Below are 72,089 nucleotides of genomic sequence, written 5' to 3'. Positions count from 1 at the left end.
ATCACTGAATACTTAATTTTCTAGTTTAATTTGTAAAATCCAGTTGTTCACCAACTCTGGAGCAGGTGGATGATGATGCCTAGAGAGGTGTTATACAAGTGACACACAAGAGTGAGTAGATGTGGGCTTTAACAGTTAAAATGGAAAGACCATCTGTAAAATATATTTTCTCCAGTTTTCCAAATGAAACTCAACCTCCTCTTAATGAAATGTATTGACCTCCAAATTTATGGAAGGACCTGGTAAAAGATGGGCCAGACCAGCATCAGTGGCCAAACACATGGGTTACCTAAACAGAAGGGGTAAGGCAGAGAAGCCCTCAGAAGCAGGGTCTATGGGGTATGTCTTCCGCAATACCAGGAAGAATCTTGCTTCCTCTGGGCCATCTCAAGCTGGTGCCTAGGCTTCCTTCCATGAATCTTTATCATTTTATTTAGATCTTTGTTAGGAAGGAGCTAGAGGGAAAAACTTCCAATTGATAAGGATACCCAAAGTGATTCAGTTCATTACTAGAACCCACTACTATATACTACAATTTATATTTAAAGTTTCTTTACCACTTGGCCTGGTGTGGTTTCTTATGTTTAAGAGGTTTCTGTCTTGTCTTTGAGACACTGTTTGAGAGAATAAAATGCTCAATCTCCATATTCTTTGTGCCTATGAAGATTTCCTTGGGGAGGCTCAGTTTGTATATTTCGGTGTAGCATTCCTAAAGTTGACCCATTACATAGATTTGTCGAATTTAGAAGGGACTTCTAATCAAAAAGCAGCAGCTCTGGGATTTATGATTACTAGCTTTACATGTCGCTCTTTTTTAATGTAACTTTTCTTTTAACTTTTAAGTTGAGGGGTAGAAGTGCAGGTTTGTTACATAGGTAAACTGTGTCATGAGGGTTTGTTGTACAGATCATTTCTTCACCCAGGTATTAAGCCTAGTACCCATTAGTTACTTTTCCTGATCCTCTTCCTCCTCCCATCCTCCACCTTCCAAGAGGCCCCAGTGTGTGTTGTTCACCTCTATGTGTCCATGTGTTCTCATCATTTTGCTCTCACTTACAAGTGAGAATGCAGTATTTAGTTTTCTGTTCCTGTGTTAGTTTGCCAAGGATAATGGCCTCCAGTGCCATCCATGATCCTGCAAAGGACGTGATCTCATTCTTTTTTATGGCTGCATAATATTCCATGTGGTGTGTATTTACCACATTTTCTTTATACATGTTGCTGTTGATATCATCAATATATCATTAATCAAATCTTCCCTTTGTAGATCCTTCCCACTCTGTATTCATTCATTCTTGCATTGCTATAAAGAAATACCTGAGACTGGGTAATTTATAAAGAAAAGAGGTTTAATTGGCTCACATTTCTACAGGCTGTAGAGGAATCATAGCGGCTTCTCCTTTTGGGGAGGCCTCAGGAAGCTTCCAATCATGGCAGAAGTCAAAGGGGAAGCAGGTGTCTTACGTGGCAGGAGCAGGAGCAACAAAAAGTAAAGGGGAAGGTACCACACACTTTTAAACGACCTAGTCTTGGAAGAACACACTCATTATAACAAGAACAGCACCAAGGGGATGGTGCTAAACCATTCATGAGAAATCCACCCCCATGATCCAACCACCTCCCACCAGCCTCCCCCAACCATCCAGCAACATTAGAGATTACAATTTGACATGAGATTTGGTCAGGGACACAGATCCAAGCCGTATCACACTCCTGCCTCCCTGTTGTTAAAAGTGTTGACAATATCAAGTTTATTAATATGATTTATATTTAAAGTTTCTTTACTACTTGGCCTGGTGTGGTTTCTTATGTTTAAGAGATTTCTGTCTTGTCTTTGAGACACTGTTTGAGAGAATAAAATGCTCAATCTCCATATTCTTTGTGCCTATCAAGATTTCCTTGGGGATGCTCAGCTTGTGTATTTCAGTGTAGCATTCCTAAAGGTTGACTCACAGGATAGGTCTCTCTTCTGCAAAACGTACCCCATTTTTCTTAATGGTAAGTTATGTCAATATTTTTAAATAAAGCCTGCATATAAATACTATTTAGAGCTTATAAAATTCTATTGGATGTTTTTGATACTTATTTAAATGCAAATATCATTCGGAGAGTTGTGGGTCTTATCATTGATACAGATTTTAGTGTAATATCTGAAATGGGGACTTGGTAGAAAACTTAGAAGAAAAGGAATGAGTATACTTGGCATATACAGAAAAGAGGCCAAATATTACGAAACAGGGGAGGAAAGTTTGGGAGGAGAGAAGGAGGACGTGACCAGTACCAATAACGAGACTGGCATAGCTGTGATAAAACTGAAGGCATGGTGGCACTCTGGTGCTCTGCTGGTTGAGTCATCTTGTTTACATTCACATGACATGCAGACTTACTTTGAATGATCCCTTAAGTTCATTTATTCTCCATTCTCTTTTCTACCCTATTAAATATGTAGAAAAAAAATATTTTGCTGAAAAAATTTGAGAGAATAACTTTTTTTAATACCAGATTTTTTGAGCCTGAAAGAAAGTAACAGGAATTATGTAAGCAAGTATGCTGTTATAAAATAAATTTAGATAAAAAGACTTCCTAGTAGCAAGCAGTTAGGGGGAAGAGGAAGGAAGAAAAGAATGAAGCCAGATAAATCTGTGTTTAATTGTTGAAGATTCAATACAAAAGTAAAGGGCAAAGAACAGCCAGGAGACTCCTGTGGGGACTTTTAGGGTGTGCAAATGTTGTTTATTTCTTGACATGAGCAGTAGTTACTCAGATGATCACCTTACACTAATTCAGTAAGCTGTATATTTTTGATCTTTTTTGTATATGTTAGTCATTTTCCAAATAAGAATCAAAAGAAAAAACAACTGAACCCTAAAAACAAAAGACAGAGACAGAGAGAGAGAGAGAGAGAGATCCAATTCAGGCAGACATATCTGAAGTAGGGGGAAAATCAGCAAATTGACCGCTTCATATTTCAAACAATATACTTGATACTTTTGGATATGTGTTCCCTGGTTTCGTGAAGAGGCTGAAAGAATTTCAGTCATGGGTCCCTTTTGGGTCATAAGGATTGGGTCAGTGGTTGTGCATGGAAAGGATACTTGATTTTTACAAAGGTTATATTTAATATAAAATATTCTACTTGCATCAGTTCTCTAATCTGCATGAGGAGATATGAATAAGAATGTTGGAGAAGCATTATTCAAAATAGCCAAAAGTGAAAAAGGTGTCCATCAAAGTAAAATTATAAATGTGCTATATTCTGGCTATATTCAGCCACATAATAAAAGCTATCCACAACAATCCAGATCGATCTTCTTTTTTCAAGTGTTGGGCAGAAGAGAACAGAAACAAAAGAACACGTTTTCTATGATTTTGTTTTTATAAACGCCAAATACATGCAAAGCATAAATGATAGTATTTAGGGGTACACACTTATGTGGTAAAAGTGTGAAGAGAAGCCAGACAGTGGTGAGCATAGAAGGAGTGAGCAAGGAAGGCAGGGCCTAACATGTGCCAGCCTCACTCCAGGCTGACTGGGAAGACAAATCAAATGGAAGAGACTCTCGCTCCTTAAGGATGCTGAGTAATTAGTGTCTAGAATCACAGCACCTCAGGACTGAAAGGAGCCTAAAGATCACTAAAATAAGTGACCTTTAAGTTTTTTACATTTCAATGTTTACTATTATATTTCAATAAAAATTAGGGAGTTCAATAGAGGATTTCCAAACTTTATTCCAACAGATAAGGTATATTTATAAACATACGACAATCTATCACTGACAATTGTTTCATACAAAGAAAAGCCTTGTCACCCTCGCAAAGTAAGAAGTAAATAATTTTAGAATAAATGATAGCCCTTTACATTGAATAAATTTAGATTTACGAACCATGCTGCCTATTTCTTCCCAGGGACTTAGTAAAAAAAACTTTGGTGGTTTTTTTTTTTTTTTTTTGAGATGGAGTTTTGCTGTTGTCACCCAGGCTGGAGTACAGTGGTGCAATCTTGGCTCACTGCAACCTCCACCTCCCGGGTTCAAGTGATTCTCCTGCCTCAGCCTCCGGAGTACCTGGGATTGCAAGCACCTGCCACCACGCCCAGCTAATATTTTGTATTTTTAGTAGAGACGGGGTTTCACCATGTTGGTCAGGCTGGTCTTGAACTACTGACCTCAGGTGATCCACCCACCTTGACCTCCCAAATTGCTGGGATTACAGGCGTGAGCCACCATGCCCAGCCAGTAAAAGTTTTTAAATAAACTACCATCAATCCCTAGACTAGTTGGTGTATGAGAAACTTTCACCTTACCTACCACTCATCCAATACTTGAATCTTCTTCCCCAAATCCATAAAATGTGTAAGTGGAGCTTGCCTATGCTTGCATACTTCTGGTGAATTAGAACTCACTACTAGAGATGCTGACATATTTTCCTCTTAGAACATTTGTGACTAAATGCTCTTCTGCTGTTGAACCTAATTATTTCCCCTTCATTTGTGGTTTTAGACTAGTGACTGCACTTACTGTCTAGACTGTACAGTCTTCTATGTGTCAGCCTCAACCTATGAGCAACACATTTTATCCCCCTCCCTGTCATGACCCCTGCTCCTTCTCATGTTGAAACATCTCAAATCCTCTGTACTATTTCCTATACATATCCCAAATCGTCAGCATCCTTACCTCTCTGCTTGAGGTGTTCCAATTTGTCTGTATCTAACTTTAAAATGTGATTTTCCAAACAGAGTACAACTTTCCAGGTTGGTTTGCCTCACCTAAACAAGAGTAAACGCATCATCTCTTTTATTCAAGACATTCAACTTCTTCCCTCAATGTAGCCTAAAATTTCCTAAATCAACTCTCCCATTCCTATTAACTCATTTGATGAAAACAAGTTCATATGCCAGTGTGAGTCTAGAGGACTGGTTTCCCACAGAAAAAAAGGAGAGGATGTCAGATCTTTCAAACTTGTTAGATACGAGAATGGCTGATTATTTATTTTTAAATGCTCTGAATTCACCTAATTTGTGCTTAGCATACATCTCTTCACTTGTGAGAAAGTTAGCAAGATCCTCAGACACCTTTCAGAGGACTCACACATCCTCTTAATACGACTCTCCAGTCTAGTAAGCTCCAGAAAAAAAAGAGTGGAGTGACTGTGCTGGGATTTGTCCTCGGTGACTGCTTGCTGGCGCCACCTACTGGGATCAGCGTCTCTTAACAGTTTCTCCAGGTTCGTACACTCGGGAACGAAGACTGAGTTCCCCAGCCTGCAGTTTGTAGAGTTTATTTTCTTCCCATCTTAGAAACTGTAAAGGATGTGAAGTTTTTGCTTGCAGTCTCTTGTTACCCATGAGGTTAAAAAAGTCCCACTAGCAGCAGTTCCATGATCTCATTTGCATATTATCTCAGTAAACTACAACTTTGATTTGCCTGGGCCGTGAGACACAAAGGTAAAATGATTAATATTCTTACCCGTGTTGTTCATGATAGGAAAGTAAGACAATTTACGAAGAAATTAATAACAAAATTACTTCCACTTGTACTATTGAAAGTTAGTTAACACGTATTCTTCTCTTCCTCATATACTTATATTCATAGTTTATCCCAGCCTCTAGAGCATTTAGCTATATATATACATATTTAGCTACATATATATATAAATATATGTATTCCATTTGATAGCAATAGAAATTTGCTCATGACCCACATCAAACATTTTGTGGCGAGACAGTATAAAATACAGATGGTTTTGGAGGGTGGAGGTTGTTTTTTATTTTGTTTTAGATACAGGGTTTCACTCTGTTGCCCAGGCTAGATGGAGTGCAGTGGTGTGATCATGGCTTACTGTAACCTCAATCTCCTGGACTTAAGCATCCCTTGTGCCTCAGCCCCTCAAGTAGCTGGAACTACAGGCATGAGCCACCACACCAGGCTAATTTTTTAATATTTTGTAGAAACAGGGTCTCCCTATATTGCCCAGGCTGCTCTCAAGCTCCTGGCCTCAAGTGATCCTCCCACCTTAGCCTCCCAAAGTACTGGAATTACAGGTGTGGGCCACTGCACCTGACATTTTTTATTTAAAAAAAAAGTAACTTAAAAAAAAAAAGATCTCTTTAATTAACTCATTGCTTCTTTGAGTGTGGCCAGCTTGAAGGAGACTTTACTTTCTTCAGTTGGCAAAAATGTGTGATATAGTCATTAAAAAGGCATTGAACCAAAGGTTATTAACATTGGGTCTTCCAATACTAAGGAGATTCATGGACAGAAATTAAGAGGTTCATGGACACAGTTTTTAAATATATATATAAATATATATTATTTTTTGTTTGGTTTTTGTTTTTTGGCAGGTTTTTTTTTGTTTTTTTGTTTTGTTTTGTTTTGTTTTTGAGATGGAGTCTCACTCTGTTGCCTAGGCTGGAGTGCAGTGGCACGATCTCGGCTCACTGCAAGCTCCGCCTCCCAGGTTCACACCATTCTCCTGCCTCAGCCTCCCAAGTAGCTGAGATTTCAGGCACCCACCACTGCACCTGGCTAATTTTTTGTATTTTTAGTAGAGACGGGGTTTCACCATGTTGGCCAGGCTGGTTTCAAACTCCTGACCTCAGGTGATCCGCCCACCTCGGCCTCCCAAAGTGCTGGGACTATAGGCGTGAGTCACTGTGCCTGGCCAGTAAAAATAATTTTTAAAGGAACAAAAGGGCCGGGCGCGGTGGCTCAAGCCTGTAATCCCAGCACTTTGGGAGGCCGAGATGGGCGGATCACGAGGTCAGGAGATCGAGACCATGCTGGCTAACACGGTGAAACCCCGTCTCTACTAAAAAATACAAAAAATTAGCCGGGCGAGTGGCGGGCGCCTGTGGTCCCAGCTACTCGGGAGGCTGAGGCGGGAGAATGGCGTGAACCCGGGAGGCGGAGCTTGCAGTGAGCTGAGATCCGGCCACTGTACTCCAGCCTGGGCGACAGAGCGAGACTCCGTCTCCAAAAAAAAAAAAAAAAAAAAAAAAAGGAACAAAAGAAGGGAGGAAGGGAAAAAGAGAGAGAGAGAAGGGAAAAGAAAATACACCTTTATTTTTTACTAACTTTTAAGTAAAATTATAGTTTATAAAATATGATTGTAAGCCACAACATGACATTATCGTTGTTGCAGATACTTTGAAATACTGTTTTTGCTTATTGTTATTTTAAAATTACAATGGATAGGAGGCCTGCCTCTGGCTTTTATTATTTACTGCATTAATAAAGAAGCACATATATTACTATGTCTTGCATTTGCTTAAATATTCCAGTAGCTGCATTTCAATATAACTGGCTTCCATTGCAATCCTATGCATCCCATTTTTGCATTTAAAATCACAATGCTGAGAAGGAGTTCAGAAGTCTCACCAGACTGCGGTAGGGATTAAGAGCTCCTGCATTAAACTCTTTCCAGAGCTTTGTTGGGAAAAACAGAATCCTTCAGGCCATCCCGTGCCAGGGGAACCGAATTGCCTCAGAACAGACAGAAGCTTTGCCTCTGTGGTTCTAGGGCCTGACTTTAGAAGAGATGTTAATAATAATGAAGACTCTCCTTTGTAGCCTGGAGAGTATTCCAGAATCCTGGAGAGCATGCCATCCTGGTGATTTTGGGTACCACTGGGTATTTCAGGGAAATAGTGCCATCTGGTGGCTGATGCTCCTCCTCCGGTGCACACTTCTGTTTGTCTTGCAATTGGAAACATTCATAGGGAAACACAGCGGCATTTAAAAGTATCATCCCATAGCTCTTCCCCATTTCCGTCCACTGCATGTGTTTAGTTTTGTCAATTCACAAATCTCACAGATTCAGTGAATGATGATGCGCAGTGTTCTGTGGTATCACATTTTTGTCTCCTTTTTAAAAATGTTTAGCAGGAGACAGTGATTGACAATATTTGAATTCCAGTTATCAAGCCTTCAATAATGGTAAAGGTCCCTCTTCCCTCAAAATAGCATTTTCATTTTTTTTTAATGCCTAGATCATTTCAAATACAAGGTGTACAAAGAGATATTAGGGCTGCAGGGTTGTGAGTGGGGTGTGCTATCTGCAGGCTTCAGGTGATGTTGATGTTAGTGGATACACAGGGTTTCTGACACACTGACCCTGGGTTTTCTTTCATATTTTGGTCACGTTGCCCTTGAATCAGCAGTTATGATTCTGATTCTGGCTCTGAATGCGGGCTATGCTACTTTTCCCTACCTTCTTTCCTGCTTTTTACAACTTCCACTGCCTCCTTCTTGGTCCAAGCTACCAGTCCCTTTTCTCAGATTATTGAAAGAGTCTCCTAACTGGTCTACCTTCTTCCACATTTTCCCCGCTACATTCATTCCACACATGGCAGCCAGAATGATCCTGTAAAACCACAAGTTAGATCATACCCACTCCTCTGCTCACAATCCCTTTCCTTCAGAGAAAAAAAATAGAAGTCTTCTCAATATCCAAAACACTGTAATCAGGCTCGCACATAACTCCCTAAACCCATCTCCTGCTCCTCTTACCCTCACCAACAATACTGACCTTCTTGCAGTTCTTCAAACGAAGCATGGCTCTGCCTCAGGACATCTGCACTTGCTGTTCCCTCTGCCTAAAACACTGTTCCTCCAGTTACTAACATGGTGCATTCTGCATTCTCTTCTTTCAAGGTCCCAGAGACTGTGTGGCCCTTCCTTTATTTTTCTCCATAGTCCTTATCACTATCTAAATTTTTTATGTGCTTTACTTATTAATTTCTGTTGTTTTCTTCCTCTTGTTAGAACATAATCTCCATAAGCATAGAGATTGTCATCTTTGCTTCTTATTATAGTATCCATAGTGTCTAAAAAAAATGCCAGTCATAGAGCAATCAAATGCTTGTTAAAAGACTCATATTTCCTGCCATGATGAGATCCCAATCTACCTGTTAGGTGGACTTTATTTTACTGTGCCTGCTGTGAGATCTGTCCCACCTGGACTCTCCTGGCCTGTGAGGGTCACTGGATGATTCTCAGGTATGTTCTGAGCTATGGCAGATTTCTCTGCTGCTTATAGCATTGAAGAATCATTGCTGAGTTATAAACCTTAATGTTGAACGTCCTTCCTGAAAATAGCATAGGATGAATCAAAAAGTGACTCTATTGAGAACAGGGATACTTGCTCTGTCACCCAGGCTGGAATGGAGTAGCACAATTATAGCTTAATGTAGCCTCAAACTGGGCTCAAGTGATCCTCCTGCCTCAGCCTCCCAAGTATCTGTGACTACTGGCATGCACCACCACACCTAGATAATTTTTTAAAAATTTTTGTAGAGATGGGTGGGGTCTCACTATGTTGCCCAGGCTGGTCTTGAACTCCTGGCCTCAGGTGATTCTCCAACCTCAGCTTCCTGAAGTGCTGGGATTACAGGCATGAGCCACAGCACCTGGCCTAGCCTCTCTTCCCTCTCTTCTTCCTCTGCCTTTTTACTCTTCACCTTTTTCTCCACTTCCCTATTCCACTCTTCTCATCCTCCTCTTCTGTTTTGTCTTCTTGACCTTTTTGTTTTGCTTTCTCTACATCCTTTCTCATTATTTTCAAATATGTACCTTTAAAAGATCTCCATTTTCCGTGGTCATATATACCCATTCTTGTTCACATGTCAATTTCCAGAGGATAGAAAATAATTCAGAAGAGTGGGGAAAATCAAATCTTCTTAGGTTGCTGAGAATGTCTAGGCACCTACACTGATGGACAAGGTCTGAGAATAGTCATGGAGAGGATGGTTCCAGCCACAAACCTGGCAAAATATCACTCATCACCCTCCCAGGTGTGGTGCTTCTCAGTACATAATTGCAAAAAAGTGGGGTTTTTTTTAAGTATAGGGTATGTCTTAGTTATTCCTTCTGTTGCAGGTATGAATTTGCTGCAAGAATTGACTTTTGTTTTTCTAAATTGAAAAGATTTGGCTAAGCTGTCACCCACTAGAGGTGGTGGAATATTTTCAGTGGTGTCTCTAGAAGTTTCTCCCTCTCTCGTGCGTCATGAAGAGTCCCACGGGACTTTAGCTGTCAGAAAAAAAATCAAGGAACAGAGTCTTTAATCTTTAGTTCATTGTGATTGTCAAAGAAATGCTCATTCCTCAAGCCCTTTGGACCCTCTGAGGCATTCCCTTCTGCTCCATCTTGTGTTCCCCTACATTATGGGAGTCCTGCCCCCGGCCCCCCGCTTCCACCTCCACTGCAGTCCCATCACCACCTGCACTGCTCCCTGACACCTGGAATGCTTTCCCTCTTGGACATCTCAGGTCCATTCTTCAAGGAGCCCAGCTTTCCTTTATCTTTCTTTTATATTCTTTTCTTTTAAATTCTGTTCTGTCTTGCTGAGGAGCCAAGGGGTGAGGAAAAGGGAAAACACCTCTCATTCTTTTTGTTACAGCTATGAGAATGAGACTGTATTAATGCCTCAGTATATTATTCACCCATGCTGCTATTTTTTCATTATCAGACTTGGGGGAGGTTTTCTCAAAAACTCCTGCTGGAAATATTTGAACAAACTGTTAGAATGTACTTAAAATTTTTTTTTCATTTATTCCTAGATAACGTTTCTTGATTTCCATTATTTCTTATTTTTTGTTTCATCTCTATGAAAAGGACAGAACGGCTAAAATGAGCAAGTCTGGAGTTTGAGGTACAGTTGTGTGTCACTTAAAGACAAGGCTACATTCTGAGAAATGTGTTGTTAGAAATGTGTTTCATCATTGTGTGGATATCACAGGGTGCAATTACATAAACCTACATGGCACAGCTACTATACACCTAAGCTATATGGTACGGCCTGTTGCTCCTGGGCTACACACCTGTACAGCATGTTACTGTACTACATAACTGTAGGCGATTGTATCACAATGGTCAGTGTATGTGTATTTAAACATATGTAAACAGAAAAGGTACAGTAAAACTATGATACAAAAGATAACAAATCGTACTCCTGCCTAGGGCACTTACCATGAATTGAGTGGAAGAATGGAAATTGCTGTGGGTGAGTCACTTTGTGAGTGATGAGTGAATGGAAAGGCCTAGGACACTACAGTATACTACTGTAGACTTTATAAACACTGTACACTTAGGCTACATTACTTTTTTAAGTAATTGTGCTATGACATTATGACTGCAATGACATCACTAGGTGATAGGAATTTTTAGCTCCAGTATAATCTTGTAGAACCACTGTTGTCTATGTGGATGGCTGTTGATTAAAACGGCATTATATGGCCCATGACTGTACGTTACACTACTATTCCATTAGTGTGTTTTTTCCACCTTTCCCCAGATCCTTTTTTAAAAAAGATTGATCTTATGAATACTTATTTTCCCTACTGTATTAAGAATAATGTATGTGGGACCAGGATCACATTTCTTTTTAGGCTAACTCCAAAGTCATTAAATGGCCAAAATCCCTGGTTGCCTTATAAGACAAGGATCTTTAAGACCAATCCCTGCAAATATTCCTTTATACAAGCTCATAAAATCTGTTCTATCTTTTCACTCCCTACTATCAGCACATTAGTCTGAGTCTAAGTGACTTTCTGCTGAGGAAACTGAAATAATCCACTGTTAATAATCCTGTAGTGGATCCTGCCAGTAGACTGTCCGAATCCCCACCCTTGCCTCTTCAGTGCACATTGTCCGACCTTCCATTGCCAGCAGATGGATCTTTTTATGAAAGTTTCTCTGATGCCACCAGATGCCACGTTGATGCTCATATAGCAGACCAGAAATATTAGGGAAATACTAGCCCCACAACCACCCTCAGAAGCAGTCGTCAACTAATGACTGATGGGAGTTCATGTATGAATGTCCCAGCTTCTGAACCCCTTGGGTGGGCTATCTCTGAGGTATATGTACTCCGTTGGCTCCCAAAGTGCCCCAACAAGATGGCTGTTCAGTTACCCACAATGGTAAATTGTTTGACAATGAACCTTGTTGGTTATCTTCTGTTCCTTGCCTCACTCCCCATTCCCATACAGACATTCCCAGACTAAGCCATTAGCACTTGAATCTTTGCTTTAGGGCCTTATTAAGAACTAACTTCCCTCCTGCAGAAAGACAACACAGAAGTCTCTTTCTGAAAAACAACATGTGCCCTCTTCCCGCACCCAGAGCTACCCCAGATGCCTCTCCCAACTGCCAGGCCAATAACTGAGGTCAAATCCCAGAGAAATACCGGGCCTGATGAGGATAAAGAGAGATTTTTCCTAAAGGACCTGCAACAACTACCTACAGCATTTACTTTCAAGAGCTGGTGAGTTCTCAGGGGCAGGACTATGAGAGTTCTTGACCAAAGGGCTAGAACACAAAAGTGAACAAGCAAGAGTGCATTTACTTGGAGTCACTTTCTCAGGACACGGTTTTTAGCACCCTGGTAAGGCCCTAAGGATGGGACAAACACACTGCTATGTGGCTTTCCAAAGCCTAGTAAAAGCAGTGCCCAGTTGCTGAGCAAAGGTGAAATGCCTGAGTTGCCACAGCAGATGGTAAAAAGGATGGAAAAAAATAGATGGAAAATAAGATCAGAAACAGTTCACATTCCTTGGAATGAACAACGATACTCATTTACAGTTTTGCACCAGGGCTATGTTAGCTCGCCCACCCTCTGTCTTAATATAGTCCAAAGAGATCTGGACCATCTGGACATCCTGTAGAATATCACATTTGATCCATTACATCAACAAAATGAAGACATGGCTGCTATGCTAGGAATCTGGGTAAGAAACATGTGTTCCAGAGGGCAGGAGAGAAATCTTACAAAGATTCAGGCACAGGCCACTTTGGTGAAGCTTCCAGGAAGTCAGATGAGAATGTACACAAAGTATAAACATTTTCACATGCTAATACCCATCAGAGAGCATCCACTAAAGGAGAAACATTGAACAATTAAGTAGACAAAATATTGCAGCCAGTTGACATTGGTCAGTCTTCAGCAATGGGCATGATGGACACATGAATGGAGTGAACACAATGGCAGAGGTGAGGGCTGCACATGTGCCCAACAGCATAAACTTATACTCACCAAGGCCAATCTAACTGCTGCTTCCTCTAAATGTAGAGTCTTCCAGCAACAGGAACAAATACAGCACTCCTGATATGGCCCTATTTCCCAAAGAGACCAACAAACCACTCAGTGGCAACTTGACAACATTTGGGCTCCTTTTATTCTGGAAGGGCCAACAGTTTCCCCTCAGTGGGATAGTCTTATTCCAAATATGAGTTTGCCTTTCCCATCCACAAAGCCTCAGCCAGCATCAATATCCAGATGTTTATGCAGTGCCTGATCCGTAAGCATGTAATCCTATGTAACATAGCATCTAAACAGGGGCACAAATCACAGCAAAGTGGGCGCGGGAGTGAGCCCATGGTCATGTGATTCCCAGATCACATCACAGATGCTCCATCAAGAGGCAACCAACCCACAATAGAGCACTGCAGTGACCTATCGAAGGCACAGCTGGAGCACCAATTTACAGGCAATAGTCTACAAAAAGGAGGTGCTATCCTCCAGAATGCAGAATAAATAAATCAGAGATCTCTATAGAGTGCTATGCTCCTAATAAGAATACATGGGTCGAGGAACCAAGGGAAAGGAGCAGGAATCATCATTCTTCCCATTATTCTCTATGGCCTTCTGGGGAAATGCATGTTTCCTGTCCCCCTAACTCTGGGCTCAGCAGGTTTGGAAGTCCTTGTCTTCAAAGGAGACACACTCTTGCCAGGGGACAGAGCAAGAGTTTCATTGAACTACAGATGTCTCCTGGACATTTCGAACTCCTTGTGTCCAAGATCAACAGGTAAGAAGGGGTGTCTCCATCTGGGCAATTGTGATTAACTCCAATAACTAAAGGAGATAGGACTGCTTTTGGTCAACTGAGACATGGAGGAATACATATAGAACCCAGGTGATCCAGGGGCGTCTCCATCTGGACAAGTGTGATTAACTCCAATAACTAGAGGAGATAGGACTGCTTTTGGTCAACTGAGACATGGAAGAATACATATAGAACCCAGGCAATCCACTTAGGTACCTCTCAGTTCTCCTTAGCCCCCACTGTAATGGTAAATGAACACAGGAAGCAACCCTTGGCTTAGAGGCTATGATCACTAGAGTCTCAGACCCTGTAAAACCAGTGGTTTGAGTCACATGACCAGGTTAGTCATCAAGACTTGCCAAGCTAATAGCCAAGGATGAGGTGAATATAGAATGGATAGTGCTGCAGTGAGATGATGAGTACTTGCTGCAGCCCCCAGGAGACCATACTTTGTCCCCCTGGTCTCCCTCTTCTAACTTTCCCCTCCTGAGCAGAGGGCCATAGGAACAATGGAGGCCATAAGAACAATTTAGGGTATTTCTCCATCCCTAAACATAGATGGAGAAATAGCCCTGTGCTGTGTGAGTGGTAGACCCTGGCAGCCATGGAGTGAACTGCTCCAATCTCCTTTCAAGAGAGAACCGGCTGCAAGAGGTGTAGTTAGCTGATGCCTCCAGCTGCCACAACTTTAGCATCCACTGTAGCATTCATGCTGAGGCCATGCGCTCCCTGGGTTGCTCCCAGCCAATGACTGAGCACAGCAGGGGTACCTGAACTGGGCCTTTCCTACTGAATTTAGGTTTCCTTTAAGGAGAAATATTTGCTCTGCAGTGCCATGTTGCCCTCACTGAGGCTTTCTCAGAGCTTTACTAGAGCCTGAAGACTTTCTACCACATCCTCCTTCCTTCTGCCTCTCTCTCGACACACGTCAGATCTGTATCATGGTATCAGGCGCTCCCTATTTACTGCTATTTCCTCTCGCCTCGTCTTATTGTGAAGTTTTTCTCACAACATGTTTCTCACAACATGTCTCACAACATGCCTCCTAATTCTATCTTGGCATCTGCTTCCTGGAGAATTTAAACTGACATAATAGGTTTGAGCGAGTGGGTTAATTTTTTTCTTCATCTTAGAAGGAAGAGGTAGGCTGGGCACAGGTGCTCATGCCCATTAATCCCAGCACTTTGGAAGACCGAGGTTGGAGGATCACTTGAGGTCAGGAGTTCAAGACCAGTCTGGGTAGCGAAGCAAAACCTATGTCTCTCCAAAAAAGAAAAAAAAAAAAAAGGAAGAGAGGCATATTGGGTAGGTAAGTAGAGCTATATCATTATTCTAAGTACCAACTTGAAATTTCTATACTTTTTAAAAGTGGGAGGAATAATTAAAAATTCTTTTTTCTATTTTTAACTTTTTTATTATACTTTAAGTTCTAGGGTACATGTGCATAACGTGCAGGTTTGTTACATATGGATACATATGCCATGTTGGTGTGCTGCACCCATTAACTCATCATTTACATTAGGTATATCTCCTAATGCTATCCCTCCCCCTCCCCCCACCCCACAACAGGCCCCGGTGTGTGATGTTCCCCATCCTGTGTCCAAGTGTTCTCATTGTTCAATTCCCACCTATGAATGAGAACATGTGGTGTTTGGTTTTCTGTCCTTGTGATAGTTTGCTCGGAATGATGGTTTCCAGCTTCATCCATGTCCCTACAAAGGACATGAACTCATCCTTTTTTATGGCTGCATAGTATTCCATGGTGTATAAGTGCCACATTTTCTTAATCCAGTCTATCATTGATGGGCATTTGGGTTGGTTCCAAGTCTTTGCTCTTGTGAATAGTGCTGCAATAAACATATGTGTGCACGTGTTTTATAGCAGCATGATTTATAATCCTTTGGGTATATCCCCAGTAATGGGATTGCTGGGTCAAATGGTATTTCTAGTTCTAGATCCTTGAGGAATCGCCACACTGTCTTCCACAATGGTTGAACTAGTTTACAATCCCACCAACAGTGTAAAAGTGTTCCTATTTCTCCACATCCTCTCCAGCACCTCCTGTTTCCTGACTTTTTAATGATCACCATTCTAACTGGTGTGAGATGGTATCTCATTGTGGTTTTGATTTGCAAGAAAATTATTCTTCATTCATATTTGAAACAAACAAGTTTCTTATTTGTTCACCTAATAAAATAGACGCTTGGTTATCAAGTCTTTATTGCTCACAAATTAGGGAAATCACAAGAAAAAACTAATTGATACTTTCCAAAGGAAATAACTTTTATGAAGCCTGAAAGCAGAATTTTAAAAATTAAAATGCCAGCATATTAATTGTTCTTATCCTAAGCAAAAAACTGAAGCTAGTATGTGTTGCTTGAGGAGTTTTGTTTAACAAAACCACAGTGCATTATAAATGCACTGTGTATAAGTGACAATTAAGTGATATTACCTACTTTTTATTTCATTTCTCCATCATGTTCTGACACAATCTTTTATTAAGGTGAGACTGCTATAATCAGATAAACTTACCTCTTGGCCATATAATTTTCTGCTGCTCCAAAGTATGTCATCAAAGAAAGCAAAATACGACAAGGTTAATAGTGTGTTTACTAGACAGCAACTACAGCATTATGAATGCTCAATTAATGTTTAGACTACATTAGTGCACTTCACAGGAAATGTATGATATTGGAAAACATAATGCACACTATTCAGAAGCAGTTCTTTTTCACTAAAGAAAAATGTTGGCAACTGCTCCGTTTCCATGGATTTATGATTCTAATAGGTCCTGAAAATATAGCCCAATCCTTGCCAAAATCTCACTTGTGCTTTATATCAGTAACATGCCCTCTATCCCTGCTTATGCATTTGAGAAACAGAAAAACAACACAATTCGTTAAAAATCCACTAATTGGAACTCCAGAGAACTGATTCTGGGGAGGGGAAGATGTACGGGAGCTGACACCTAACTTATTTTATTTTTATGGAAAAAAGAAAATTGCACAAAATTATGTGAAATTGAAAAAAGAAGCAAACATTTTCCAGAATATGTTTGAAAGTGTATAGTTCAAATTTAAACCGTTTTTTAACATTTAATGGTATTAATTCACTTCAGGAGAACTCAATCAGCAAGAAGGATACAATTCTCTCCAATGTTCTACTTACAGAGAGAAGCATATTGTACATTTAATTCTTAAATTCTGGTACCTGCAATGCAAAGAGGAACTGGGAGATTTAACCCCTAGTTAACTAACAAATCAAATCAACAGACCCGGGACAGTGGCTCACACCTGTAATCCCAGCACTTTGGGAGGCCAAGGCAGGTGGATTACCTGAGGTCAGGAGTCCGAGACCATCCTGACCAACATGGTGAAACCCTGTCTCTACTAAAAATATAAAAATTAACCGGGCCTGGTGATGCACGCCTGTAGTTCCAGCTACTTGGGAGGCTGAGGCAGGAGAATTGCCTGAACCCGGGAGGCAGAGGCTGCAGTGAGCTGAGATCGTACCACTGCACTGGGCAACAGAGCAAGATTCTGTCTCAAAAACAATCGTCAACTTGAACCCCATTCCTTAAATAACTGGGTCTTAACCTTAGCTGCATGTTAGCATGATCTAGGCACCAAATTCTCAATGCTCAGGTCCCACTCCAGACTAATTAAATCAGAATTACTGCTATTTAAAGAAAGAAAAACAAAAACTCCACAGGTGGTTCAATGTGCTGCCTAGATCGCTATCCACCACCTGGGATACTATAGTTATTTTAAGTTTTAAACCAGATTAGCTTAAGTCACAAATTAAATCTCTACTGCTAGATAAAAGCATATTTGCTAAGTGACCTTTAATTTTACCAGAGTAGTAGAAAAAGAATGAAATCCAAATGCCTGGTTAACATTATATCTGATGGTCTTTCAATTCTGGGGTGGCCGTGTAATCCAGTTCTTGGCACTGAAATAGAAGGGAGACTCCTGCTGGGTCTTTTCCTTCTGGGATAAAAGGACAGAGCCCCACTGGGAGGAAAAAGTGGATTTCATTTCTTTCTCCACTTTCACTAGCCCTGAACTCTCAGATAAATACTGAAACTAAGGAGTACATCTTGCAATCAAATAGCAGTGAGAGAATAAAAAGTCAACATGTCGAGGATGGTGGTAGAACAGAGACTGGAAGAGCTTGGGTCTTTGATGACATTGTTGTGTCATTGAACCACAACAACCAACTACCTTCCACATTTTTATGTTAAGAAAATGATTACTTAAGCCACCATTAGCTGAGCTTTCCGTTACATGAAGTCAAATGTATTTCTTTTCTTTTCTTTTTTTTTTTTTTTTTTTTTGAGACAGAGTCTCCCTCTGTCACCCAGGCTGGAGTATAGTGGCACAGTCTCTACTCACTGCATCTCCGCCTCTCCAGTTCAAGCGATTCTCCGTGCTTCAGCCTCCGGAGTAGCAGGGAGTACAGGCATGCACTACCACACCCGGCTAATTTTTGTATTTTTGTAGAGATGGGTTTTTGCCATGTTAGCCAGGCTGGCCTTGAATTCCTGGCCTCAGGTGATCCGCCTGCCTCGGCCTCCCAAAGTGCTGGGATTGCAGGTGTGAGCCACAGCGCCCGGCCCTAAAGTATTTCAAATGGGTACACCTTAGTTCTCTCTTAAGCTACGAATCACTCAACATTTACTATTGGCTAAGAACTTTAAGATATTATCACTTCTAAGCCTCACAGCAACTCCAGAAACAAGTGTTGTTATTCCCATTTTACATATGCAGAAACTGAGGCCCATACAAGTTAACTATCTTGTCCTTGCCATACAGAATTTAGACTTTAAGCCAGGTTCCTTTGACTCTAATCTCAGTGCTCTTCATTGCATTGCTATAGTACTGTTATTAACCTCTTGGATGTGTGCAAGTCTAGTTGCTCTGATTAAATTGTGTGTCATGCAAGATGAGGAAGTTAGGCTTGTAGGAGTACACCTAATGGTCTACATTTAGGTCAATAGATATTTGAAGAATTAATGGGTTTGCTTGGAAAAAAAAATTACAGGATAAACTTTTTTTGTGCTGTTCTGCAAAACCACATGATGCTTTAAATTCACTCCACCAAAAAAAAAAATTCAAAATCAATCCACTTTCACAGAAGACTTGATAAAAACGTTTTTAATAATAATCAAGGACTTTGGTATGTGATAACATTTTTTCTCCCTCCCTGGTGAAAAGGCAAATAAATAGTAGGGTTTTGGTGTAGATGCTTAAGGCAACTATATGGACCTATCTTCAAGGATATGGGGTGCTGCTATCTGTCGAGTAGAAAAGACAAACGTACCACTTCCCAGGGTTGTGTGCTAGGGTGTATTTTGCGATTTTTTTTTTTCTTTTTGGCCAGCATTTACTCTTCAGGTGTTTCAAGGTGTCTAATATCCCCACTACTATGCTATTTGCCCAAAAGGCACTGCTGATGGGCCTCCTGCAATTCCTGTTCCGTATTCTCTTAGCATTTACTGCATTATTGAAAGCAGTACAGAGGCAGCCACGTTGAGTTTAAGAGTCAGGCTCACTGGACCAAAGCTACTATGTTTTGCCTTTCTCTGTAAAATGAGAAAAGACCTATTTAAAACTGTTCTTATGAGACTTAAGTGAGCTGAAATGTAAACAAACTAGTAACAGTTAAGGCAGACAACAAGAAATTATGAAATATCTATGTGCTGAATAGTGAGATAAGTGCCTGGAAAGTAATGATGGCCCCTGTCATCAAGAAGCATACAGTCTACTAAATTGCCAGTTTCAACTCTGACTCCTTAGTGGCCAGAAAACGGAGTAAGTTGGAAGATAGTAAAATCTGAAGTCTGGCACCTGGGATCAAGTGCCAGTTCTCAACTTTCCCGATGTAGTGGGTTGAATAATCTCCAAAAGTATGTCTATGTCCTAACTCCCAGGACATGTGAAAGTGACCTTATTTGGGAAAAGGGCCTTTGCAGATGTGATTAAATTAAGGACCTCCAGATGAGATGATCTTGGATTATCCCCGTGGACTCTAAATTCAACGTTCAGTGTCCTAAAAACACAGAGAGGTGACACAGGCACAGGAGAAGGCCATTAGAAGACAGGCAGAGATTGGAGTCATGCAATAACAAGCCACGGACCGCCTGGAACCATCAGAAGCTGAAGAAGCAAAGGAATCTCCCCTAGAGCCTTGAAAAGGTGCAGGGCTCTGCCAACAGCTTGATTTTGGAATTCTTGCCTCTAGAACTGTTACAGAATAAAATCCTGTTGTTTGACACGACCAAGTGTGTGGTGTCAGTTTCTTCATCTGGAAAATGGGGCATATATCCTAACCACAATTTTATTTCCTCAAGTATAAAGTGCAATAACAGCACTTTCCAGGCACGAGCAGACATTAAAAATGGCAAACATTTATTGAGAGCGTCCCATGCTAAGCGCTTTGCACGTGTAACTTAATTATTTCTATTTTATTGATCAGGAAGCCAAGGCTCAGAAAATTTTGTAATTTTCCCAGAGCCACACAGCTAGCAAGTGAAAAAAACGGGATTACAATTCAAACCGATTCACGATACCCCTTTTATCCTCCACACTGGACTGCTCAGGAAGTATGCAAATTAACACACTTTAGAAACTTTAGCTACTTCAATATTTGTTCAGGCTACGGGATTCAGGCCTCTTATTAACCGCGCCGGCCAAGTCGCTCCTTCAGCAGCCTGTTCGACCTCGCAAGAGATCTCCCTTTCTTTCCAGCACGGAAGCGACAGGGTTAATGACGTCATTTTCCCGTGACCGTTGTCGCGTCCTCTGACCGACGGATCCTTTCAAGGGCCAAAATACTCGCTCCTCAAGAGGGGGCATAACAGCAGCGGACCAATAGAAACTCCGAATTTTTGTATTGCCTGGTAAGCTCCACCTCTTAGTCACTGATCCGCAGCGGAAGATGAAAAAAAGCGGTCCGGGGGCGGAGCAAGGCAAGGAAGCGGAAGCGGAGCCGCGGTCGGGATCCGCTGCGCAACTTGCTTCTGTCCCACGTGTGCGGTGAGTGTGGCTGGCTCAGCGGTCGCTCCTAGGAGGGGTTCGCGCTCTGCCGGGCGCTGGAAGTCGGAAAGGTCTCTTGGAGCTGTTGTCCACTGGGCAGTCTCCTGTGGCCTCTTTCTGGGCTAGGAGTTTGAGACTGATTGGAACCTGGCAAGGAGGGCGGAGCTCCGACCTCTCTCCCACCACGTTGCCTTGCGTGCTGGGTTAGATTGGACTAGCTTCACTCTAGAATCCCAGCCCGTGCTCGGCCTGATCAGCCTGTCTGTGCTGTTTCACAAACACCAACTCCAGTACTAGGTGGTGTACCTGAATGTACGCAGATTATAAGTGCTGGGAGGAAACGAACTGGAAGCTGAGTTGGGAGATAGTGGAGTCTGAAGAAGTGATCTTTAAGCGGAGATCTAAAGAGGCGAGAGGCCACCCGGAGATCTGGAAACTCGGGGAGTACTTCAAGCAGAGGCAATAATGGGCTAAGTCTCTGAGATGGGAGCTAGGAAGGAGTACAGTTGGAGTACAAGATAAAGTTATTGGGATAGAGTGGAACTAGGTTCTGTAGGGCCTTGAAGGACATGATGGGGATTTTTTTTTTCTATACAGTAGGAAAACATTTCCGTTGCTATTACCATGTGTAGAAAACATTGAAGGCTTATAAGCAAGTGAGAATAATGAATAGGCCCTGGTTCTCTTTAGAAGATGTATTTAATTTGGAAGTTCAAGAGATTGTATTGATAATAGTTTGCATTAGGGTGGTGACTTAAGGGGCATTTAAGAGAACTAACTTATGGTTCAGTGTGGCAGACAAGAGAGAGGAAAATGTCAAGGGTAACTCAGGTTTCTTACTTGAGCAGTAAAATAGATGATGTGCCATTGGTTGAGATAGGGGACAGTGGGGCAGGGAAAAATAGTATCTTGTTGTCTGTAGGACAAACAACAATAACATAGAGAACAACATAAGAGAAGTATGTTTTAGACATATTAAGGGTAAGGTGCCTGTTAGACACATAATTAGAGGTATCAGATAAGCAGTTATACACAAGTTTGGAGCCCAAGGAGAAGTTCATAATGGAGACATGATTTGGGAGCACTCAGCATAAAAAGCCAGGAGATTGGATAAGACCATCTAGGGAGAAGTGTGGAGAGAGAATGGACGTTCCCTGAGACAAAGATTTGAGGAATGCTGACATTTAGAGGTTGGTCTATAAGAAAATGTCATTTAAACTGAATTTGAAGGATGGGTAGGAATTGTGTTGGCAGAGAGAATGGCTTTAAACTTCACTATTCAGATAAAGAATAATGAGAAAGATTGACTCCCGTGTGGTGTTGATGAGTGGGGTGAATTAAGACCACATTTTGAATGGCTGTGAATGCCTGAGTTGGAACTTTTTCCTGAAGGCAGTGGGAAAGCTTTGAAGCTATTGGAGCATGGAAATGACATGAAATAGGTGTGCTAGTGGAAGATTAATCAGGCAGCAGAAAGTGGATCAAAGCAGATTGGATCTAAACAAAACTGAGCAAGAGCTAACAGGAGCCAGAATGGGGTAATAGAGGGAAAGGAAAAGGAGGGGCCAATTCTGAGAGACACTATGGAATGTGATGATTGATTATGAAGGTACAGGGTCCCTGAGCAAAGCAAATTGCATTTTGCCGAGTGCAAGAAGCAAAACCCAAAAAGTTACATATTGTATGATTCCATGTATATGAATGACATTCTGGAAAAGACAAAATAGGCATGAAAACCTAATCATTGGCAGTCAGGGAAGAGGGAAGGAGTTGATTACAAAGGAGGTGTACCAAGAGACTTTCTAGAGTGACAAGACTTTTCTGTGAGATACTGTGGTAGAGGATGCATGACTCTTAGCCATTTGTTGAAGCCCATAGAATTATACACCAGAAAGAGTAAACTTGACTATATGCACATTTAATAAATCTGCCAGCATTTCTGGGGATGGAATGCTGACTGTGACCAATTAAGCTATATTATAAACATATAACTTCACTAAAGAGAGTGAAGGGCTGATCTAAGTAGCTTTTTTTTTTTTTTTTTGCCTGCAGCAGTAATTGCTACAGGCAGAATCCACCGACTTGAGTGCTAAAGTTAACAGGTAAAACTTAAGAGGAGGTAGGATGTCTACATATTCTCCAAACATCTTGTCTAAAATGTTTATTAATTGCTATGGTAGCTTAACATTTGAAACAGAGTCTCACTCTGTTGCCCTGGCTGGAGTTTAGTGGCACAATCTCAGCTTGCTGCAGCCTCCACCTCCTGGGTTCAGGTGATTCTCCTGCCTCGGCCCCCTGAGTAGCTGGGATTACATGTGTGCACCACCACTGCGCCCAGCTAATTTTTTTTTATTTTTAGTAGAGACAGGGTTTGGTCTTGAACTCCTGACCTCACATAATCCACCTGCCTCAGTCTCCCAAAGTGCTGGGATTACAGGCGTGAGCCACCATGCAAGCCTCTAAGTAACTCTGGAAAAGTGTTTTGAATGGATACAAAAAAGAATTGTACTTCAACACTGTATCGTCATTGTAAATTTATTTCTCATGAGGTACAGGTTAGCAGTTCTGAAAGTATACATGTATAGTAGGGTTGAACATACGTATAAATAAATTGTAGATGGTGGGAAGCAGGTTGCTCACTGTCAGAGAAAGAACTTACAAATGAGCAAGAGGAGATGCCTAGAATAAAATCTGTGGTGCTTGATTAGATTTGGAAACATTAGTATGAACTTCATGTTATTTTAATAGATATAAAAATAAATATAGGTATGTGCATATGCATAGGTTAATGTACATATGTGTGTTTCCTGAATCTGTCTGCTGAAGGGACGTAGAAACAGGGACACCTCAGTGACAACAAGCACACCTAGCACTCAGATCATGGTTTTTAAATACCATTCTTAAAGAAAGGAACCAGGATTCCTTGGAGAAGTGGCTAATTTCAGGGCTAGTTTAAGGAAAATACAGAATGAACCTGGAGCTAGTGCCACAAAATAAGGGTGTGCTTTAAAAAACAAAACAGATGGGCCATGTCAAAAGGACACAGAAGCAACCTGAAAAACTTCCCACTGGCTGGAGCTAGAATTATTTGAGCAACAAAATAACAATGGTAGTGGATTATAACCAAGGAATGAAATAAATATCTGAGACTATATGATATAAGTAAATAGAAAAGATGGGACAAGTCTTCCCTACAGAAAAGTTCAGAATAACAAAGGTAAAAGTAATAAGAGAAATAGAAGATCACCATTTAAACGCAGTAATTGCTGCAGCCAAAATCCACCAACAAATGCTAAAGTTAGCAGGTAAAACTTAGGAGGACATAGGATGTCTACATATTCTCCAAACATCTTGTCTAAAATGTTTATTAATTGCTGCGGTAGTTTAGCATATGCCTGGATTCTTCAGACCCCTCCTTCTGGGAAGTGGAGCTTCATTTTCCTCTGAGTTTGGGCTGGACTTGGTGGCTTGGATCTAATAAAGATGGAAAGGTTAAAGTGGCAACTTTACAGTGGTGAAACCTGGAAAACACTGCTTTGACCAAGTGAACACGGTTAACATAAACAGTAATAAGTCATGTTAATGTCATGTACCTCCTGGTAGAGTACTACCAGAAGAAAGCTTGACCTCTGGTAGTCTTCCAAAAAATGTGTAGCCTTAGCCTAATCATGAGACAACATCAGGCAAACCCCAAATGAGGAATATTCTACAAAATACAAAGGAAACTTGATGGCCAGAATCAGTGTATCCTGGTACAGAAAGAGGATATTAGTGGAAAAACTGGTAAACTCCAACTCAACTCTGTAGCTTAGTTAATAGTATTGTATGTTAACATTAGGGGAAGCTGGGAAAAGGGTATATGTGAACTGTGTATCTTGTCAACTCTTTTGTAAAGCTAAAATTATTTCAATATAAAAATTAGAACAAAAATATAGAGAAAACATGTAAATGAATGGATTCTTATAAAACTACATGGCATAGAAGAGCTAAGAGATGCAGGTATGGTCATCGAGAGGTGATAATGTGCTAGAAGCCCTCACTCTCAGCGCCTCCTCGGCCTTGGCGTCCACTCTGGCGGTGCTTGAGGAGCCCTTCAGCCTGCCACGGCACCGTGGGAGCCCCCCTCTGGGCTGGCTGAGGCCAGAGCCACCTCCCTCTGCTTACTGGGAGTTATGGAGGGAGACGCGTGGGCGGGAACCGGGGCTGCGAACAGTGTGCTCAGGGGCCAGCGCGAGTATGCCAGCGCGAGTTCTGGCGGGCACTGTGCAGGCTCAGCGGCCAGCTCCACCGGCCCAAGGCAGTGAGGGGCTTAGCACCCGGGCCAGCAGCTGCGGAGGAGGTTGCGCCGGGTCCCCCAGCAGTGCGGCTGGTTGGCGCTGCACTCAAATTCTCCTCAAATTCTCGCAGGATTTATCTGCTTCCCCACGGGGCAGGGCTCAGGACCTGCAGCCCATTGTGTCTGAGCCCCCGCCCCCCGCCGCGGTGGACTCCCTTGCGGCCCGAGCCTCCCCGATGGGCGCCACCCCCTGCTTCCTAGCGCGGGGTCCCATAGACAGCCCAAGGGCTGAGGAGTGCAGGCGTGGCTAGGGACTGGTGGACAGCTCTGCCTGAAGCCCCCCGCCCCCCTCATGCAGGATCCACTGGGTGAAGCCAGCTGGGCTCCTGAACTGTATGGGAACTTGGAGAACTTTTATATCTAGCCGGAGGATCGATCATATGTGCACCAATCAGCACTCTGTGTCTAGCTCAGGGTTTGTGACTTCAACAGTTGGTACTCTGTATCTAGCTAACCTAGTGGAGACTTGGAGGACTAGCACTCTATGACTCTGTGTCTAGCTCAAGGATTGTAAATGCACCAATCAGCACTCTGAGTCTAGTGCAGGGTGTGTGAATACACCGATTGGTACTCTATGTAGCTAACCTAGTGGAGACTTGGAGAACTAGCAATCTGTGACTCTGTGTCTAGCTCAAGGATTGTAAATGCACCAATCAGCACTCTTTGTCTAGCTCAGGGTTTGTAAATACACCAGTGAGCACTCTGTCTAGCTCAAGGTTTGTAAATACACCAATTGGTACTCTGTATCTAGCCAACTAGCACTCTGTGACTCTGTGTCTAGCTCAAGGATTGTAAACACTCCAATCAGCACGCTGTCAAAATGGACCAATCAACTCCCTGTAAAATAGACCAATCAGCTGTCTGTAAAATGTACTGTTCAGCAGAATGTGGGTGGGGCCAGATAAGGGAATAAAAGCAGGCTACCCCAGCCCCGGCAACCCGCTCGGGTCTTTTTCCACATTGTGGAAACTTTGTTCTTTCGCTCTTTGCAATAAGTCTTGCTGCTGCTTACTCTTTGGGTCCACGCTGCCTTTTTGAGCTGTAACACTGACTGCAAAGGTCTGCAGCGTCACTCCTAAAGCCAGCGAGACCACTGGGAAGAATGAACAACTCCAGACGCGCTGCCTTTGCTGCCTTTAAGAGCTGTAACACTCACTACGAAGGTCTGCAGCTTCACTCCTGACCGCGAGACCACCCACCGGAAGGAAGACGCTCCAGACACATCTGAACGTCTGAAGGAACAAACTCAGGACACACCATCTTTAAGAACTGTAACACCACGAGGGTCTGCAGCTTCATTCTTGAAGTCAGTGAAGCCAAGCAACCCACCAATTCCGGACACGTTATGATGGACATAGCTAAGTAATAATGTGACCCTTCAGTTCTAAATACCCCAAGGAAGCCGAGTAATTCGGGGGCTGTCCATTTTTCAAAATCATTAGAAAAGTCTAGATTGGAACAGCGCTTTTCAGAGTGCTCCTTGGAACTCTGTTGTTCCCTTGTGATGTTCCAGGAAAAAGTGGTTCAACTGGAGTTGGAAAATCCTGCATCCTTTTAGCCTTTGCTTGACAATTGATCGTTTATATTAGCAAATTAAAGAATCTGAAAAGCCTTTTCTTACAGACTGATTGTTGTCATGTAACTTACTGTTTCCCAAATATATTTTATCCCTGAACCCTTGTTTTCTCTTATGCTAATATCCTGAGAATTAGTTACTGAATGGGCAATTCTAATCTAGATATATCTATTGTTGTCTGGGGATCACTAACATCTGCTGTTTAGAGTCAGCTTTCAAATGAGTTGATCGTCCAACTTTGGAAAGTGGAGAAATGAACCAAATGGCTTTTGCTCTTGATCTGTTCCGTTGCTTTCAGGGCACCTTGGGTAGTTGAGGGATTATAACTTGTTTATCCTGTGCACCATGGTGTCTCAGTAGCCTATAAAGCTCCTACTAGACAGATTCCTTTCAATGAAATATTAACTATTTCAACGTGATCTTATTTTGGAGTTCACTGCCAATTACTTGGCTGCCTCTAAAACAATCACAAATTAAACACTGGATGCTAATCTTTGTTTTAGCTATGTTGGATCACATAGGAATCTTTCAGATAATCCTTTATTTTCTTATATTAAATGCATGTAGTGGTATGTGCAGCCTATTGTTTGTTCCTGGCTTTTTAGGCTCCAAGAAATCAAGAGATAATTTTGTCAGTTACTCATCCTCTAGTCTTCCCAGATTACAAAATGCAAACTCTGATGCGTATTATACTTAGTGTCAATCGTGGTCTATTTTTAGCCAGTACTATTGTGGAAGTGAAGTGTTGCCTCCAGATACATCAAACACTGGCCAGGGTGTGTGTTGTTCCTAGTTTTTCTATTGATACCTTGTTCATTTTCAGTTTTAAAATCTGAGGCAGTGATTGCATAATTGCTGGATTTAATTAGTTGCCCATTCTATATCTGGGTGATTTGTATTGTATTTGTAGACTGAAGGACTAAATGCGGCAATGACTATGTAACAGCTCTTATTTGATGAAGAGAACTGCAGTGATTGTTTTGGTTTTGATTTTCCAGAGTTGCTACAATGGAAGTCAAAGGGAAAAAGCAATTCACAGGAAAGAGTACAAAGACATCACAAGAAAAAAACAGATTTCATAAAAATAGTGGTAAGATATGCTTCCCTTGTGGGTGTTTGGCTGTTATAGTTGGGGGATGGGAAGGCAGGTAGTAAATTTCAATCTGTATTCATTGGCTAGGATTAGGATTAAAATAGTAGGAAGAAGTATGTGTTATTGTGTATGAGTTAACATGTTGCTCATAACATTTAGACACTTAAGAAATTGCCAGAATAATTGAGGAATGCCTTACTCATGAAAGACTCCTTATCTCAGTTGTTACTGCTGTTGCATCATTTTATTCACACTAGTTCACCATACGTTTTATTTTAACATTTGATAAATTAGGACTGTTTAATACATACTGCTCGTAAGCCAAATACTTTTAGGTTCAGAATTTATAATGGTGATGTCTTTATTATTCCATCAGGTGTCAGTATTGTAAAATAGACAAGTCAGGGAACTGTACAAATGACTGTTTCCTTAAAATAAAGCCATTGCTGTTTGTATCTCATTTGTAAATCTTCTTGACTAAAAGTTTTTATTAAATAATTTTATTGTAGACTTTAAAATTTTATTTTCTTAAAACTAGAAAATTTTCAAATTAACATTTTAGATGTCCTTATGTTATACTTTCCAAGTTTCAAGAATGTTCATTTTATTCTTAGACTTCTTTTATGTTATTGAACTCTTGAAAATTCTGTGTAGACCATCATTAAAGCAGAATACAAAGGTATATAAATAATAGCTTTGCTATATGCTTAAAGCTAGAGAAACATACCGAACTGACACCAGTGTTTAGTGGTAGAATCATGGGTAGCTTTTATTTTACATTTCTCTACTCTTGGGTTTTTGTTTTGTTTTGCTTTGTTTTGTCATGAACCTGTATTAGTTTTATAATCAAGGAAATAATTTTTTAATTTTGTTTTGATTGTTTAAATCCAGTTCTACTCAAAAGGCTGTATGTTGCGTATCTGAGAGTAAGACAAGGTATTAGGATTAAAGAACGTAATTTTCTGTAATGAATATAATCCCATGGATACAAGAGATTTGGGCCCAGAATCATTGAACTTGTAATTATTATTGTCACTAGATTCTGGTTCTTCAAAGACATTTCCAAGAAAAGTTACTAAAGAAGGTGGACCTAAAATTACATCTAGGAACTTTGAGAAAAGTATCACAAAACCTGGGAAAAAGGGTGTGAAGCAGTTCAAGAATAAGCAGCAAGGGGACAAATCACCAAAGAACAAATTCCAGCAGGCAAATAAATTCAACAAGAAGAGAAAATTCCAGCCAGATGGTAAAAGCGATGGTAAGTACTGATTTGTTCAGCATGGTCTTTGCAGATCCTTGCCCTGCCTGACCTAGTGCCTGAACCATTCATTGTGCACAGGGACTCTGGAGGTGCATTAGAGACCTCACATTCTTATTCCTTGGCAGGTAACATTTTGGGACAGGTAGATGGCTTAAACAAACAACAGAGCATCTTTCATGCTCAGAATTTCCCTCTGGTGCTTGGAGTTTTTTATTTCTTAGCCCTTTTCTGAATTACCTTAGCCATGAAGTTAAGCTAAATTATAATGGCTTTGTACAGTGGAACCTCAATAAAATGTTTCTTTCTATAAGCTAAAATTGATTCATTCATTCAGCGAGTATTTGAGTTTTCTATGCATTGCACCAGAAGATAGGGCAAAACACATACACACACGCACGCACACAAAAACAATCAGTAAGGATACAGGCCCCAACTAACCATGATAGAATCTGGCTTTAAAGAATCAGTCTGTCCCCAGCTAAGTGTCATCCTTGGTTAAGGATGCTTTGGTGAGCAAGAAACATACAGACCCTGCCTTCACAGAGCTTAGGCCAGACTAATACAATAACCCATCAGATCGCACAGATCCATGGTAGTTCCAGAGAAGGTGTCGTGCACACATGACAGATTTGATTTTAATTGGTTCAGGACAAGTTGCTCACTGATTGAAGGTATTGGCAGGTCTCCTGCTTGTCTGTTGAAACAAACTGCCCGTCTCTGTGACGATGTTCAGTGGGTCATTTCTAACCCAGAGCTTTGCTCTCTGTTGTATAACATTCCTCTGTTGTGCATTGTCCTGCATTGATCTCAAACAAGCGGTTTCCAGGTTATGTGGATTGTCGTATCATTACTTCCTTTGCAACATCCTGAGAATTTTTCTGGTGCCTTTTATTCTCTTTTTCTCCAGCACAGCATGTCTTAACACTGCTCCTTTGTTGCCAGCTGAGACCACTGGGGATGATTTTCTCAGTGCCATCCCCTAGTCCTGGTGCTTGCTTTTTACCCTGCCTAAGGGCTGCTTACCGGAGGGACAGCAGCCTTAAGACGGAGGTGGGGAGAGAGGAAGGAGGGGAAGTGCCATTGTTTGCCATTAGGGCTGTAGGATCTTTTCATGCTCCAGTCTCACTCTTTTCATTTTTTCTTTCTCCCTCTTCTTCCTCCTCCCCCATTGCCAGTAGTTTCTCTTCTAGCTCTCTTATACTTTCTCTTACCTAGCCTCTCTAATAGATCCCAAATCTTACTTTCTCTACTGGAGTTTTTGATGCCTGCATTTTAAACACATATGCACTAATTTCTCACATTGATGTGAGAAAAGCCATGATTTCTTTTGCTATGGGAGATATGTTCCTGATATCTCAAAATGGAACTCTTGATAATCATTTTCTCATATTTTTGTATCAGTAACTAGACTGATAGAATAAGATGAGAGATTGGATACTAGACAACCCCCACATTGATAATTGTATTGCAGCCTAACATGATATATGTCAAGGGTACCCAAATATTTATGGAATTAAATTAGCCCTGGATCAGAATATCCTCTATTGTATAGTAGAGGATATCATGTTAATATAATGGTAAATACGTCCTCTGTTGCCTATAATCTTTTGTATTACCAGGCAGGGAATATATAAGTAAACAATAAGGGAATAATAAATACATTGTAGTATATTGGATAGCCATTAGAAATTATGTTATTGAGGAATGTTAATTTCATGAGAAAACATAATCATGTTCAGTGAAGGCAGATTCTGAATTTTTTTCTTTTTTGAGATAGGGTCTCACTTTGTTGCCCAGACTGTGAAGTGCAATGGCATGATGATGGCTCACTGTGTCCTCAACCTCCTGGACTCAAGTGATCCTCCTGCCTCAGCCTCCCAAGTAGCTGGAACTGCAGGCGTGTACCACCACATCCAGCTAATTTTTTAATTTAATTTTTTCGTGGAAACGGGGTCTCACTATTTCGCGCAGGCTGGTCTCAAACTCCTGGCCTCAAGTGATTCTTCTTCCTCAGCCTTCCAAAGTGCTGGGATTACAGGCATGAGCCCGGCCACATTTTGAGTTTTTAAAGATTAAAACATGCATGGAGAAAAAGTAAGAGGAAAATAATCAGTGGTTATAACTAGGTTTGGGTTTTATAGGGCTTTTTCTTTTCTTTTTTGCATTTTTCCCAGTTTTTTAAGAGAAAGGGAGATAGTTAGAAGTGACTAATTCCCCCAAAGGATTCCGTGCAGGATACTCATGTAAATAATACCCATTTTAGTAAGTTGTTCTTTGTTTGGCATCATTAGTTCCATTGGTAAGTTACTTGGATTTTGAAGACAAAAAAGTGGTGGTAGAAAGATATTCGACTTTAATAGTATCACTGTTTGTGGCGAACTTGGAAATTTTGGTTGTTCATTGTCATGACTATGATAGCAGAGCGCTGTTTCTAGGTTTGAATCCTAATTCTAGCAGGTTGTGTGGCCTCAGATAGAGATCTCAACTGCTTAGTTCTTTTTCCCCACCGTGGAAGGGAGGGTAATATTAATACCTCTTGGAGTTGTTTTAAGAAATAAGTGACTTAATATACAACAGCACTCAGAACAGTGAATTTTCGAAGTTGTTTTTCCTGTTTTCATTTGGACTAATTTTTGTTTTCATTGAAAGTTGACTATACCCTAAGTCCAATGATCTTAATCTTAAAAAGTAGAATTTTATTTCACAATTGAAAAAGATATTTAAAATATTTTAGTTACTTTTGTAATTCTTTTAATGTCCTTTTCTCTTAATAGGTATCCTGTTAGAAGAATTAAAGATTTCAATGTAACCAAATGTAAAATGTACAAACTGCTCAGAAAGCAAAGTATATATGGGGAATGGTGTGTTCCCCTTTCTAGCCTCCAGAATGAGCATTGATCCTGATGAGTGATTGCCCTTTATACCTAATTTGTGTTGGTTTATGACACTTAGAATGTTAAATGTAGTTGAAAATAATTTCTATAATAACTAGAATCAGCAGCCAAGAAACCTAAATGGGATGACTTCAAAAAGAAGAAGAAAGAACTGAAGCAAAGCAGACAACTCAGTGATAAAACCAACTATGACATTGTTGTTCGGGCAAAGCAGATTTGGGAGATTTTAAGAAGGTAATTCTACCTAAAGATGTCTTTGTTAGTCCCTTTGCGACAGTGGAGAAGTCAGTGTACCTTGTAAATAGTGAGATGTCCTAAAATAAATGACGTAGCACTTGGGTTATTGAGGGCGTCCTCATGACAGCCCAGTAGAGACATCAGTACTTGGATATCTGCCCGTTGCAGAAGTGTGTAGAATCATTACGATGGCATCGGATATGCTTATGAAAATGTATGAGGTTGAAATAAATTTGACATTCTTCCTGAGAGATTTCTGAGAAAATGAAGGATAATTTCTTATCAGCTAGGTTTTGAGATACTTCAGTATTTGTTATCTTAGATTTGTTTTATTATTTTTTTTTTTTACTTCTGATGTTCTGGCTGTTAAGATTTGGATTGATACATAAAATTACACCTTTTGAGATGAGTTTCTGCCTTTGAGAAAATTACTTTTGTCTGGCTGCTCTGGAATAGTAATTTTAATGTCAGAGGTTTGCTGCTGTAGAAAAGAGAATCATGCTGAACTTGGAGAACATATACTGGTATGGTTTTTAATTTTGTGTGTTTAAAATAACTTCTTTACTTAAACTGTGTTTCCTTTTCTCATTTGTAGAAAAGACTGTGACAAAGAAAAAAGAGTAAAGTTAATGAGTGATTTGCAGAAGTTGATTCAAGGGAAAATTAAAACTGTAAGTAGGACATACTCATTGTTGCAGTTTTAAACGATTGAAATTGCCTCACTCTGAGGAGTAGCTGACCATTCATGACAGGTGATCCCGTCATTGTTTCCGGTGTATTTGACCAAAAGTTTTAAATACCTTCCATAACACTGAACTACATAAAAATTTAAAAGTGAACGACCTTACTGCTGGAGAGTTCTGCAAAGATTATCAGTTGGCTGTGTCATTTTTAAATAATTCTTAAAATAAGCCGGTGTTCCCTTAAAGTTATCTTGAGAAGTTATTAGTTCAGTAGTATTTGCTTAAATGTCTTGTTCTAAACTCCATATAATTTAGTATGTTCTCAGTTGCCAACTTTTTTATATTTGTGATGTGAACATATTACTTCTTTCTTTTCCTCCATGCTTTTGTAAACATCATGCAAAGATCTTTAACTTAAAATATAATCATTTGAGAATTCTAAAGTAGTTTTCATTGTTGATGCTTAATCCGGTTTTGTAATAAATTTCCAGTGACTCTTGTGCATTTGGATTAATACATAATGGCTTGGAAGACAACAGATTCTCATAGTTTTACGGCACCTAGGGGGGCAGCGTTTGCCAAGTCAGATGCATAGGTCTAACCAGATGCTATATTACCTCTTGAAGGAAAATAGCAAGTCATCAGCTGCTGCTTTCTTATAAATTCAGCAGGATCTTTTTACAATAGAACTGCCCCCTCAGCTCTGGCAGCTTATAAATATTTCACTCAGGATTCTTTCTCAACTACCCTGAGGTCACAGCTGTGTGACCATGGTCTTAGAAGTGAGTTTGGTGTTCAGATCCTGGCTGGGCTGCTTAAAATATGTGTGCCTTTGAACAATAACAATAACCTATTTATTATTTACTATAGGTTAGGAATTGTGTTAACCAGGACATGCATTGTCATTTACCATATGTCATCATCCGTGTTATATATTTGATGTATTTGGGACTCAGAGAAGTAAAGATTCTTCCTTGGGGTAACAGAGGTAGCGAGTTTCTTCTCGAAACTTTACTCCCCTTATCTGTAAAGTGGGAATAATGACAGCTCATTCTTATCTCATTCTTATGATTGCTTTGAGATATAAATAAGAACACTATGTTTAAGGCAGTTATGTTGGTTATAAAATAGATGCTCAATATATACACAAAAACAGCCTTAATTTTTTAAAAGATATTCAGAGATGTCTTACAAATCTTGAAATTTATGACTTTGATGGAGGTATACACTCACCTTCTGATTTGTTGGAATTAAAAAACTTTAAAGACAGAGTGAGCAACAAATAAGCACTGTTGAAGTAGACTGGTACTGTAGCATAGTAAAAATAATTTTGCATGATGGATGATTTGTGGAGGGTGCTCTAGAAAATTGACCAGTGGGTCCTTCCAGCAGTCGTGAGGAGGAATGGGTTAGAGAATCAGATTCAAAACACAGCAGCTCTTCTAGAAATATAACTGGCTATATGTGCAGGAATTATCATGAAAATGTGACAAATGAATGATTAGCTTATAATTGCCAGTGTGTATGGATATAGTTATATTTATTTCTTTAGGAAGACGTTTAGATTCATCTTACAGATATACTTCTGGTTGTCAAAGCCAAACATTCTTAGATCACTTATATAAAAGTCATAGGGTAATAGACCTTTTAAACAAATATTTCCCTTTTAGGGACAGTAACTATCAAAGAAATGAAAAGTTATAGTCTGTATAATCATCAGATGGTTTGGATTGGTTTGGTTTTAATTATAATGAGAGGAGTATTGCAGAATGGTTTAATTTATCCTTGCCTCAATGTCATTATTAATTGTACGTATCAAATATGGTAGGCCTCAAAACAAAAGAATGATGTTCTGGGTAATTAAAACAAGTAGTTCTCAGTAATCTAAGTTTGATTTTATCCATGAAGACTACCTACTTTCTAACAAGAAATTCCAGAAGAGGTCACGATAAATTAATGAGAAACATGACTCTCAAAAGAGAATTAGTCTAACTCAGACTTTTTCCTACAGATTGCATTTGCACATGATTCAACTCGTGTGATCCAGTGTTACATTCAGTATGGTAATGAAGAACAGAGAAAACAGGCTTTTGAAGAATTGCGAGGTATTTATTACATACTGAAGATTATGTTATCATTTGCAGTAAGTCACTTGTTTTCTCTTAAAATACCCAAGACTGTCTAGAAAACAATTTTTGTTTAGGTGTGTCTTCTCCAGATCCTTTTTTATTTTTATTTTTTTCCTTGCCTGGGACAAATTGAGAATTATTTGTGTTTCCAGGATTGTGCATTTATTTAGTTCCTCCCTTTGTTTCCAGAGAACTGAAATGAGATCTCAAGTCATTGTAATGTATTTTTGTTTTTCAGATGATTTGGTTGAATTAAGTAAAGCCAAATATTCCAGAAATATTGTTAAGAAATTTCTCATGTATGGGTAAGTTGTTTTATTTATAAAATACATTTTTTGTTTGTCTTTTGAAGGCGTAGTTTCCAACTGTGCTCAGATGTGAAATAGGAAGTCTGTGGTCTTCATAAGTAATAGTAATGGCTCTCAGCAGATGCTTGTGTTGTTTCTAGAGAGTATCATCTTTAATACAATTATTGAAATCAATGTAGAATTATGGTACTGCCTTCATTCCTAAAAAGATACATGAGAGATGTCTTGCAAATCTCCTTGAGATGTATGACTTTGATGAAGGTATACCCTCACCTTCTGATTTGTTGGCATTCAAAAGATGCTGGGCCCTATTCTAAGTCCTCCCCCTCCACATGTCCATCTTTTTGGCTGTCTCTCCATCTGTGTTGCTGTCTATATGTCTGTCTTCTTGTCATCCAGTAAACACAGTATATGCAGGGGGAGTTCAAGTGGGGACTTCCATCAAAAGAAGAGGCAGTTGTGTCACAAAGACAGAGTGAGCAACAAATAAGCGCTTTTGAAGTAGACTGGTACTGTAGCATAGTAAAAATAATATTGCATGTTGGATGATTTGTGAATGTTTATCTTGATACTCTGGAAGAAGAGAGATAGAATAATTAGCTTGTAATTAGCCACCAGTGGGGAGGGGGTGGTGGGTGCGTAGACTGATACAGGGTTAGTGGGTTAGAAAATGTCAACGTGGGAGAATTTCCTAAATTAAGTGGAATTAGTACTTGTCTTGACCAGTCTTTTTGAGTGTAACAATGTGCTAGAATATGATAATCGACAACAAAAAGTGTAATATATGCAGTTGACAAAATTTTCAAAAACATATTCCTAGCTATAGTTACCAGCTATTTGATTCTTTTAGGATATAGTTAAAATACTTGTGATTAAGTCCCATCTTCAAAAAGAATCTTAGAATGATTTTCTATTTCCCTGAATCTTTTGCTTTCATCTTTTTTCCTGCCATACTTTTTTTTTTTCAAGCAGAACAGTTTAATAGGAACTGACATTTATCGAGCATTTACTGTGTGCTAGCCCCAGCTTCTCAATGCATGCTTGCTCATTTACTCATCAGAGCAACACAGGTTGATGAGTTGGTCTTGGAGGAAGTAAGCTGTGTTTTATTGTCACCCAGCTTTCTCTTTCCATCATTTATTTTTTCCATGATTGTGTTGCGTTTAGAAGTAAACCACAGATTGCAGAGATAATCAGAAGTTTTAAAGGCCACGTGAGGAAGATGCTGCGGCATGCGGAAGCATCAGCCATCGTGGAGTACGCATACAATGACAAAGCCATTTTGGAGCAGAGGAACATGCTGACGGAAGAGCTTTATGGGAACACATTTCAACTTTACAAGGTGACATCTCCAGAAATCTTTTTCTAGTATTTTTACTTTTTCTATATGCTCTTCCTTAACTTCCAGTGCCCTATTTTTAGAATGTATTATTTTTTACCTTGGCTGGTTCTTTAAGAGACCATCTTATGCCCTTGATATTCCCTCATGCTTTATTTTGTCTCTGGTGTAGTAAGCAAGTGATCATACTTACGCTTCTCTTTCTCCAGAACATTGGCTTTAAATCCACTTCAAATCAACTTTTGGTCCTCTCCTAAGTACGCTGTGTGTAGCACTTCAGTACTTCTATTTTTACAGTCAGACTGAGGGAGAAGACTCTCAATAGTTATCAAAGTTGTGTAAGCACCCCCAACCAGCTCTGGCTGAAGTGTGTTGGGCTCTGGTTGCTAGCTTCTCCTGTGTGTTCTCATGTACATGCATTGCCCTTCTTTGGATTGTATCTAGAGATGAAGGGGAGTAGAGAGACCTAACCTTGGATAGAGTGCAGGGATTGAATTTGAGAATAGTGAGCAGTGGGACTAGCTGGTTAAAGAATCTATTTCAAACCTTGGAACGTAAATGCACACATTTGTCTGAAGGGATATAGATTGATTCCTGGGTTGCCTCCATTAGTCAGGTTCAATTCTTTGGTTGAATTTGTTGCTGTACTAATTTTGTTAACAGTTCATTATATTTAATAGGAATAGCCAACTAATTAGAAAACACATGGTGGCAAGAATTTGTGACTTGACTACTTGATCTCATAATTAGGCGAGAGCTAGGTGCTTGGCAAATAACTATTGACTGGTTAACTAAGTTGGTGTTTAGCCTGGCTCTTTAAATGCATTGATACATATACAGACTGAGAATCAGCTAATGAGGTTGCTCCACAAGGATATACAGCAGAGCTTTCATTATGTAAATGTGGGAAATCTTAAATTTGTTAAAACTTACTTTAAAATGACTGTAATTGCTTTTCTTTGTCCTGAAGTGAAAAAATGGATTAAATTTAGAGGAGTTTGATTTTTTCTTTTGTTGCAGTCAACAGATCACCCAACTCTGGACAAAGTGTTAGAGGTACAGCCAGAAAAATTAGAGCTTATTATGGATGAAATGAAGCAGATTCTAACTCCAATGGCCCAGAAGTAAGAAAGTTGTTTTTGTTTTTTTCTTAACAAATGACATTCAAAGGAGGAAGGTTTTACATAACTGTTGCCCAGAAGAGGTAGATATTTCCTACTTACAAGTGTTAATCTGTGCTAAGTAAGAGTGCAAAAGTATTGGTTTGAAACCATTCTTGGTGCAAAAGGAGATTTCTTTTTCTGATATTGTACCCTATAAAATGGCAACTAACATGCATTCGTGATTTATGAGCTTTTTTAAGCAATGAAACATTCTTTCCCCAAATAAAATGTTACATGGAAGCCATGTATACTAAACAGTTTCACAAATATAATTTGTTACTCAAATTTGGTTGTAGGCAAGGTGCAGTGGCTCACGCCTATAATCCTAGCACTTTGAGGGACTAAGGTGGGAGAATCACTTGAGGCCAAGAGTTCAACACCAGCTGAGGCAATAGCAAGACCCCATCTCTATGAGAAAATAAGAAAATTAGCCAGGCTTTGTGGCATGTGTCTATAGTCTTGGCTACTCGGGAGGCTGAGAGGCAGGAGGCTCACTTGAGCCCAGGAGGTGAAGGCTGCAGTGAGCCATGGTTGTGCCAGTGCATTCCAGCCTAGGCAACAGATTGAGACCTTGCCTAAAAAAAAAAACAATTTTTTTCAAATGGATTGTAAGACTCAGAAGCCTGTGCCTGTGCCCTTCATGGCATCTGTCCCGTAGTGGAGTGGCTGAGCATAGCTTTTGGGACCCGATTGCCTGGGTACAACTCCTGGTTCCCCACTCCCCCCACTAACTGTGTAACCTTCAGCAACTTAACCTCTCTGTGCCTCAGTTACCATATCTGTAAAATTGGGATAATAATAGTACAGACTTCATAGGAATTTTATGAAGATTAAATGGGTTAGTTGTTCCAAAACATTCAGAACAGTGTTTTACCCATAAAGGCAGTGTTAGTTTTTGCCGTATACTTGGATATCGCCTGTGAGCTTGAGGTCTTTGATGCCTGACCATCACCCTCCACTGTACACCTAGATCCACCAAGTGTCACACTAGGGGGTTTGGATTAAGTAGGTGTTGTTGCAATTGCTGACAATGTTTGGTTCATTCAAGTTTTAATTTTGCTAAAATTATTTTGTGAAACAGATGGATTGTGAAGGGTGGTGACAGAAATAAAACAACTATTAAAAAATAGGTCCACGTGTGGATTTCTAATCATCATGTCCAGTGCTGGGGAGAAAAATGAAGATGTCCTTATTTAACAGAGCAGAGCATATTTCAAATGTTAATTCTATGTTTACTGAGTAGATACTAGACATTTGTACTGGTCTTGGTTGTAGATGGCACTAAATCAATTTTACCATCTAAGTTTTTGTTTAAGTTTTAGTATTTCTGAAAGATGTGGTCTATTTTATGACAAATTATATTCAGTAAAACCATTTCACTTGTTTAGATTACTTTAGGACTTCTGAGATTACCTATCTTGGTATGACTAGTGCCAGATCTGATGAGTCTTTCTGCTTTTTTTTTCTGTTTTCAGGGAAGCTGTGATTAAGCACTCATTGGTACATAAAGTATTCTTGGACTTTTTTACCTATGCACCCCCCAAACTCAGATCAGTAAGTTCTTGGTTTTTGTTTTTAAACTAAAACATGGAGAAGGAGCGGTGTAGAAATTTGAAAAACTGCTTTGATGTACATTGTCTTTTGGAAATTTTAGAGTTGCTTCCCTATTTAGGGAAGATAATTTACTCACCTCCCTTTGAACATGTTTGCAATTTCCATTTAGATATTCCAGTAAACAATAGAATTGACCCTAGTTTTACTAGTCATATTGAATGTTTATACCTTAATTATAATCCGGAGAGTATCCGCTAGCTAGCCTACTCTGAAAATTAGCTAACTCATGGAGGAATATTCAAGCATTCGGGTAGTTTTAAATTCAACTGTGCCAAAAAAAAAATTAGCTTGGCATTAAAAGGTTAGAGGAGGATACGTTTGTAAAACTAAATCGACCATGAAAACCTGGACTTTAAATGATAGAAGAACAGAGAGTGAAGGTAAATTGCACTGCCCTTCAAGTCAGTCATGGGAATACAAATGAGAATTCATCATTTATTTCCCTGAACTTTGCTTGCCTCATCATACAGTGAGTTCATTGTCCATTTGTCCTCATTTTCCAATCACAAGGGATAATGAAAATAATGAGACTGACTTAACAAATATGCCAGACTATACATTCATTGGAGTTTTGACTTTCTTAAAATTGGCATGCAAAATAATTTCCCAACGGTAGCCACCCACCTAAGCTTATGGTTCAATGACCATAGCAGCACCTTCTCTTTTGGAGATTTCTCTTATTTCCTGCAAAACACAGTATCCCTGGCCGGGCGCGGTGGCTCAAGCCTGTAATCCCAGCACTTTGGGAGGCCGAGGCGGGCGGATCACGAGGTCAGGAGATCGAGACCATCCTGGCTAACATGGTGAAACCCCGTCTCTACTAAAAATACAAAAAACTAGCCGGGCGTGGTGGCGGGCGCCTGTAGTCCCAGCTACTCGGAGGCTGAGGCAGGAGAATGGCCTGAACCTGGGAGGCGGAGCTTGCAGTGAGCCGAGATCGTGCCACTGCACTCCAGCCTGGGTGACACAGCGCGAGACTCCGTCTCAAAAAAAAAAAAAAAACAAAAAAAAAAACACAGTATCCCACAGTTCTGAGGCAGGACTGTATGCTCAGAAATGACACAATGATTATTTGAATATATTAAGTGGTAGAAAGTATCTTTTTAGTGTTGAATGTTTCAGTAACAGCAAAAAATCTTTTGTAACTTAGCATGCATGTAAAGTAATGAGACAAATTGTCTTTTCTGGTACTGGGGGCATTTTCAAAAGAGACTTAAAAAAAAAAAAACCTTTGGGGAAAATGGAAGCATAATTGGGATATATGCCTGGCTTTCCATCTGGGTAGCTCTGAAGAGATTCCTAAGTTCAGGTATGTTAGTTGAAACTGCTCTTGAGAGTCATCTTGGGAAGCGATGTAAGATACTTGAAGGTGAAATTGTTTGTTCCTTGATGAAATTAGGCACCTACCCTCTCTTTCCTGGAATGAGGCTTTGTATTTATTTATTTAACGTAAATTTTTAAATTGGGAATAGACTAAAATGGGGCTCTGAAGCCGTTTGTTGCCAGAACTCATTTACATTCTATGTGCTTAGACTTTGAAAATATAAGTCTGGGCACGGTGACTCACACCTGTAATCCCAGCACTTTGGGAGCCCGAGGTGGGCAGATCACAAGGTCAGGAGTTCGATACCAGCCTGGCCAATATGGTGAAACCCTGTCTCTACTAAAAATACAAAAATGAGCCAGGAGTGGTGGCGGGCGGCTATAGTCCCAGCTACTCGGGAGGCTGAGGCAGGAGAATCGCTTGAACCCGGGAGGTGGAGGTTGCAGTGAGCCGAGATCGCGCCATTGCACTCCAGCCTGGGCGACGGAGCGAGACTCTGTCTCCAAAAAAAAAAGAAAGAAAATATAAATAAGAAATTATGTACATGGAAAACAAAGGCTAAGGGTTAAATTAAACTAAGCTATCTAGTGAGAAATTAAATGTTTTTTACTAAAGGGTCATTCATAGGTGACGTCTTAGTCTAAATGTTAGTACAGAAATTTTTCATAAGGAAATATTATATAAGCATGTTTATGGTAAAGAATATGATTTTTGGAGATAATCCTGTAATGACTAAAAAGGGAACTTTTTCAGTCAAAATGAGTGTTTTGATTCTGTTTATTACATACAGATCTCTTTTAGGGAGGAGCATTTTCTTTATCTCACTTATTCTTTTAAAAGCTCCCTTCTTATCACCACCACCTCCTAAGCTGCTTTTTCTTGGAAAATTATTAGATTATACTACGCATATAGTTTGTGACTTTTTTTTCTAACGGACGTTGGTAAAAGTCAGATATTGTGTTTAACAGAAATTGTCTGCCAGCAGTATTTACTGCTCTTGACGGAAAAGAACGTTTCTAGAAAGAGGTTGTGTTTCTGTTTGATGGCCTACAAAATGAAATTGTTTGCTACCTGGCACTCTCTTCCTTTCCTTCTCTCTGCGTAACTGGCCCCTGTAGACAGACAGATAAAACAGCAGAAAGAAGAAAATAAAGCAAAGCCCTGTTCCTGACAGCATTTGTTCCCTAGGAAATGATTGAAGCCATCCGCGAAGCAGTGGTCTACCTGGCACACACGCACGATGGCGCCAGAGTGGCCATGCACTGCCTGTGGCATGGCACGCCCAAGGTAAGTGTGACAGCACTTGTGCATTTAAACTGTACAAGTCAGGGCCATGCTTTGTCTGCAGACTTGACTTAGCTGTCCTTAGACTTTTAATCTCCTTTGGTCTTTTCCCTGTTGTGCACAGCAACATTATCTTCCAAAAGTTGTGCCTCAGGGCCTGATGGGAATGAGCCATCTTCTTTAGGCCTACTGTTTCTTCTTTTCTCTGCTGTAGTAGAAACCTTGAAGTTTCGTTAAAGGATGGGAAGAGATCTATCAAGCAAGTAAACATAATATGTGTTTAAGCTTTAGTTTATAGAGGTTTTGGTACCTCCTCACTTAATGATCATACTATGGCAGAGGGAAATGGGAAGGGCTAACAAACAGCTGGCCACACACATTTGCTCCCATAGGTGTTAAGTACTTGAGGGAAAAGGTAAAGATTCGTGTTAGGCACAGAAGTTTAACAAAAATGATCATTATTTCCTTAGTCAGCATAATTCTGCCTTTAAAAGATAGTTGTACTGTATCTACTTTTTTAATGCAGATTTAATTTTGTTCAACAAATGTAGATGAGTACTAACTGTTTGCTAGACTCTGCATTTGAGGACAGTTCAGACCTTGGAAGAAGGGTCTGTCTGGTCTCACTGTGAAAGGTGGCTTCACTAGGTTTGCCTTGCAATTTGCAATTTAATGGTTCCATATTTATGTCTGAATGGATTGTCACATACACATCTAAGCTTGTGATAGATCTAAGAGAACTTCTTTGGTATATTACAGTTTTTTCATTCTGGCTGCATAACTATTTTTACTAATGAAAACATATGCCACTCAAATGAAAACTCAATAAATATCATATTAAAATGTTTAACTACAAAATACCCTTAATACATAACTGAAAGTTCAGTGAGACAATCTTTCCTTTTTAAGGACAGGAAAGTGATTGTGAAAACAATGAAGACTTATGTTGAAAAGGTGGCTAATGTAAGTATAATAAAACTATGTATTTCTTCAAATTATTTTTAATAGTCAGATGTATTCATGTATATTACAGAAAATTTGGAAAAATTCAGGAAATTACCAAGAAGAAAATTATTGTTTTATTATATTTTTCTGTGCATATACATGTATTTTCATATTTTATCTACACAAAATGGAAATCATGCCACATGCATTCTTTTCTTCTTTTTTAATTTAACATTGTATTGTGATAGTTCTCTACTTTTATTAGGTGTTCTTTGAAAACCTGCTATTTACTAGCTTTTTTGGTGAATTTGTCCAGTCGTGTTAATTAAACATGAGAATTACTGCCTGGATACGGTATGTCCACATTTTAGTCTCTGGGTGAATGATGCCAGATTGCACTTCAGAAACTTGATATTAGTTTTCCTTAGGACCAAAACCATAAAAGAAATTAAAATGTATCTTTTTATTTTTTAAGAATAAATTTGCAGTGTGGTTATGGAAATTTTGTAGTTCTTTAGAAATGCAGTAACAATTTTCCTAATTTTTTCTGGGGAATTTGTTGCTTCAAAAATAGTGTTTATATGTTTTTAGATATTAAATAATTTTTTCATGCTGTTACTATGGAGTACTATAACTAGAAAATATGTAGTAAATACAATTTTAATTTTTGAGTTATATTTTATATATTTGATGGATAACAGTTCAGTAAAGTTCTAATTTATTGGTGAACTAAAATTATGTAGTAATCAACTACTTTATCCTTCGAAAAAAATCCAGTGAGAACTACTAGCATCTGGTGAATACTTCAACTTGTTTGAAATAGTAAGTCAAACAAGTTAAAATTAATGCTGTGTAATTGTATACTTGACTGTTCTCTTCTGTTGGGCTAGAGATTAGAATTCAGAAGGCAGCTAACATTCCTATAACAAAGTGAAATATGGAATTCTCTGATGAGTTCTTTCCAGTGTATGTGATTTTTTTATGATTCATAATTCAATGTTAAATAAATTTTTATGCATGGCATTCTAATTTGAATACTTTACATTAAAATGAGTAAAAACTAGAATGTTAATAGAAAATTCACAAAGGTATTAATAGTATGACATTTTTAAATAATTAGATTGTTTTAGTTCTACATTTGGTTATGTCAGGTAATTCAACACTAAGTGTTTTTGAGAACCTAATCCCAGCATGGCACCATGATGGTAACAGAAATTAGCAATACATGTCTTTTTAAATCTCTAAGAGTTACTTCTAAAGGGGTGATAAACTAACATTACCCATGGATTTGATCCATGGGTTATTTAGAATTATTAATTTCCAAATATTGGGGGTTTCTTGATATACTCTATATTTTGTTCCTTTTAAATTTATTGAGACCTATTTTATGGCCTAACAGATGGTCTACGTATTTTGAAAATAATATATTGTAGAGTTGTTTGGTGGGGTATTCTATATTTGTCAATTAGATCAAAGTAGTTGATAGTGTTCATACCATCAATGTTTTTACTGGCTTTTTATTTTCTAGTTCTATCAGTTGCTGAGAGACACATGTTAAAATTTCTAACTATATTTGTGGATTTGTCTATTTCTCACTTATATTCAATTCTGTACCAGCTTCTGTTGTATTCATCCAGAAATATTTTATGCTTGGTTATGCTTATGTGTGTCTGAGTTAAGAGAACTGAAACCAGTGATTTTGTAGTAGGCACATTGTTCTCCATTTTGTTTACTTCACTTAATTCATATTACGGGTCATTTTATTTCAACATACATACATCTGTCTACCTCACTTGTCTTAGTGACTATAACATTTCATCATATGCCTGTACCATAATTTATTTAACCAGCCCCTACTGTAGGGCATTTTGTTAGTTTCTAGAATTTTTAAAATTACAATTAGTATTTCCGTGAATATACTCATATGTAAGTCTTTGTACTTACATGGAAGCACGTCTGCAAGATAAATCCCTAGAACTAGAATTGCTGGATCAGGTCATACTTGCATTTTAAATTTGTATAGGTGTTGTCAGTTGCTCTTCAAAGAAGTTGAACAACTTTACATTCTCCACAACATAAAAGTGTGCCTGCTTTTTCCTAAACCTTTGATAAATTAGTCTATTGTCAGAGGTTTTCACCATCGCTTATAGGATAAATGGCATTTCATTGTTTTAATTATTGTCCTTAATTAGTTCCTAAAGCATTATTTCATACATTTAAAGACATTTGTACTTCTGTTTTTTGTGATCTGACTTTTCATGTTCTTTGCCCATTTTTAGTTGGTTATTGGTCTTTGTATAGTAAGGGTGTTAGACCTTTGTTGTTTATCTTCAGTTTGTCTTTTTGACTTTACAATTAGCAACTCCGTTATTGTTTCTGATTGAAATTGTATTATCTGTGATATTCATCAGACCTGGCTCTGAATGATTGTGGGCTATTATCAAAAATCAAATTCCTATCAAAGTTTAAAACAATTATATCAACATCCAGGATACTCGTGTGACAAGCTCTGAAAACAGGTTTTAGTTTTGTTTTGTTTTTGTTCTTAACATAAAGTAGGTGTTTTAAAGTAATGATTTTTATATCATTCTCATTCAGTATATAATTATACTCTTCTAGTTTATTTTTTTCATGTTTATGCTCTAATTTTGTGAGATCACATTGAAGAAATTGAGCAATATAGAAAATTAAAAATTATTTGTATAACCCAGAGATGACTATTACAATACCTTGCCTTCCAGGATTTTCTGTGTACGTGTATTATGTATATTTGTGTGTGTGTGTGTGTGTGTAAAATTGTGTGAGTTTATATTTTCTTTTTCATGATTGGAGTATCTTATATATGTGTTTATATATGTAGGTTTTTTGAACCTAATCTTATAACTTGAACTTTTAAGTATAAGTTTCAAGTAGCTATTCATTAACAGTATACCTGTTTACGTAGGTATTAGTTTTAGACTATTTGGTAATGAATAATGTGCTTTAAAAAAAATCAACCTTACCTCTAGAATGAGGTCATGATAAGAGAGAAAGTTCATTAGAATGGCTTTTATTCATCTTGTTTATATTATGTTAGACACGTTGTCAATGTAGGTAACCTTTATGAAGATATTCTGTGTGTGGAATAAGAGCGAAAATCTATGCACTTGTTTTTAACCTTTACTGGCTTCCAATTCTTGCAGGGCCAATACTCCCATTTGGTTTTACTGGCGGCATTTGATTGTATTGATGATACTAAGCTTGTGAAGCAGATAATCATATCAGTAAGTAATTCTGATGGTCTTGAATTTAAGTTACATCGATAAACCAGTTGTGGATGTGTAAGCTTGATTTCACCATGCATGTGTAAAGACTTGCAGCTGTGCCTTCTATCAATATTTTTGCTTACTTTTAAGTTAATTATGTTTTATTTTGGAGGTTTTATTCCTGTATAAATCTCAACCTTGTAACTTGATATTAATACTGTTTTAAATATTTAAGACTGGTCAAATTAAGATTTAACACTTTTATTTTGGATTAGGATAACATGGTACTTTAGACTATATGCGATTCTAAACTATGGAAAGTTAGCAAAGTAATATTAGATATGATCAGAAATTAGCATAGTAATTCCTCAGTTATTCCAGAACTCAAATACAAGCAGAGAATATCTGTGACCTATTAAATCCTCTCTCTCCCTGTGGAGAAATAATTACCTCTGCACAGTTACCCAGTTAATCATTACATCTGTGCTGGATTGAGCTGATGGAGAAGAAAAATGTACAAGACTCACTCAGTTGTGATGCTTCTTAGAGCTTTTGTAGGGTCAAATTAAAAGTTATTACTAAAATTAAAACTCTAGCTTCCTTTTTACATTTCAGCAATTCCTTCTAGTCCAGTGTAATGACCATAAAGTGCTAATACATGAATGTAGTGTATTTGTCCCTAAACTTGCCTTCAGAAAAACTAATTGTCCTCTTAGGGGAAGTACTCCAAAGTCAAAATTGCATTCTAAACTATTTGTTTTCTTCATTCTGTATCAATAGCCTCTTTTTCTGATTCTACGATTGTCTTTTCTCTTCTTCTAATTTTAGTGTATGAGTGGTGTTGAGTATATGGTAGAGGTTGCAGCAGGGTGGGGATAAGAAGATACAAGCTTGACAGTAGTGACCAAACTTGGAAACGTCTTGAAAACCACATAATCTGTATAGATATAGGTTATTTGTCTGAAAATTACACAAGCCTTTCTGTTTGATATACATGCATGGGACCCTTAGAGAAATCTTAGTGATGACCAGTGGTACTTTCACGTCTGCGAGAAAGAAGAATGTGGCTGATTCAAAAAGAGAATTTACCTGTTGTCAGGTGGTGGTGCTATGGTCTGTCTTTGTAGCCCCTCGGGATCAGTAGAGCTGAGTGTAGTAGAAAAAGTATACCAGCTAGTGGAGGGGAAGATTGTTTTCTTAGATGCCAGCTGTAGGTCCCAGTGTGTGTGAATTTCTCATGCCCTTGCTGTCATTTTCCAACTTTACCCTTGACTATTTTAAGATTGTGATGACTTTCTTTGGGATAGGATTGTGGGAAGAAACAAGTTGGCAAGACTTCAACGTTACGAACTGAGTTTTTTGACATGTTCCTTGTGACTTTATTACCCTTTTGACTCCAATCAATAATGATTGTTTTTCATTCCTGTGACAGAGATGTGAGGCCATAGAATTGGCTAATGAATAAAGTCGTTTCACAGAAATGGAAACAGGCTGGGATATTGAAAGTTTGCTTTTGTTTAATATTTTCACGACAACTAAAATTTGCATAACTGTTCCAAATGGATTTCAAGAGAAACCAAATTTCCTTCACGATTTGCCAGAATTGTCTGTTCATTTTTTTCCAAAGATGTATGCCACTTAAAGTTGCTGTTGAAACAGTTTTAATTCCTTATATCACTTTGATTCCCACAACTGCTTAACCCACATTCTTAATGACTTTATCATACTTAGGGCAGCTTTCCCTGAATGGCCTGATTTGCCGATCTCTTGTCTGTAACTGACAAATGTTCAACAGGTTCTGTGTATTATTAAACTGTGTAGCTTGTGATAAAATTCTGGAATGCTAATTGCCCTTGAATTTTTCCCACCCCTCATCTACGACAAAAACAGTTGCAGTATGCAGTGCTTTTAAAAAATAAACAGGAAAGCTTAGTGTTGCTAAGCACTCTGTTCAGGGCACCCAGACTTCCCAAAAATGTCAGGTTGAAATCACAGCCTGGTCAGCTGAGCCTTTCACCTTTCAAAATGGATACGAGCTCTTTCTAACTACTTTACTTTCCTAAATAAACATAAAGTTTCATCCAGTTTACCTTTGTTGTCATTGATACGCAGGCGGTTTGACAGCAATGTTCGTTGGAAAGTAAATAAGTACACTAGCTAATTGCTGTTTGAGGGTGAATAAATATTGATGCATATTTTTAAAGGCATTGTCTTTAAAATATACAGAAAGGTATGAATAATACAGTGAACACCCAGCCTCCCACCACCTGGCATAAAAAAGAACTTGACAAATACAGTTCAAATTTAAGCCCTTTGTGTACCCATCCCTGGTATCCTGTCATCGCCCCGTATCTACTATGATACATTTGGTATTTATTATTCATATGCATTTCCTTTTCCTTTCACTATATGTAGACATTTTTTATTTTGTAAAACATGTATCTAATTTTATTTCACATGTTTACAAGTTCTGTATAAATGATGTCTTACATGTATTCTTCTGCATCTTGCTTTTTTTTCTTTTGTCATGTTTGTGAGATTTAGCATCGGGTCAGCATGCCTTTTTTATAAAGGACCAGTTAATAATTATTTTAGCCTTTGTGGGGTATATATGGTCCTATCACGTATTCTTGTTCATTTTGTTTTTGTTTTTTAAAACCCTTTTGAAATGTAAAAACCATTATTAGCTTGCAAGATGGACAAAAACAGGCTATAGGCTGGATTTGACCAATGTGCCATAGTTTACCCATCCACATTCTAATCATTTATTTTTCGCTGCCAAATAGTATTCTATTACATGTGACTGTACTGCGATTTATTTTCTGTTTTTCTGGTGGTGGATGTTTAGATTGTTTACAATTTTAAAAACTAACTTTAATTCTTAATTTTTGCTAATCCACATCCATGAACATTCTTGTGTATGTCTCCTTGGGACATGTTAAGTTTCTCTTAGGCACTTAGCAGAATCTCTGGACTGCCAGTTTTGCTGCATGTGTTTATATAGAGAGTCATGTGTTCCTGTTTCCCACTCAGCCACTACAAAACCATTGCATTACGCAGTGCTTTTAAAAATAGCCAAGAAAGCTTAGTGTGTTGCTAAGCATTCCATTTAGAGTAACTAGATTTCCCAAAATGTCAAGTTGAAATCATAGCCCCTTAATCACTGCTTGTTTTCTGTTAAGACTAAGCTCTAGTGTAATCACCAGATAGTGATCTTCTAGTCAGATGTGGTCTCCCCACCCACTCAACTACTGTAGTCTTTTTCTTTGCCATCCTTTCCTTGAGCAGTTAATCATGATCTCACCCAGGGCTCACAAACCTGCAAAACCTTCATTGACCAGATAGGTAAATGAGTGGCCAGGCCAGGTGTGAGACAAGGAGATGTGGGAGGGACTGTAGGAAATGGCGAGAGCACACGCCCTCTCCAAGGTGGTGGGCGCCATTCAGCTCCAGTCCCTGGCAGTGTGAGCTCCATGGCAATAGATCTTCACATTTGTTTTCTTTTTAATTGAGGTAAACGGCACATAACAAAATTTACCATGTTAACCATTTTGAAGTATACAGTTAAGTAGTATTAAATATGCTCATTGTTAGGCAATCTCCTGGACATTTTTTATTTTGCAGAACTGAACGAGGCACTGTACCCACTAAACTAGACCTTCCAGTTTTTTTAGTGCAGCTGAAAAGGTAGACTTTTGCAAATAGTCACCCTGTTTTCAGAACAAAACACTCGGGAAGCTGCCTGATGATCTAACCTGCCCTCTATAGTTCTGTTAGCCATTAGTTAAATCTCTTAGTTTTAACTTTTTATTAACTGTCTTCCCTCTTCACTAGATTTTAGGTTCCATATAGTAGTCTGCATTTCTTTTTGTCCCCACAGCAAACTACCGTAAGAGTGGACACCACAGGCTCAGTCTTCAGCACCATGAATGGGTTGATTTTTACATTTCTAACCTCGACCAAAAATGCATACACATGTGTGCATCTTTTATTTTGACCTTTACCCTTCCTCTTTAAAAGAGCATTGGCAACACAAGAGTGCCAAGGTATCTAGCTAGAGGTCAGCACAAGGCGGTCAGAACTGGCCAAAGATGTCTTCAGAAGGAAAGTCTTTGTAATTCCCATGCTTTCTTTGTTTACTTGCCTACTTTAGAGCTTAAGAAGAAATCACAATAAATGGGCCTTTGTGAATTTTCTGTAAGTTAACTCTTGTTAGGAGTAAGCTAAGCCAGAACCTTTCAAATTAAACAATTTTTGCTATTCTTTCTCTTGAGGGTGAAAACTCATGACTCAGCTAGCTTTATTTAATCTCCATAGTTAAGGAGGATATACATATTGAGAGGTATGTTTTTCATATGAAATAATTATTTTGTGACAGCTTTCACTTTGCAGTGTGACTTTTTCTGATTTGCTCCTAGTAATAGCCCATGCGTTAGGCAGGTCTATCATTTCCTTTTACAAATAAGGGAATTAATATGCAAAGAGGTTAATGGATTTGCCAAAGGCTACACAGCTTGAACTCAAGACCCGAGAGACTAAATTCTGCACAAAATTAACTATGCCTTAGCTGTCTCTTACCTATTTATACATGTTACTGGAATTGTTAGTACACACTGTGTGATAATCCAGAACTTCCCCATTTTCTCTGTAACCCAAGTTAAAGAGAAGTGAAGTGTATAAGTACTCTTTCAAAGATGTGTGTTTTTGATGGTAGGGGAAAGCTGGAATGAGGGTGATCTGGGGAAGGATTAAATGATACTACATTTTTTTTTTTCTGATCAATAAGGTGGGTTGAAAAATATTACATTTTGAAGTAAATGTTTTTTAGTTTTTTGTAAAATTGCTATTTATAAACATTGGCATTCTTTTAAAAGCCTTAATTAAATATGAATTTAGATTCTAAATTCCTTAATTACAAACCAAAAGGGAGTAAAGTTCAATGAATTTGAGGACTGGTCTGAGTAGTATTTAAGCACAGGTTTTATGCATATCATGAGGTCCCTGTTTCTCATTTTATAAAACAATTTCTGCCCAAGCCATATGTGTCGGATTAGTCCCTAAGCGTGGAAGCTGTGGAGAAAGCTCGCTATATTGAGGAATACATTGCCGGCGTCATGCCTCCTCCCTATACCAAGGGAAAAAAATGTTAAATAAAAGTGAAGAGTAGCCATTATAGTTGTTCACTACATACAGTTTTTGTTTTTTCTCAAAAAAAAAAAAACCATTTTTAACGGTGTTATATTTCAGAATCATTTTGTTAAGGGCCGCGAAGTTTTGTTTCAGTTTTTTTGTGTTTTTTTTTTTTTAACTGTAGAAATTGGCCCAGCCTATGTATTATTCTCACCTCTTTCTTTCAACAAATTAACAAAATATATAAGAAATTAAAGCGTTTGTCCTCTTTTATGAGTTGGTTAAAGCTTAATATAGGTACCTAAAGGTACAGTAAAGGCACACTCAAGTTACGCCATATTTGGGGCGCTAAACACTTCGTTATCAACAACACATAGATTGTCCGGGTGCGGTGGCTCATGCCTGTAATCCCAGCAGTTTGGGAGGCTGAGGTGGGTGGATCACCTAAGGTCAGGAGTTCAAGACCAGCCTGGCCAACATGGTGAAACCCTGTCTCTACTAAAAATACAAAAATTAGCTGAGTGTCATGATGCATCCTGTAGTCCCAGCTACTCCGGAGGCTGGGGCAGGAGAATTGCTTGAACCCAGGAGGCAGAGGTGGCAGTGAGCCAAGATCGTGCCACTGCACTCCAGCCTGGACAACAGTGAGATTCCGTCTCAAAAAAAAAAACATAGATTGAATTCACATTGGAGCTTGTTTGCCTTGAAAGAGTTCCCTACCTTGTAACAAGTTCTGTGTATTTTTTGTGTGTGTGTTTTCCCATTTATTACTGAAATTTTATGTTCATTTTCCCTGGGTGCTTGAAATTATATATTCATTTTGAGGTGGTTAGACCTATTGAATTTTCAGTTCTCTGAAAACTTTTATGTTTTACATGGAAATCTTTATACTGTGATCTTAGACTTCAGAAGTAATTAGGAGAGCATAATGAGGATCAGACTGCTAGAAACAGGACGTAGTCGTCAGAAGATTATGTTAGATGATCAGTGCGCAGCTCTCAGTAGTGCTTGACTCCTAGTAAGCACTTAATGAGTGTTAGCTACTGTTATCAGAAGCATGCTATACTTTTGTGCAAAAAATGAGGGAAGGTTGGGATTTTAAAAAGAGAAACTTGGTGTTTGGAACCTGGAGCAGCATCATCAGCTGTAGGATCATGACACAGCGAGATTCATGGTCCCATGGTTGATGGCTGACTTGATTTTGAGCTCGGTTCCTTACACTGAAATTGCTAATCTCATCATAATAAATAGGCCCTTTTAAGAAGAGCAGATCTGAATGTGTCCTCTCAGAGAGAATCCCTTTCCTTTAGAGGAGGTTTGATGTTTGAAAGAGACTGGATTTGGAGTTGGAGAACCAGGACACTGCCACTGTGAGTCCTCTGGCAGGTCCTCTCCTCTTTCTGGATGCCTCATCTGTAAACCTGGCCAGTTGGACAGAACTGTTCCCGAGGCCCAGCCAGTTCTAAAGAATATGGGGTGCTCAAACATGCATTGAATACTTGTAAAGTTTGTTACAAGAAATAGGAGTGTCAGAGGTGGGGAAACAAATTGATGACTCTTCTGTTGCATCTTCTCTATTAAGAATAAAGGAATTTTTAAAAATTTTCAAGTGACTTTTCTGTCTTTGAAAACATCAGACTTACACAGGAGTTTAGTTAGGGTGGGGATGACATTGCTTTTGTCCCTTAAATTCAAACAACTAGAAAAGGAGGTTACTGTTCTTGGGTATGTTGATTGGAAATGTCATACAGTGTAATTTGTAACTGCTTAGTTGAGGCTTTCTGGATTTGGTTTCCCCTCCTCCTCTGTTTTTGTTTTTCATTGCGATAGCTAAACAGCCTTCATTTGCCATGAATAAGCAACCTAACTTTAAAAGCCTTTATCCACTTGTTCGATTTAACAGAGTTTCTTTATCTCCTTTCACATACATCTCAGCAGGGAAATTCTAATAGAAATGTTCTTCATTCATGCCGATGCTACATTTAAATGCAGCTGCAAATTAACTGTCTCTACTCAGTGACCTCAGCAAGTGATGTCCCTCGTAATAGTGGCCCAAGAAATACTGGCCATAATGAATGAAGATAACACCTTTAAATATTTTTTAAGTCCTTGGGCTTGGTCAGTTAATATAAATGAGTTGTTCAGTAATGCTAGTCACAAAAGAGAATTGATTCTGTGTTCTAAGTGTAAATCTCTGTGTGCTTTAATGAGACAATTTCAGAACTAGCTCCACATTTTCCATGAAGTACGCTGGGAAAAATAGTTAAGTATGTCCTTCACCATTGAAATTCCAGGCATACTTTAAGACTGTAGATATCAATTCTTTTTGTTGTTGTTGTTGTTGTTTATAATTTTATAGGACATTGTGCTCACTTCGGCGGCACATACACTATAATTTTATAGGAAATTATCAGTTCCTTGTTTAGCATAGTAAATGACAAATATGGAAGGAAGGTCCTGTGGTACTTTTTTAAGAATGCAGATATTGATTCTTCTTTTTGTTTATAATGTTACAGGAAATTATCAGTTCGTTGCCTAGCATAGTAAATGACAAATATGGAAGGAAGGTCCTGTTGTACTTACTAAGCCCCAGAGATCCTGCACATACAGTACGAGAAATCATTGAAGTTCTGCAAAAAGGAGATGGAAATGCACACAGGTAAAAACAAGTAGAATGGCTTGACTTCTTTATTCCTCTGCTCTGGTTGTCTGCTGATGTTGAATAGTGCATGCGTCCAGAAATCCACTTACGCCTCTCTCTAAAATTGCTGAAAAGGTGAATTCCATTTTCAAGCCTGTATTTTTGACAGATTCTTAAAGCTTTTATCTTGAAAAGGAAACAAAAGTGTCGTGCCAAAAGAATACCTCTGAGCCCTTGGCACATAGTAGGCATTCAGGTGTGTGGTTTGACTTTTGTGTTGCTTTCTTTTCAAAGCTACCGATACCACGTATTTGACTACCCTAGAGTATGGTGTCCATACAGCAGTGTAAACGTGTTGTTTTGTGGGTATGTTGTTTGGTTTTTGGCTTTTTTTTTTTGGTATTACACAAGCCAGACTCCCTTTATTGAGCGCTTGTTCCGTGGCAGGCATTATTCAGATCGCGGGACAGAAATATTTTTAAAAACAGATAGAACACATACTCAAATCACTCACTGTCTACGTGCTTAACAGAAAGATAGACAATAATAATAGAGTGTGATACAGTCTGTGATAAGCTCTTAGAGGTTTTTGTGATAATAAGATCACATTTCCTTTGCGATTTATCTTACCCTAATACCCCATTCAACATATTCAACAGTAAGAAAGATACAGAGGTCCGCAGACGGGAGCTCCTAGAATCCATTTCTCCAGCTTTGTTAAGCTACCTGCAAGAACACGCCCAAGAAGTGGTGCTAGATAAGTCTGCGTGTGTGTTGGTGTCTGACATTCTGGGATCTGCCACTGGAGACGTTCAGCCTGCCATGAATGCCATCGCCAGCTTGGCAGCAACAGAACTGCATCCTGGTGGCAAGGACGGAGAGGTAATGTGCCATTAAAGGCCAGGCAGGAAAGCTGCAAAGGCCACAAAACTTCATTTTTGGAGGATGCGGGGTGTCAGTAAGAAAACTGGGGAGGGAGATGCCTGTTGAATAACAACAAAGAACCTCCCACAGCAGCAATTACATTCATCTTTAATTTTCTCTAACCATCTGGGTCAAAGCCTGGCACTTGGGAATGTTTTGCAGACATGTATTTGGTTATGAATGAAATGATTGCCAAGTATTGAATGCCCAAGGTGCTTCTGACACCTGAGATTGGGGAAGAGAAGAGATCTTAGAGAAGCCCTGGCTCCTCCTGACCATATTAACAAATGGGAAAGATGAATGCAGCTTGAAAGTTTCGCTATAAGGAGACTGAGCCGGTTGCCTCCCATACTTGCTAAGGAGAAACCCAAGTAACTGGGAACGATTGCTATTGCTCTTGAAAAGGAGTAAGGTTGAGCTGAAGAGATGCTTTCTTGAGTTGCTCATCAGATAATCCCCTTAGGTAGTCAGGTGTACTTAAACAGCATGCAGCATTGGGTTTTGATGTTTCTGCTCTAGTGTTCTGTCCTGTAGGTTTATTTGTGTCTGAGAATGGCATATTTCAGTCTAAGACATGATTGGCATTAAGATGAGCCTTGTGCTGCTACTGTTCAGAGCACATTTCATGAAGCTGAGACTAAAGTGCTGTGCAGTGGCTGTGTTATCTGACATAACCGTCTTTTGGTCTGGGGATTAGAATAGATCTCTGTTCCCCCCAAGTATGATGGTTGTTCTAGATAAAGACCTCTTAAGCCTGTGGAACTTTAAAAGTGGCTGAGTCCTTATCAGTATGTGGTGACATAAATTGTATGTATTCATTCAAATGTATTTGCATGAATGAAAACAGCTTTTAAGATTAACTGTTCTTGACCCCTCATAGCTTCACATTGCAGAACATCCTGCGGGACATCTAGTTCTGAAGTGGTTAATAGAGCAAGATAAAAAGATGAAAGACAATGGGAGAGAAGGTAGGCTATGAAATTTGACCTTTTCTTGTATCTTATGTGGAATTCCAGTAATTCCTGGCATCCCTGAACTTTATACCGGCCATTTAGGCTCAAATGAAGTTTGTTGAGTGTTTAGAAATGATGTCTGTGAATAAGAAATGATTCAGTGGTTGCTGGTAATGCTTTTTCCCCTAGAAATTTGTGCCCGAGAACTCTTTAATTTTCTTTCTTTTTTCCACCCCCCCCCCCCACACCCCCCACTCTCTCTGTTCTCCTTCCTCTGCTGCTGCAGGCTTCTAACCTGGCTTGGTCACTGCCTTAAAATGCCATTCTAATGAGGATGGTGAGCGGGGCAGGGGGCCCCAATTGTTGAGTATCATTACCTCAGTAGAAAGGCATGATATTTATCTCTGTGTTTGAAGAAAGAATAAGCAGAGGAAGATTATCCTCGTAAGAGAATTTTGGACTAGTGCCTGTTTATTTGGTATTGAAATACATGTGACCAAAGAGTAAGCCAGTCTTTGGCGCTTTCTGTTTTTTTGTAAGCCTTACAGCTGCTCTGTAGAAACTCAGCTCTCTAGAGAAGGACAGCATTAGCATTTGCATGCCATTCCCCTCTCAGTCCTATCTCCAACCAGACCTTCACTTAGGAAATCCAAATTGCATCTGGTATTTAAACCACTGGAGAGATTTTTTTCCCCTAGTGAATTAAAACAGTTTGGGCTTTTCATTACAATGACTGAAAAAAAAGTGACAGATCGTGAATTCATGTCTTACGGCAAGTGGCAGCTCTAATGGCTAGTGAGGCAATCAGTATAGCAGTAGAGCTGTCTCTTCTCACTTTACCTTTAAGAATGGGGACCTGGGGCTATTTTTCACTGAAAATTTTTTTGGTAAAAGAGAAGCCTTGTGATGAATATTAAAGAAAAAAAATAACATATGGAATCATCTTTTTCATTATTAAAAAGCTAATGTATAGTTGAGTTTATGCCAGAAAAGTAGTCTGGCTTAATGTCCAGTGGTTTTTCTCCCTCTTAATTAAAATGTGCTGAGAACCCTAAAATCTGCCTGTTTGGGTCTGATGTGTTTGTCTTGTCGTATTCCTATAGCACCAAATGAGTTTGTCCTCCTGCATGTCTAGCTGTTTTGATTCTCTTTTACTGTATAGTAGCCACCTTAAAACGTAGTAATTTTCAAAACAATGACTTGATCAGGGTCTGGTGGAGCTTGCCTCCTCTGTGCTCAGAGTCAGTCATCTAAGGCTGCTCGGTTTGTGGCTGGAGTGTCCACTTTTTGGAATAACTCAATCACATGGTTGGCAAGTGAGTACTGACTGTTGACTGGAGATCAACAGCTTCAGTTTCCCTTCCTAGGCTGCTTGGGCTCCTGCACGAGATAGTGGTTGCTTTTTTAAGAGTGAGCATCCTGAGAGAACAAAGTAAATGCCTGGCACTCCCATGATTTATCCTTAGCAGTCATTTAATGCCACTTTCATCATACTATTTTGGTCAAATCAATCACAGAGGCCCCCCGTGATTCAAAAGAAGACATGGATTCCCCCTGTAGATGAGGGAGTGGCTGCATTCTAGAAGAGCACACAGGACAGGAGATATTATTGTTGTCAGCTTTGGAAAACAGTTTGCCTCACTAGGTGAACTCTGTCCCTGTTTAGCAGGTACCATGAAAGGCTGAATAGCCATAGGCCTCTTGACTTTTAAAGAGTCCTTACATTTAGGTATCTGAATGAATTATGTAGTACATGCTACCTGACTATGATGTTTGCCGTCAAGATAGGTTGTCCCTACCTCCATCTACACTAAATCTTAGCTATCAGAATTTCTCCTGTGTCCAAGCATTAATTGCACAGTGAAAAAGATAATACCAAGACCTTGGGAATCAGAAGTACCAGAATAACAGGAGACAAATGGTATTTTTGGTTTGTGAGTATGTAAGTGTTGTAAAGAGAAATGCCAAGTGTAAGCTAGAACAATCATTTACCAACCACTGTTGAACACGTGAACACTGTGTTATGTTCATGGCACCTTCTGAGTGAAGCATTTCTCCACGAGGAAGAACTTGATTTCAACCAACCATGAGGTGCTACTGTGAAACATTTATTTACTGAATAGCTTTTAGGTCAAAGTTAAATCGTTAAATAGTACAAAGAAATGCAGACATAACTCAGTGAGTGTTTTATTAGAATTCATTGTTTATCTTGAGTAATTACCGCTAAACATAGCCTAGGTTTTGGATCAGAGTTAAAAGAAATCGCTGTTTTGAAAATGCATTAGATAAACCTGCACTGGAATTTTTAGTGTTAAAAGGGAGACTGGGTGAAAGCTACTTTTATTAGCTTTTTTATTTAAAAATATTTGCACGTTTGAGGGCAGTAGAGAATGGGTTGGGGAGTATAAATCTCATTATATGATGTTCACTAAGCTTCAGTATATTTTACAGGTTGTTTTGCAAAAACTCTTGTAGAGCATGTTGGTGTGAAGAACCTGAAGTCCTGGGCTAGTGTAAATCGAGGTGCCATTATTCTTTCTAGGTATGTATATCATGTGCCCTTCTCTGAGCAGGGCCTGGTCATGCAGAAGACATACTTCCTTCACATTGATTTCTCAGTTCTAATATTTGTTCTCAGTAGTCTAGTATTACTTCCAGTCAGTCATGGTCTAGACAAGCATACCAAATATTAGAAAGCAAATGTAACTCTTTCAGTCAGTCCTTAGAATTTTTTTTTTTTTTTGAGACTCCATCTCACTCTGTCACCCAGGCTGGACTACAATGTCACAATCTCAGCTCACTGCAGCCTCAACCTCCTGGGCTCAAGTTTTCCTCCCACCTCAGCCTCCTGTGTAGCTGAGACTACAGGCGCATGCTACCACACCCAGCTTTTTTAAAATTTTTTTATTTTTTGTAGAGATGGGGGTCTCCCCATGTTGCCTGGGCTGATCTCAGACTCTTAGGCTCAAGCAATCCTCCCATCTTCATCTTCCAAAGTGCTGGGATTACAGGCATGAGCCATTGTGCCTGGCCCTTAGGATTTTTTAACTACCATCTTTTTGACAAATTATAACATTCACAAGATATCAGGTGGCTTCACCATGTTTATGGTTTTGACAAAAACATAATTTTTTTTTTTTTTTTTTGAGATGGAGTCTCGCACTGTCGCCCAGGCTGGAGTGCAGTGGTGCGATCTCGGCTCACTACAAGCTCTGCCTCCTGGGTTCATGCCATTCTCCTGCCTCAGCCTCCCAAGTAGCTGGCACTGGAGGTGCCCGCCACTATGCCCGGCTAATTTTTTGTATTTTTAGTAGAGACGTGGTTTCACTGTGTTAGCCAGGATGGTCTCAATCTCCTGACCTCGTGATCCGCCCACCTTGGCCTCCCAAAGTGCTAGGATTACAGGCATGAGCCACGGCGCCCAGCTTGTATTTTTTTTAATGAATAACTTATGTCCCTGTGAAAACTGTGACAATGTTGATTCTTAAGTCATGCCTAATTCTACATGTAATTTCCTTCGTTGTTTTAAAAGATTCTAAAAGGATTGGAAGAGCATTTGCTACTGAAGTCTGTATGCTAATTGTTGATATCTGACTTAAAATGAGAAAAAAACAGTGATGAACTGTGGCCTGCTTTGTATTATTCTCTGAACTTAGTTGAGTTTATCAATCCACAAGTCATTGAAATTTTCCAAACATTCTATGTGCAGATGAAAACCTTCTGTTAAGAGCATTCATTTAAAAAAAGATTTGTATGTTGCCTTGAAGCAATTACTGTTGATTTTTCCCCTGCTGTGTTATTAAGGTTTGGGAAAACAGATACCAACTCTAGTTTGAATTTCTCAAGATATTTCACTTGCAACATGCTATGCAACCTAATTTATATTGTTTGCAAGTGTTATTTTAAATGTTTCTTCAACATATACCTGATCTGGTACACATACACTCACAAACACACGTAGGAGCATTCATATCTTCAGGTATGTCAGTGTCTCCCAATATGTAAGTGTTATAGATCATTTTGTTCATTTCTGCTTAAAATTAGTTAATTTTCCAGTTGATGTCAAATGGTCAGAATTCATTAGCTGATACATGAACTTTTTTGTTACAAATTCTTTTACCAGGCATTTGGAGTATTAACATCTACTGACACATTCTTTCTTTACACTCAATTAACTGGAAATTTCAGCAATGCCATGAAATTAATTTATAAAGGATGTTCATCAATCAGAACTCCCGTTAGGTGGATTTCAAACATAGGAAGGATACTATAGGTTTATTATGGAGCACTACTTAGAATTGGAACAGGAGCACAGGAAATATTTGAAGTTCTAAATGGAAGTTGAGCTGTATATAACTAATACAAAAAATTGTTTTTGTAAATTTTAGGTGAAAAGAAAATCAGCCTTGTATGTTAGCTGAAAAGTGATTCAGAGAAGCAAAATTCTCTATCATTTGGGAGTATTGGCTCTTGACAGACTGCCTGGGTTCCAGCTTAGTGCATAGCCTTGGGAAAATTCAGCTTTCCTGGGCCTTAATTTTCTTGGTGGCAAAAAAATGAGATTAATCATAACCCTATGGTTGTTATGAAAACTAGATTGGAATGATGCATATAAAATGCCTAGTATTATGTCTAATATGTGGCATATGCTTAGTAAGCAATAACTATTATGTGTTATATACTGTGTGTTTAGCCAAGATGCATGAAATTAAAACACCTAGTGAGTCACAAATTCATTACAAGGGAACTTTACTTTTTAGCGTCATAGGTGGCAAGCTGAATCTGTTGCTTGTCTTCCAGAAGCAGTAGAATACTGCTTGGTACTGATCATTTATCCTCCTCTTTATTGACATAATGGAAGTTATTGGGACCAGGGACTTTGGAAAATACCAAGTACCTCATTTCTAGAATGTGTTTCAGAGGTCCGTATTTACATATGGTCTTGAAAAAGAAGAGAACAGGAAATTCAGGCCTGGTGCTCTGCAGTCAGAGCTGTACGTCCTATTCACAGAGAAATAGGCCCGCTGTTACCAGTGTCTAGGGCTCCCTTCACTTTTGATAGGGTACTCGGGCAGGGTTTCGGAAAGCAGAGGCCGGGGTTATTTTGTTGAATGGCTAACATTTATTGAGTGCTTACTAAGTGTCAGGCTCTGGCTGGGAGCTTTAGATACAAGGCCATTTGAACCTCAGAAAACAACTCTGTGAGGTAGAAGGTGGACTCTGTTGTGAATCCCATTCTACAATTTGGGAAACTGAGTCTTAAGGGAATTTAAATAGCGTGCTCTTGGTTGTACAGTTACTGAGTGGTAGAGGCAGGTTTCACACCCACGCAGTGAAGCTCCACAGTGAAGCTCTTCGCCCCTTCACTAAACGTTAGTGCTGTGGAGTTCAGTGAGAAGGCTGCTAACTCTGACCTCTCTGTGCCTCTCTTCACACATTTTCATTCAGCCATGTGGTGGGCATTTTTTGGCTGTCTGCTCTATAAATGTAGCATCATGAAATAAATAAAATACGGTCCCTGCTCTTGAGCTTATAATCCTGAGATGGGGAAGGGAAGATAGAATACATGTAGAATCATTTTAAGATGGATGTAAGTAAGTCCTAAGATAATGTGAAGGTAGAGCCAACTCTGTATGGAATGCTGTTGGTCCTGCAAATGTCTTTGCTTGGGTGACTCCACCAGCAAGATTCTAAAACATTTTTTTTCCATGGCTTTATAATATAAGCTACTGGTCCTCATCATTCATCCTTTGAATGAAAAATAATGTGTATATAGTTACAAGGCTTGTCTCACAGTTAACCAAGTCTTTTATACTATTGGTACAGGTAGTATTGGAGATGATGTAGGAGTTCTTATGAAATTTAATTTTTTTCCTCTCTTCAGTCTCCTTCAGAGTTGTGACCTAGAAGTTGCAAACAAAGTCAAAGCTGCACTGAAAAGCTTGATTCCTACATTGGAAAAAAACAAAAGCACCAGCAAAGGAATAGAAACTCTACTTGAAAAACTGAGCACATAGGTGGAAAGAGTTAAAAGCAAGATGGAATCATTTTTTTCTGTTCTCTGTTCTGTTTCCCAATGCAGAAAAGAAGGGGTAGGATCCACCATACTGGTAATTGGGGTGCTCTGTATATGTGTTTCTTCTTTGTATACGAATCTATTTATATAAATTGTTTTTTAAAATGGTCTTTTTAAAAAATCTCAGCTGTCTCCTCTGTTACGTTGAGTAGTAAGCATATCAATGTGTGAGGCAATTAATGTGGAAGGTTTACCAATCATATGTGGTGGGACCAACCAAATATATAAAGTGTAGTTGAACGAGTTGATTCAGGGGAGAAGACATCTTCAGTGAGCATAGTCTCAGAAGGCTTCCTGGAGAAGGTGGGACTTGAGAAGACTTTCATCTTGTCAAAGGAAGGCAGGATGTGGAAAAGAAGAGCCAGGGGGAGTCGTGGGCACAGTAAAGTGGAATTTAGTGAGTACCGGGGGAGCAGGGGGTCCACAGCTGCCTTCCTAGCTGTCTTATGGATTAGGTTCCATGCTAAATTTTGTTTGAAAGCCACTCAGGTAAGTTAAGCTCATAGGAGGAAATGTGCTACTGGAATTTTCTGGTCTATCATGGTGAGAATGGACTCACTCCTCTCCATGCGCTAGGTATTCCACGTCCATGGTTCTGCTGCCTTCCCTACTGCTTCCTGTTCTTCCAGATACTTGGTGCTATCTCTCACCCACTGTGGCTTCTCCTCTGTTTACTTTGTTCCTGTGAGTTTATACAATTTTATTTTTCTAGTTTTATCTTACTGTTTCTGAAAGGAACAGAGATAAACTCAACAATGCACCATTTTTAAGCAGAAATCCACAAATGGCTTTAAACAGATTGAAAACAACCTACCTGGCTTCATGGTGGTCTTCTTTTCCATGGATGAACTTAGCAGATCTGAGAATGTCTTTTATTTGAAAATTCAGCTTATTGTATTTTCAGTTTGCATCAAACCCTGCTTTTCCTAGGAATCAGCTGTTGTTAGAAGGAAGGAGAACCCCATTTTCCCTTGAAGTCTGGTGTAATAAGCATTTGCATAACAGAATAAAGGCCCCTTAGAGGAAATGGCTTCCTACCTGAACAAACTCAAAGGACTGGCTCTTGAAACATGAGATGGCACTTCTGTTTCTATTTCAGTGAAAATCTGAAAAAGTTACATATTAGTTTTAGCAGATTAATCACTTTTAAGATTAAGTCTGGCAAATTTATGGATATATGTATTTAGAATAATGGTTAAGAGAACACAAGATCACAAAGTAGCAGCAGTTAGTATGGAGCCCGTAATCAAACTATTTCTAGGCCAAAATTAATGACCTAAACAAGCATAAAAATTTGAGATTTGAGCTCTTGTCTTACCTTTTGATAGTGCTTAACCTAAGGAAACTAAGTTTATGATCGTCCTCATCTTTTCTGAACCTAAAAACACCACCACCAAAGTTCCCCAAGTCTCCTTACTTCCCCAAATGCGTTAGTAAATTTTTTAATGAATGGCCTTAACCAAGAGATACGGTATGCTCTTTGGATTGAGTGTCTTTTATGAATAGTAACTAAATGGCTGCTCTGCATTCCAGAGTGTGCAGACAGACACCGGTTGCTATGTATGTTTGTACCCATGACAGTGCCCTGGATGATACCACGGATAACACCCTGTAAAAGAACGGTGTTTAGAATATTTTTCATCAAAATGTTTTATCCAGTTTTTAAACATGGGCTCATGCCCATGGCTGAATGTAAGTGGACACATAGAGCTGCAAAATTGTGGGAATGAGACATTTTGGTCTATGCGCTCTTGTTGTTAGGGAGTTAATTGTACCTTGGGAGGAAATGATTAGCTCTTCGTTGTGCTTGATATGTGATAACTACTTGAGGGAAAGGTGAGAGGAGTCTGGTAAGGTCATGGGAATCATCTGACTTTAGGCTCCTGATGACTATAATTAAACATAATTACTAATTTAGATATCTTAAAATGACTTCCAGATGCTTGACAACAGACTTTCCTTTTAGATGAAAATCCTTTTGCATTTAAAACTTAGGTTCTTACTGGTATATCTACCAGTAAGCACGTACTGACTTGATGTTATCACATTTAGCAGTAGGCAGTGATAGAAAAACTCTGAATCTTAAAGACCTGTAATAGCAGGAATATCCTTTTGAAGAAACAGACAAGACATGGGTTCGGTTGTTCTTACCAGATCAATTATTTGGCCCCATTGTATTACTCGATATCTAAGTCTAGTTCTAAATATCTGTTGGAATCTGCTCTTTTGGTGATAATACCCTGCCTGGCACCTTTCTGGAGGTTCCCCTCCTCCTACATTTCAGTCGCCTTTTTGGTTGGAGTGGAATTATGATTTGCCTCGACTAGTGGCATGTGACTCTGGCCTCTGAACCACAACACTCTCTTGGCCACCGTGATTAATTAATGAAGTATACGTGTCCCATGGTAAGTTGAAGAGCATTCTGAATTTGTATCACTTTGCTTCATCATTTTGACTTTTGCACAGGTGAAAAGTCGTAAGTAGGCCAGGTACAGTGGCTCACACCTGTAATCCCAGCACTTTGGGAGCCCGAGGTGGGCGGATCATTTGAGGTCAGGAGTTCAAAACCAATCTGGCGAACACAGTGAAACCCCATCTCTACCAAAAATACAAAAATTAGCTGGGCGTGGTGGCAAGCACCCATAGTCTCAGCTACTCAGGAGACTGAGGCAGGAGAATCGCTTGAACCTGGGAGGTGGAGGTTGCAGTGAGCTGAGATCACGCCCCTGCACTTCAGCCTGGGTGACAGAACAAGACTCTGTCTCAGAAGAAAACAAAATTGTAAGTTGATCTGTTATAAATCAGGGACAATCTGTACTCTTAATACTAAGAGTAGCACCATATCAGGATCTGGCGTGAGACTGAAACCAGAGCACTTACAGTTCTCTGGCTAAAACACTGTTGAATGTACTAACATCAAGTCAGTTTCTGGAAGAAAAATGTGAAAGATGCTCTCCCTTACTCTGGAATCTCAAACTTAGACTATCACCTGGGCTGCCTGCCTGCGTGTTACTGTATTTCATCAATTCTACATTTTTATTTTGCGTTTAACAAATCTTTCAGGACATCACTTACAGTCAGTGGCATATTCACATGACCGTTAATAGGCAGCTTTTTTTCTGAGTGATAAAATAGTGTTACGTCTTAGAGGCAAAGTGTTACAGTTGGTAAAATACAGTTCCATCTTTTCCTGTCTCAAATGTTTCTCGGTCTCCACAAGCCTGGTTTGCTTTTCTGTAGTAGCTTTTCACTCCTCAAAAGTTTTCTTTATTGCTGGACCCTCCGACAGATGATCAGCGTTAGGATGAGGTGTTTTCTGCCACATAGGTCACACCCTTTTGGAAAATGAAAATCAGGTAAAATTAAAGGCAATATAAAATAGTGGCTGGGAGCACAGGCCTGGAACTACATTTGAAGCCTGGCTCTGTAGCTGGATGATCTTTGTAAGTTACATACCCGCTCTGCTTCATTTTCATCATTTTTAAAATGAAGATACACTTCGCTGTGTCTTTGTGAGGGTTAGGTTCCCCTCCTTGAGTTTTTTCCCGTAAAACATTTCAGCAGCTTCTGCCCCTACACATAGTTACAGTTACATTTTTAAACATATATTTGCTAAGAAGTCACATAAGAATACCCACAAATTCATTACCGCTTTAAAATATATTATTTACAATTTTGAACATCAACACTATACATTTGAAAAGTAGTCAAAACATGAGCCTTCATTCCCTTGGCAGCTGGTGCTTGGGCTAAAGTTGGGTTTGCAGGCTCCTTGTAATCATTTCTGCCAATATAGATTAGGAAGCAAAAGGTGAAAGTACTTAAACCAAAATGGGGCTGCTTTTAAAATACAAATAACCCTGGTGGAATAGCACCACTAGCTGTCATTAACGCCTTCCTGTGAAGTCTATCAACTTGCCGAGGTAGATGGCAGAGAGTTAGGTTAACAAGGGAGTTTGTTTCTTGGGGCAGGAGAAAGGGGTGAACTGAACTCACACCCCTATTAGGTGGAGGTACAGCAGAGAAGTGGGGGCTTCAAGTTGTTTGCTGGTCTTGGCATCCAGAGATGAAATCTGGGTCAGCGCCAAGGGACAAAGTGGATTAACTCCAGGTGATCGTTTTGTGGAGGGAACTAGCCTTTGACTTGTTTGGGGCAACTTGGATATGATTTGGCTTCTGTCACTTGCTAGGCAGGTGATCATGGTCCTCAGTTTCCCCATCTATGAAACAAAACCACCTGCTTCGTGCGCCCTCAATTTGCCAAGGGTTTTTTAAAGCATAAGCTTCTCTACAATGTGAGGGGTTGTTGAGAGCAGCACCACAGTGAAAGCCCTTGGTGTTTGTTATCAGAAGATCTGGCTTTGCAGATTGACCCTGGTTCTGACCAGGAATGTGGGCAAGTCACAATCTTTAGGAACCTCTATTTTCTTATCTGTGAAAATAGGGATGATACCTGCACATCTCAGGAGGCTGGGGTCAGAATCAAATAAGACCATATGTGAAGATGCCTTATAAAAACATTGTGTTTATGACTCCCCAGATAGATCCAAATATTCCTTGCCTTTTTTGGTTCTCAAGTCACAGGGTTGTAGTTTACAGATTATAAAGAAAAAAAAAATAAAGACAAAAACAAAAAAGCTCTACTACCATTAAGTAAAATTATCCAAAGCCTAGAAATAAAGCAAAAAGATTTGTCCCATTTAAAGACATGCTAGGGCATGGTCTGCAAAACCACAGGGCTGTTTGACTTTCTGGAGGGGTGTGATTTTGTTTGACTTCCTCTTCTGTTAGGGCCCAGACTCTGGGAAGGAGGATAATGCTGAGCAGAATATCAGTAAATTGCAAATGATTTCTGCCCAATAGTAGAGACAACACCAGAAATTACAGTATTGCCCTATTTATTACCTGGTGTTAATCTAACTGCAATCTTATTCCAGTAGACTTTTCTTGAAATGGACATACAGAAAAATGTACATATATAACACAGTCCACCGTATCCTCCTTTGAACTAGTTTTACCTGCTTGTTTTCTCATGAATGAGTTACGTAAATATTTGACACATATTTTTGTGAGAACCATGTTTTTAATATTCTAACATCACAAAGTAGCCGTTTGTTTATTTCACTTTAGAGGTAATTGTTATTTTGCCGCCTTTTTGTACAACTGATATGGTTTGGCTTTGTGTCCCCACATCTCAGCTCAAATTGTAATCCTCACGTGTGGAGTAGGGGACCTGTGGTCCCCGCGTGTTGAAGGAGGGATTGGATCATGGGGGTGGTTTCCCCCATGCTGTTCTTAAGATAGTGAGTGAATTCTCATGAGATCTGATGGTTTTATAAGCGGCTCTTCCCCTTTTGCTTTCTCCTCTCTCTCCTACCGCTGTGTAAGACATGCTTACTTCCCCTTCTGCCATGATTATAAGTTTCCTGAGGCCTCCCGAGCCATGCAGAACTGTGAGTCAAACCTCTTTCCTTTATAAATCACCTAGTCTCAGGTATTGTCTTTACAGCGTGTGAAAACGGACTAATACAAAACAAAACCTAAGAGATATATTCACTTCTTTTAAAAGTTGGCTCATTGATGCCCATTTCCCAAGTAGAAGAACAAACTGTTTCCAGTTACCATTTATTGTCAGCTGTGGTCATGATGTGACTATTCTGTGGAAACGATTCTGTTACATTCAGATTGCATTTTAGGTTTCTTTTGTTTTAAAGAAAGCTTTAGAGATTTATAATTTTAGTTACTGAATAACATTAAGCCTTCTTAGCAGTTTGAGATTTTTAAGTGAAATTTTATAATTGAGGAAAGCATGGGACTGATGGAAGAATTTTTCCTTTCTAATTAGAAGACCTAAATGAAGTAATTTTGCCCACTAACAACTTATTTGAGAATTGTTTGAATCAAGGAAAGCTGTGAAAGAAAAAGCAACCCGATGAGAAAGTTGATTGTAAGACCTAGGTGGGCAAAAATCAGTGATACTTCCATGAAAATGAGCATCAAGTTAAAATATCTCTGGAGAGATTTCGTAAGGCAAAGTTTTGCCAGGACCAGAAGCATAGTCAGAAAAAAAAAAAATGAAATTCCAGCAAGTGAGGAGGATTAAATTTGCAGCCCATATTTAAGTCAGTCAGCAATCAAAATCAAAGATGGAAAAGAAAATAGCCATGTGCCTATGTGTAATATTTCATTGCATGTTGGTTTCCTTTTTTTATACAAGAAGGTAGCTTCTCTCTATACACAACTTATAAATTTTATGTCCCTGTGACCCAAGGGATTGTTGCTTTTTCCCTGTCAGTGGTACAAATGCTACCCACTGATTCCATTCTCTGCCTCTTGCCTTCCCTGGGGTGTGCCAGGGACTTGGCTAGTGATGCAGGGTAAAACAAGGGGAGAAAGAACAACAGCAGTTCAGGGGAATAACCTCTAGTGACTTAAGCTGAGCGAGTACCCACCCCTTCTCTACTAGGGCTGCAGCTGGGGAGACATTTTCTGACTTTTCCCATAGAAATGAATAATACCTTCTGGTTTGATTCTATCATATGCTACACTACATTTGGGAGAAGGCAAGAGACAGCTCAATAAAAGGCTTTTGAAGGCTGGCCTAGAAATCAAAGGATTATTATGGTATAGTGAAAAGATCTGTGGATAGATAACAGTTGTGGTCCCCACCCTGCCAGTAACCAGGTGATGACCTAGGCTGACTTATTTAGTCTTCCTGGGTCTTTGTTCTCTCAGCCATAAGAAGAGGGGCTTAGAATACATCAGGTGATTTTTAGATAGGTTCCTTGAGGCCCCAGGGCACCCCAAGATATATCTATATACATACACTTTGTGTCCTTCAATCAAGTTGATACTCATTATTAACCATCACACTAACCATGGGAGGAATTTAGTTTATATATATACACGTGTGTGTGTGTATATATAAAGAGGAGTTTATTAAATATTAACTCACGTGATCACAAGGTCACACAGTAGGCCATCTGTAGCCTGAGGAGCAAGGAGAGGCAGTCTGAGTCACAAAACTGAAGAAATTGGAGTCCAATGTTCAAGGGCAGGAAGCATCCAGCACAGGAGAAAGATACAGTCTGGGAAGCTAGGCCAGAGTCTCCTTTAACATTTTTCTGCCTGCTTATATTCTAGCTGTGCTGACAGCTGATTAAATTGTGCCCACTCAGATTAAGGGTGGGTTTGCCTTTCTTAGCCCACTGACTCAAATGTTAATCTCCTTTGACAACACCCTCACAGACACACACAGGATCAATACTTTGTATCCTTCAATCAAGTTGATACTCATTATTAACCATCACACTAACTATGGGAGGAATTTAATTTATAGTTTAGCTTTAAAGCAAGGATGATAATAGTCCCTCCCTAAAACGGCCCCCTCCTCCTTATTCAGGGACTGAAACTGTCTGTGTAAAACGAATGAAAGGCCGTATGATTAGGATTATGGAAGGGGCCTGAATTCTGCTAAAACGTAGGTGTACTTTCTATAACTCCTTACTGCTCAGCAGTTATGTGGCCAGAGGTCACACAAGGTTTGTGACTTCCCCAAGTGCTCCAGTAGATAACATCACTATTGTAGAACCTAAGAGTGGTCGTTTGAGATGTTTTTCAGATTTTTGCATCCTGGCGATTAACTGACCCCACCTGGACCCATGAAACATGACTCAACCAGTCATGTGGCCTCCACCCCAAGGTGGACTCAGCACACAAGGGCCATTTCCCACATGATTTCATCCCCAACCAATCAGCAGCACCCATTCCCTAGCCCCTTGCCCGTCAAATTATCTATAAAACCCTAGCCTCCAAATTCTCAGGGAGACTGATTTGAGTAATAACTCCAGTCCTTCCTCTTGACCGGCCTTGCATTAATTAAACTCCTTCTTTACTGCAATAATGCTCTCTCAGTGAATTGGATTTATCTGTGCAGGAGGAAGACTAACTCATTGGGAGATTACACTATGGGCAACAACAGATGGGACTTTTGACCTACTACACCTGGTCTCCGGCCAGAGCAGCCACACTTGTATCTGTTCCATGTGTTCAGATTCAGAGTGAGATTTCTTTTTGTAACAGGGTTCTGCCATTAATAACAAACAAACTAAAGTTAGAAGACCACTGATCAATGTCATCTCCAGTATTTCTTCTACAGTTGGTGATTGCTTGATTGCAGTGATCTGCATTGTGTCCTCCGTGGTACAGGCAAGCAGTGCTGGGAAAGGAAGCATTAGGCTGGAGGTAGATTTCCCATGAAGCCAATGAGGCTTAAGTATCACTGCCCCTCACTTGCTGGGCATTCCAAAGCCCACTACCTAATTGTGTATTCACAATTTAATGGTTTTTTTCTTAATAGGGGATCCTAAGTTGTACAAGCCTCAGGTCCCATGAGCCCTGGATTCTCCCTAGCGTTAGCCCCAATGCTTAATGTGCAGATACCATTGCAGACCTGTCCTAAGTGACCTGAAAACATAGTCTTAGAACATATCAGCCATTTGGAGTGGGGTGGGAGTTGCTTTGCAAGCTCAACCTAATCAAATGATGGCAAAACCAATGTTACATTATTCCTGCTAATGAGGAACACATACAAAGTGTAATTTATTACTCATTTTTCATCTCCACCAAAACTTTTTATCAGAGTAGCATATCTTAGAAGCTAAGAATGCATGCTTTGCAGATAAACCACCTAGGTTGAAATTCTGCTTTATCACTTCCTAGTTATGTGACATCAAGCACATTAACCAACCTCCAAAAACCCGTTTGTTTGTTTTCTGTTTGTTTTTTTACTCTACAAGATGAGAAAAATAATTCCACACAGAGTTATGAAGGTTAAATAAGATACTGTCATAAGGAATTGAACACAATACCTGGACATATTAGCACTAAGTTTTAATTTTCTTTATTACCACTATTGAGTAATTATTTAAGGCAGAAGCAACTAGATTACTGTCTTAGCACCTCAGGAATAGAACCTTAATTTTTAGTGGGTGGTCATGTGGCCAGCTAAAAGATAACATTTTCTAGTTTTCTTCACAGAAAAGTTTTTGTGCCAGTGAGATCTAAGAGGACAAGAAATCCTCTCAGACAGGAACTCATGTGAAAGAAGAGTGAGTGCTCTTCTCTAGGTTTTTCTCCATCCTTCTCCTTTGAGCTTGGATATGATGGCTGGAACTCCAGCAGCCATATCATATCATGTGGGCAAGGTTTGTGCCTTAGGAGTGAAGGAATGGTGAGCAGAGAGTGCAGGTCCCAACTTCATGGAATTGGTATACTAGCCTTGCACTGCCTACCTCTCAAATTCTTTTATGGCAGTGGTTCTTAAATCACCTGGAGGGCTTATTAAAACAGATTTCTGTGCCATACCCCACGGTTTCTATTTTAGTAGGTCTGGTTTGGAGCCCAAGAGTTTACATTTCTAACTCCCCAGGTCATTTGGATCATCCTGGTTCAAGGACCATATTTTGAAAGCGTGTTAGAGAAATAAACTTTTGTTTAAGCTACTGCTATTTTGTGCTGTTCTGTTATTAAAGATGAATTTAATACATTATTTAAAATTTGTAACTCTTGTAACTCATTTTGCCACCCGAAATGAAGCCGAAAGGGTGAACTGAAAATTGAATTGTTGCCCTCTGAACCATTCATTTATCAAATGAGTACTGAGCGCCTAGGATATGCCAGGCATTTACGAAAATAACCAAGACATGGACCATGGTTTAACAGCGATTACTGCCTAGCTGATACCCACGTGGAATACTCAGTTGAGTCAGACTCCTAATAACCAATGTCTGCAAGGGAGTGTTGAAGTAAGCCAATGATTTTTCATCTCTCAATTAGTCTGGAAATGGGCATGGTCCTTAGGGACCATCAAATGCAGTCGTAATCGACCCCACCTTCACATTGGGATCACCTGAGGAGCTTTAAAATCCTTATGCCTGGGCCCCACCTCCAGGGATTCTTATTTAATTGGTTTAGGTGGGGAATCTGGATTAAAAATTCCCTCGGTGATTCTAAAGTGCATCAGGATTTAAAACCACTGATCTAACCCAACCCAAAGAGGTGAGGTGACTGC

At 39.4% G+C, this 72,089-nt stretch overlaps 1 protein-coding gene across 3 annotated transcripts; it reads left to right on the top strand.

The window, feature by feature from the left end:
- The first annotated feature begins 20,757 nt into the window (after nucleotides 1-20,757).
- Nucleotides 20,758-62,138, top strand: PUM3 (pumilio RNA binding family member 3). Of its 3 annotated transcripts, none has more exons than XM_003911754.3 (18): nucleotides 20,758-20,862; nucleotides 27,773-27,864; nucleotides 28,907-29,125; nucleotides 32,121-32,256; nucleotides 32,855-32,930; nucleotides 34,954-35,047; nucleotides 35,310-35,376; nucleotides 36,547-36,721; nucleotides 37,739-37,842; nucleotides 39,357-39,435; nucleotides 42,008-42,106; nucleotides 43,013-43,066; nucleotides 46,231-46,311; nucleotides 53,940-54,082; nucleotides 54,724-54,946; nucleotides 55,869-55,956; nucleotides 58,393-58,483; nucleotides 61,826-62,138. In XM_003911754.3, exons 1-18 carry the CDS (start codon nucleotides 20,765-20,767, stop codon nucleotides 61,956-61,958), a joined length of 2,052 nt encoding a protein of 683 aa, XP_003911803.2. In that variant the 5' UTR covers nucleotides 20,758-20,764; the 3' UTR covers nucleotides 61,959-62,138. The 3 variants fall into 3 exon arrangements, with proteins under 3 accessions (XP_003911803.2, XP_017805389.1, XP_021783211.1); XM_017949900.2 differs by lacking the exon at nucleotides 20,758-20,862 and adding an exon at nucleotides 20,889-22,052; XM_021927519.2 differs by lacking the exon at nucleotides 20,758-20,862 and adding an exon at nucleotides 26,542-26,560.
- Nucleotides 62,139-72,089: the final 9,951 nt, after the last annotated feature.

The sequence above is a fragment of the Papio anubis genome, chromosome 13, assembly GCF_008728515.1.
Source record: "Papio anubis isolate 15944 chromosome 13, Panubis1.0, whole genome shotgun sequence".
NCBI lineage: Eukaryota > Metazoa > Chordata > Mammalia > Primates > Cercopithecidae > Papio > Papio anubis.
This window is presented reverse-complemented; position numbering and strand designations above follow the sequence as displayed.

Bases quoted from the DNA above. Each gene is read 5' to 3' on its own strand.
- PUM3 (XM_003911754.3), top strand. From the start codon at position 20,765: ATGAAAAAAAGCGGTCCGGGGGCGGAGCAAGGCAAGGAAGCGGAAGCG. The intron at 37,843-39,356 runs GTAAGAAAGTTG...TTCTGTTTTCAG, and splicing joins CTAACTCCAATGGCCCAGAA to GGAAGCTGTGATTAAGCACT. The intron at 42,107-43,012 runs GTAAGTGTGACA...TTCCTTTTTAAG, and splicing joins TGTGGCATGGCACGCCCAAG to GACAGGAAAGTGATTGTGAA.